This window comes from Lissotriton helveticus, chromosome 5_1 (assembly GCF_964261635.1).
Source record: "Lissotriton helveticus chromosome 5_1, aLisHel1.1, whole genome shotgun sequence".
NCBI lineage: Eukaryota > Metazoa > Chordata > Amphibia > Caudata > Salamandridae > Lissotriton > Lissotriton helveticus.
Window position 1 is genome coordinate 1233352771 of NC_136065.1, and position 72089 is coordinate 1233424859.

The following is a 72089-nucleotide window of genomic DNA, read 5'->3' on the forward strand; positions in this document are numbered from 1 at the left end:
TTTCTGCCACCCAAATATAATGATTCTGTTTATGAACCTCGTATGCTGATTGCAACTCTTCTCTGTCTTCTCTGTGTATGTGTAAACACTATCTGAATTAAATGCGTTTCCCTTGTATGCTAACATCATTTTTTCAAATCTATTTTAAATTCTCCTTTATTTACTTCTTCTCTCCAGAACACACCACTACAAATGTGCCTATAGGACAGGAACAAACTGGTGAGTATTGTGGAACTGAGCAAACTATGCCTCTAAAACATTAACTAAGTGGGATGACAGGTATCGGGGCATGTGAAAACAGAGCAGAAATGCCTTGTTGCTCTTCGTCATTTAAAGCCTATGCCAAATACCTACAGAGAAGAATTAGAAAAATGATGTGACAGACCGGAAGATGAATGAATGTCAAAGAAATGGCCTGGCACATGAAACATTGCTTATATAGGCAAAATTCAAAGTTTATAGTAAAGAGCCCCTAAAAGTAAAGGTAGGTATTACATTGAGAAATTTATATGGAGCACTGGTGCAGCACAGAGAACTGACCCAATTGGATAATATAGAAAGTAGGAGAAACATATAATTGGACAGAAAATATAATTGATGAGTGATTCTTGCTTTGTATCATGCTACCTCACATCAGGTTGGTCAGGTACACTCAAGTCTTAAAGCATACAGGTGCACCAGTAGCAGCAGCCACAACTGGATCATTTTCAAAAACCAGCACTTGCAGAGCATTTCACTTTGACTTTCCTACAGCACATATGTTTTCTATCCAAGCGTTGCTATTGTTAGGATTCAGTCAGTCAACTAGTTGCCCTCTTTCTATGGCCATTTACAAGTATGTCACCTGACCAAATGTGGGAGTGGTATTCAGGTTAAGAGAGTCTCCTACCTGTGGACCAGTGCTTGGTTTATACTCCTGTTGCTTGGACCTGGCCACTCCTGGATTCGGACCCTCGTTGGTATTTGGACTTCCTGCGCATTCCTGTTCGGTGAACTGGCGGCTGCTGGTTCACATTTGCATTTCCACAGAAAATCGTCATTTCAGGATTTGCTTTTTGGAAATCGCTGGTGTTTCATTCCTTTGTCTGCATTTTGGAGCCCCGCTATGGATTACTGGACTGGACTCGAGCCAATGCGCGGCTGCGTATTGGTTCTCAAACGGCGTCTTCCGGGGTGATTTTTAGCCGCTTCCCCTCCTTTTGTCTTTGTTTGGGTCATTTCACGGACTTTGCTTTGAAAGACTCGAGTCAATTCCTTCTTAGTTAGATAGAGTAGATTGGGAACTTGGGAGCCTCGTTTTTTGAACTTTATTTTGGTACAGCGGTCCTGCGCAAAAAGTTTTTTTAATATATATATATTTTTTCCCTTTAAAGTGCCTGGGGTGTATCTCCCGGTTTTGCTACGAAGAGGACATTTCTTCTGCTTCATTTGGTTTGGTCTGCTTCATGTTGGAGAACCATTTACTGGGAAAGCGGTTATTATAGGTTCTCTGCTACGAGGACCTGTATTTGGGTAAGAGGGGAATTGTATACAGGGTCGGGTGTGTGCGTTGTATTTGGCCATAGAATGTATTGGATCAGTCTGTCTAAACACACGTTTAGTTGGTGAGCCCTTTGTTCTTTCTTTTCTTTTTTGCTGCAGGTATACCTCCTGCTGATGGGATCTGTGGTTTGAACATTCCAGCACACCCCTCTTTTTTCTTTTCCCTCCCTCTTCCTGTGCTCTGGGTGTTGGTGCCCTGTTTCTATTGGCAGTGCACTCTTCCAGAGTTCGGGCAGGGGTTAGGGTTCATCATCGCCTCCGCAGTATTGGGCGACGTTGGATGGGTCGAGGTAACAGAGAACCAAGCCCACAAATTGATATACTGCCCGGGTGATGCTGAATAGGGACGGGCATGAGATGGCTGAGGAGGGTAACCTTACGCTGCAGGACCTCTTGGGGGCTATCAATTCCTTACAGTCCCAGATACATGAGTTGCGTCAGGAAAACGTGGGGTTCAGACAAGAACTCAGTGTAATGAGAGGTCGGGACCACACCAGGGGACAGGGTCCCTTAGTTCAGCCAGCAACTTTCCATTTTGATAGGGGCATGGGGTCAAGGGTGCAGGGAGCGAGTGGTGGGACTCCCATAGCAGCATCAGTCTCTACTCCTGTTCCCGTTCCGCTAGCGGCTCCCGAAAGGTTCTCTGGGGATTGCAATAAGTTTGGCACATTGATGAACCAATGTCACCTGCACTTTATGTGTCGGCCCAACGCTTTTCCTGATGATTCTGCCAACGTGGCGTTTGGTATTTCTTATTTGGTAGGTACGGCCGCTTTGTGGGCTGTGCCTTTGGTGGAAAGTGATGATAAGGTGTTATACGATTATCTGGCTTTTAAGGAACAGATGAGAAGCTTGTTTGCGAAGCATGCCTTCATGCAGGCAAGCGACGTGGAGCTACTGAAATTGCGACAAGGCAAGCAAGATCTACTATCTTATATTGCCACATTTAATCGGTTGGTGTCCGAAACCCATTGGCCTGAAGAGAAGAGGACTTCACTCTTCTATCAGGGGCTGGCCGAGGATGTTAAGGACATTGTGTCTCAAGTAGTAGATCCACCCTTTGACTGCGCTGCTTTTATTGATCTGGTAGTGAAGTTGAATCACAGGATGTTGGAGAGACGTGGGGAACGGAGTCGTTTCCAGACGTCTCGCACTATGTGGGTAAAGAGTGAGGCAAAACCCGCTAGTGAAACCAAATCTGGTACTGAGCCTATGGAGATAGGGGGTATTAGTGGGCCGCTTACGTTTGATGAGAAATAGAGAAGGCGGGACCTGAACTTGTGTTTATACTGTGCTCGGGCTGGTCATTATGCCCGTGAATGCCCCACGAAACCTAGTGTGGTGCCAAGGAAAACAGTGGCTTGTGTGGCAAGACTGGAAGAGCATATTATGTCGTATGAAGTGGCGGGAGCTGTGCAGAGAGCACCTCGACACTTTACCATTCCTGCCTGTCTGGTGATTTCTGGCAGCCATCGTGCTATGGTGTCGGTATTGATCGATTCTGGTGCCACCGGCAATTTTATGGATCTCCGGCTGGCGGACAAGTTAAGAGTCCCATTTGTGTATAAGGAGCAACCTGAGCCGGTACGGGCTATAGATGGAACTGAGTTGTCCTCAGGTTCTATTACACGACAAACCGAGCCTATGTGTCTGATATGTGACAATGGTCATTCTGAGTTTATTTGTCTAGATTTGATCGATGCCCCTTCATTTGGTATTGTGTTGGGTGTACCTTGGTTACAACAACACAATCCCCGGATTGATTGGGCAAGGCGGACAGTGACCTTGGATTCGGTACACTGCCTGCAGGACTGTTATCAGGTAGCTACTGATCAGGCGTCCCCTTTGACCTGCGCAACAGTGGGTGGAGTTCATGAGTCTGTGACTATACCAACACAGTATATACGGTTCAGAGAAGTTTTTGACAAGGGTCAAGCGGATACTCTCCCTCCTCACAGGTCGTTTGACTGTAGCATAGATCTGGTGCCTGGGGCGGTCTTGCCATGCAGTCGCATATACGCGTTGTCGGAACCAGAGGAGCAACATCTTAAGGAATATGTGGAGGACATGTTGGCAAAAGGATTTATTCACCCCTCTTCTTCTCCGGTGTCCTCGGCCATTTTCTTCATCCCGAAGAAGGAGGGTGGGTTGCGCCCGTGCGTTGACTACAGGGCCCTGAATAAGGTAACTGTAAAGAACAAATATCCTCTCCCTTTGATACCGGTTTTGTTGGACCAATTAAAACATGCTACGGTGTTCACGAAGCTGGATTTAAGGGGAGCCTATCACCTTATCCGTGTGTTGCCTGGTAACGAATGGAAGACAGCTTTCAGAACTAAGTTTGGGTTATTTGAGTATTTAGTAATGCCTTTTGGTTTATGTAATGCTCCGGCTTCTTTTCAGTTTTCTATTAATGAGGTTTTGAGGGAGTTTTGGGATTTAAGTGTTATTGTTTACATTGATGATATTTTGATTTTTTCTGAGTCTGTGTCTGAACATGAGTTGCACGTCATCCAGGTCTTACAAAGGTTGAAGGAACATCAGTTGTATGTTAAACTAGAGAAGTGTCAGTTCCATAGGTCGAGTGTGGAATTCCTAGGATTTATCATCTCAGGGGAAGGAATACAAATGGACCCACGAAAGATTGAGGCCATAGTCACCTGGCCAATCCCGACCTGTGTAAAGGATGTACAAGTCCTGTTGGGGCTTGCCAATTTCTATCGGCGTTTTATATCACATTTTTCTGATATAGTAACTCCTATGACTTCATTGTTGAAAAAAGGGGTGTTGTTTGTATGGACTTCTGAGGCTCAGATTGCTTTCAAGGAGTTGATCGGTCGGTTTACATCTGCTCCAGTGCTTGTGCATCCGGACCCTGCCTTGCCCTTTTTTGTAGAGACTGATGCTTCTTTATGCGCGGTAGGGGGAGTGCTTTCGCAGAAAGATTCAGCGACTGGAGAAATGCACCCCATAGCTTTCTTCTCCAAAACCTTGTTGCCCGCTGAGCGTAATTACACAGTGGCCGAGAGGGAGTTACTTGCCATCAAACTGTCCTTTGAGGAGTGGAGGCATTATTTATGGGGTGCTCGTCATATGATAACCATTTATACGGATCACAAAAACCTAGAGTTTTTTAGGTCCACCAGAGCATTAACTCCCCGGCAGATGCGTTGGGTTTTGTTCTTTAATGAATATGATTTTACTATTACTTACCGTCCTGCTGCACAACAAGTAAAGTCAGATGCCTTGTCTCGCATTCATGTAGACCCAGAAGGGAAGGGTTCCGAACGAGACAATAGACCCATGATATCTGGGAATAGGATCATAGGGAGTGTCTCTGTGGAGGACTTTTTGGATGTCATTAGGGAAAAAATTAGAAGTGTGGATTTGGTCCCTTGGTTGTCTCAATCATTGTTCAAGGTAAGGGACGGGCTATTGTATCATGAAAACAGAATGTTTATTCCCCCTGAGTTAAGGGATTCTGTTCTGCATTGGTGTCATTCTACTGCACTGATTGCCCGTCCTGGTGTACCTAAGACAAAGGAGATGTGTCTAAGATGGTTTTGGTGGGATACGTTGGCTCATGATGTGCAGTTGTTTGTGGCCTCCTGTCCTGTTTGTGCGGTTAGTAAGCCTTCGCATTCAAGTCCATCGGGGAAACTATTGCCTTTACCTGTCCCTCTCGCACCATGGCATACCATAAGTATGGACATCGTGACTGATCTCCCTTTAACATCTGGGTGTACTGCCATCATGGTGGTAGTAGATTTGTTTACCAAGATGGCCCATTTTATCCCTCTGCCTAAAATACCCACAGCTAGGGAAATGGCCATGGTATTCATATCCTCGATAGTGAGAATTCATGGGTTACCTACAGCTATAGTGTCGGATAGGGAAGCTCAGTTCGTTTCTCATTTTTGGACTGAATTATGTGCCCTTCTGCATATGGAGATCCGTCTGTCCTCCGCATACCATCCGCAGACAGATGGTCAGACGGAGCGCACTAATCAAACTATGGAGCAGTATCTTCGTTGTTTGATGTCTTCCTTGTCTTACGATTGGGTGAAAGCTATTCCTTTGGCAGAATTTGCCTATAACAACAGTATGCATTCTGCCTTGGGAATGTCTCCTTTTTTTGCTCCTTGGGATACCATCCTAGAACCCTACCTATGCAGCCATCTGGGTTGGTGCCTGCTGTTGATACACTGAGCAGGTCCTTGACTCACATATGGGAAGAGGCACAAGTCCATCTGCAGAGGGCCAAGGAGATAATGAGAGTACAGGCTGATAAACATAGGGTACCTGCCCCCTTGTACGCTGTGGGAGATCGTGTATGGTTGGCTACAAGGAATCTCCATATCAGAGGATCACGGAAACTACTGCCTCGTTATGTGGGCCCCTTTCCCATTAGCAAGATCATCAATCCAGTAGCTGTACGGTTAGATCTTCCTGACGAGTATGGGGTTCACCCGGTGTTCCATACATCACTTATTAAACCCTATGTTCAGTCCACACAGGTGTTGCCTCCTCCCCCCCTTTGGTGATAGATGGTCAAGAGGAATTTGAGGTGCAGTCGATCCTGGATTCACAGCGTAGACGGGGTAGATTGTATTACCTAGTTGATTGGAAGGGTTATACGGCTGAGGATAGAACATGGGCGTTGGCTAGTCATGTACATGCTCCTAGGTTGGTCCGTCTGTTCCATACTAGACACCCTTCGAAACCCCGACCGGTAGGGAGACTTGTGGGGGGAGGTACTGTTAGGATTCAGTCAGTCAACTAGTAGCCCTCTTTCTATGGCCATTTACAAGTGTGTCACCTGACCAAATGTGGGAGTGGTATTCAGGTTAAGAGAGTCTCCTACCTGTGGACCAGTGCTTGGTTTATACTCCTGTTGCTTGGACCTGGCCACTCCTGGATTCGAACCCTCGTTGGTATTTGGACTTCCTGCGCATTCCTGTTCGGTGAACCGGCGGCTGCTGGTTCACATTTGCCTTTCCACAGAAAATCGTCATTTCAGGATTTGCCTTTTGGAAATCGCTGGTGTTTCATTCCTTTGTCTGCATTTTGGAGCCCCGCTACAGATTACTGGACTGGACTCGAGCCAATGGGCGGCTGCGTATTGGTTCTCAAACGGCGTCTTCCGGGGTGATTTTTAGCCGCTTCCCCTCCTTTTGTCTTTGTTTGGGTCATTTCACGGACTTTGCTTTGAAAGACCCGAGTCAATTCCTTCTTAGTTATATAGAGTAGATTGGGAACTTGGGAGCCTCGTTTTTTTTAACTTTATTTTGGTACAGCGGTCCTACGCTTTTATCCTGTGGAAAAAGGTTTTTTTTATATATATATATTTTTCCCCTTTAAAGTGCTTGGGGTGTATCTCCCGCTTTTGCTACGAAGAGGACATTTCTTCCGCTTCCTTTGGTTTGGTCTGCTTCATGTTGGAGAACCATTTACTGGGAAAGCAGTTATTATAGGTTCTCTGCTACGAGGACCTGTATTTGGGTAAGAGGGGAATTGTATACAGGGTCGGGTGTGTGCGTTGTATTTGGCCATAGAATGTACTGGATCAGTCTGTCTAAACACACGTTTAGTTGGTGAGCCCTTTGTTCTTTCTTTTCTTTTTTGCTGCAGGTATACTTCCTGCTGATGGGATCTGTGGTTTGAACATTCCAGCACACCCCTCTTTTTTCTTTTCCCACCCTCTTCCTGTGCTCTGGGTGTTGGTGCCCTGTTTCTATTGGCAGTGCACTCTTCCAGAGTTCGGGCAGGGGTTAGGGTTCATCATCGCCTCCGCAGTATTGGGCGACGTTGGATGGGTCGAGGTAACAGGGGAATTGTATACAGGGTCGGGTGTGTGCGTTGTATTTGGCCATAGAATGTATTGGATCAGTCTGTCTAAACACACGTTTAGTTGGTGAGCCCTTTGTTCTTTCTTTTCTTTTTTGCTGCAGGTATACCTCCTGCTGATGGGATCTGTGGTTTGAACATTCCAGCACACCCCTCTTTTTTCTTTTCCCACCCTCTTCCTGTGCTCTGGGTGTTGGTGCCCTGTTTCTATTGGCAGTGCACTCTTCCAGAGTTCGGGCAGGGGTTAGGGTTCATCATCGCCTCCGCAGTATTGGGCGACGTTGGATGGGTCGAGGTAACAGCTATCACACAACATCGTCAAAAATATTTACAAAAGAGCAGGCAACCTTTGATATGTACCTACAACAAAGATCAGCCACTGATGTGATCAATCCGAACTGAAAGCTCTGCAATTTACTTTCTCATACCAGCATCCCTTAAGGCAAAAACAACAGTTAAGGGACAGAATGCAGAACAATGTCATACATTCACCCCAGTACAGAGATCCCTTAAGGCAAAAACAACAGTTAATGGACAGAATGCAGAACAATGTCATACATTCACCCCAGTACAGAGATCTGGGTCTAAATCCATAGTTTGTTTGCTCACCTTACCATTTCAGTTTGAACCCAGCCATATGCAAATCAGTCTTGACCCTGTGCTCCATGGGAACAGTCCAGTCCGAACTGAAGAGGGGTGAAATCCCAAAACCGGTCCTAGGATGCTTGTTTCCGGTCCTAGGAGGACCTGGCTTGGCAGTTCGGGCTGGAATGTTCCCATGAGGCACAGGGTCAAGACTGATTTGCATATGGGAAGGTCTAAACTGAGGTGGCATGGTGAGCAAAAGAATGAAGGATTTAACCCAGATCTATTGGTGGAGCTCTTGTGTTTGTGTGTGATGGGGGAGTGTATGTTTGTGTGTGTATTATTTCTATAATATCAACAATTTGAAAAGGCGCTTATATTTGAATAAAAATAACAGTTGTGGAGGTCGTTTTTAGAAATATGATTCAAGCTATGAATATGCTGATGATTTTCATAAAAAAAACAAATATATTCCATTAGTTCCACGATAGACACATTAAAATGTGTTTAACTTTCATTATCTAAGGATATGTGATGCTTTGTATTCAAACAAAAGAAAAAGTGAGAGATGGGTTTAACTTACCATATTAATACATGGATTTCTATTATTTTGAAAAATGTATTTAATAAATGTATTTTTGTTGATGTAAGTGAACTAAGTATAATGACCAGAGGAATGTTTGGTTTAGGTTTTGTATTTGGCAGTAGTTAACATTTTGGAAGACAATAATAAAAAATACACTTCTACAAAATGTAGATTATTAAAAATGTATTAAATCAAATGAACAGTAATTACATACATTTGAATGGAAGACATTGGGCTTGCTTATCAGTGACCAAGACTAAGTTAGCCCAGTACAGTTGTTTTCAAAGCAGTCAGTTGTATATCACAGGCACAGTTTTCCCACACCCCCCAATTACAGTGTATCATAAAATCAGCATTCTCAAAGGATTCACCCATTTTATGTTGGCACGTCTCGCCTTCCAAAATTTGATGGGGAAAAAGTCCCTGTAAATACCACACTATATGAATTTTGGTGTTCAAACCACTAAAAACCAACATAAGAATTCCTATTTAGATGGGGATTTAGTGCCTGATTTAGATCTCAGTGGATGGGTTACTCCGTCACAATATATTTTACCGAAATATAAATCTCATTATATTCTATCAGATTTATATTTTGACAAATGGGATATCCATCACCGTTGTGTCAGAGTAGCCCAACTGCCGACATCTACGTCAGGCAATTTTTTTCTAGTAATATCTAATAATCCTGAAAAGTCTGAACCTCTGAATATGGGATTTTGCTGCGTGTAATAATTACCTCACAAGCACAGGGACACAAGAAATGAGGACCTTAGTGTTACCATTTGTGTTGGGAACCAATTTATAATACAGAAGCGTTTTTTTAAATACTGTAGAATGCTATTGTGCAGAAATATAAAAAAAAAATCTGTGTAACTCTTAAATTTAGGGAAAAAGGACTACATGAAGACTACTTTAAATTTTCAAAAATATTTTACATAAAGGGTAAGAATAATCACAATTAAACAAATATAAGGCAAGCATATGGAGATGAAAATTCTGCCAGCACAGAAAAGCATACTTCTTGTAAAAAAGGACAATATTTTGTGTGGTGTACCATCAGATGTTTGCCTTTTCTGTCTTTCAGAGCTGTAGAACGCAGTGCTCATGACACCTGCTAACCAGCTGTAAAGTGACTCTGTTCCGCATTATAGCTGGGATGAATTAGTATACTCTTAAAGGTCATATGTAATTTGTTTTTAAGTCAATGGCATATGATACACCATGGACCCAGTTCTGGAAGTGAGATTCCACGAGTAGACTACACCACCTAGTGTGCAATTGAGTCCAATGGTAGAGCAAACATAGACTCAGACCTACCATTGTAACAGTGTAGAAAACCCTATTCAATGAGTCAAAGTAAACCCTTTGACAGGTTAAAGGCTGATGTTTAAATATAATTAAGTCACGTCTATGTCGCCCACTGGGTAGGTTGCAGAGTATTGAAATTAGGGCCAGTAAAACTGTAATGTTATCATGCTTTTACTGTGACTAGTACCCAAAAGCTAATCTCGCTGTAGGAAGGCTGGCTGACCCACAGAGAAACACAAGGAAGCAATATTAAATATCACAGCATAGCACAGCAGCAAATAGGAGATGCAACCAGCAAAATACACGTGGTTCATTTCTCCCTTTCAAAAACACTCCCACTCCTTGGAAACACTCCAAAGGGATTGCACTAACTTTACATTATAATGAATTAAACATGGGGAGCATCCAGTGACATTTTTGTCTCATGAATCCATTAACTACAGTAGTAAGAACAATCAAAATGAAATGTAGGAACTTGTTGGCTCCCTTTCACTATTCTCAATGACACAACTTTGAAAAGGCTCGTTCAGTATTAACTGAGTATCTGATTGATAAAATGGAGTGGATTCTTTTGTGCTAGAGCAGAAGCAACAACACACTGTGTAAAGATTTTTAGCTGTGGCTTTCAGTCTTCCTTTTTCTGTCACTCAACATAATGATTGTTTTTATGAACCATGCATGCTGAATGCAACTCCTCTGTGTTCTTTCTGTATGTGTAAAACTAACTGAATTAAATGTAATAACATAAATGTGTGTTTTCCTTTTATATTAACAGGATCATAATTCCCAATCCATGACAATTCTCTTTTTATTGACTTTATCTCTCCAGAACAAACTACTGAAAATATGCAACCGGGGCAAGAAGAAATTAGTGAGTATTATGGAACTGAATAAACTCAATAGCTGCCTCCAAAACATAAGCCGACTGGAATGACAGCTATTTGGCCAAGTGGAAACAGACCGGAAATGTGTTTCTGTTCTTCATTTAAAGCCAATCCCGAAACACCTCCTGGGTAGAAATAGAAATAGATAATGTGACAGACACGAAGAGGAGTTAATGCAAAAGAAATGGCCTGACATATGAAATGTTCTTTGAATGAATGTCTAAATTCAATGTTTATAGTAAAGAGCTTGACACAGAAAGTGAAGATTAGCATTAAATAGAGAAGACTAAATGGAGCACTGGTGCTGCATAGAGAACTGAAATATTTGGAGAATATTGAAAGTGGGAACATATTTGGACAGAGAATATAATCAATGATTGATTTGTGCTCTTTCTGTTTCTCATGCTACTTCACACTCTTATGGACAGGTAGATATGGTATACTCATATCATAAAGCATACTTCTACAGCAGCAACAACAAATGGAACACTCTCAAAAGCAAGCACTGGCATTTTATTTCATTTTGGCTTTTTTATGGCAAAATAGTTTTTGATCCAAAATTTACTAACACACAACACCAGTAAATATACTTACAAAAGAGAAGGCAACAATGCTGGTCCCACAGCAGTGCAGCACAAAGGCTATTATGTGAGCCTTAGAAATGAACAGCCGTGGGACAGCCAATGCACGTTCCTGCATGGTATGGACTATGCAGTCTATGCCATGCAGGAACAGGGGTGCATGCACACATGATGGGTAATGCATGCAACCCCTAGCACAAGGCATTTATTTCCTCACCTCCAGCAATTTCATGGCATGAGAACTGAGATGAGCCCTCTGGTGGTGAGACAACTTGTAATATGCTTGGCCCCAGATGCCTAGTTCACAAAAATGTACATGTTTACTAGGTATCCTTAGGTGCCAGCTGATCAAGGGCCATAAATCCTCAACTAGCTGCATTGCAAAAAAAGGGTTAGTTTTCAGTTGGAAAATGTAATATGTCCGTGTTGTGTTTTTGAGGCCTTTCCTGCTGCTGGCACTATCTCTATCTACAGGTGGCATCTTTATCGGGACACTTCGGGGAATACTGGGTGGTAGGAAATTTGTGTCTTCCCACAGATTCCAGAAGATTTAGTCACAGAAATATTAGGAAAATATGTGTTTTTTAGTCACAGTTTGAGGTTTGCAAAGGTTTCTGAGTATAAAACCTAGTGGGAGCCACACATGTCACCCCACTTAGATTCCTCTGTGTGTGCAGTTTTCAAAACTGTAGGTAAATGTATTTTTTGGGACTCAGCTCTGCATGTTCATGGTTGTCAGGAAAATGGAAAACTGTGATTTTAACAGAAGCAAACTTTCTTTGATGCAAATTTTTAGGTAAAAAAACAGAAGTTTTTCTGTTAAGCACTTGTTTCCTATTTTTCCCCAAACCCCCAAAATGTTGCTATATTTTGGTTATTTTCATAGCCACCTCCATTGGAATCCACACATTGTGGCAACCTTTGGGATTCCTAGGATGATGTAAAAAAGGACACAAATTTGGCGGGGATAAGTTATGTAGAAAAATGATATGGAGGCCTAAGCACGAACTACCTAAAATAACCAAAAACGCTTTCAACATAGGAGGGCCTAAAGAGAAAGAGTTGATGAAACAATCAGAGTACATCAGCAGGCGTGAAAAGCATTTCATTTAGGATTTCTATGTGGTAGCCATATCACATACACATGTAGATAATGGAGTAATAAAAGTCTGATACAGTAAACATTTACTTTGCACATCTCAGATGAGCAAAATAAATGTTTTTCAGTTTCAACTAAGTATCTTATCCAGTCATTTCAGCCAAGTTCAGCACGTCGAGGTGCATAAATAACTTTGGATTAGGTATCACAAGATTTATCTGATAAAACAAAACATCCAGATTTACCTTACACGCCTCAGGAGAATTTGAATGAAGATTATGTAGCAGATCATCAATACATTTTCCTTTAAGGTGTATTTATTTACCATATTGAGAGAATATATATTTTCACAAGCTGTCTTTGAAAAACAACTTTGAAATTTGACGAGACATTACACATCTGTGTTAAGGATCCAGAAAATCATTAAAGCTGTAAACATGATGAAGCAGAGAATAGGATCATGTGCACCATAGGCCACAGCTTAATTTCATGTGGTTATCTTCAGAAGCAATGCTTGGTTCTACAGTGTGGGTAATTATTATTGTAAATATAAGTTAATATCCCAAAGCGTGTCAAAAGGCTGACATTGGAAGTAGGCTGTAAACTCGGCTCCAACGGCAGAGTTTGCACAGTTTTGCCCACTCCATGTTTCCCTTGGAGAGCAGAGTTCAGCAAAAACATTGTCAACCACGGCATGGTGGAGTTTACCCCCCACCTTATGCAAGCAGATTGTACACACTGTGGGTGCTTAGTGGTGCATGGCACATCTAGTGTCAAAGCTATATAGTTAACAGCGTAAATGCACTTCTAGCTGTGAATGCGCATTACAAACCCAATACATACATGTTCGTCTATCAATGCATGTTGTACATATCTGGCTTTTTTAGTTCATGCATCATGACCATGCATCATTCTAGCACTGCATACGATTAGTTATAAATGTTCATTTCCGCTCAGCACATGAAGACAGTTCAGTTCATAAAGTCACTGTTAGAAATGTGATTTCTGGTTGTCTAATGCTTGCGCCTAAGCCAGGCAGACACCACCACTCTAGTCAAAGTAAGGGAGTTACACGCTGAAGATAACCCCTGCTCAAACCCTTGGTAGCTTGGCACGAGCAGTCAGGCTTATCCTAGAGGCAATGTGTAAAGTGCTTGCGCTTTACACAGAAGGCATGGAAGCCGTCGCCAAATGGATGAAAAACCGCTGGCTACAACGAAACACAAACAAAACGGAAGTACTCTTCATGGGCCCAAACCCAGATGCCTGGAATGACACCTGGTGGCCCCTGTCCTCGGAAGCCCACCCACCCCCATGGACCACGCATGCAACCTGTCATCTGAACTAACTTGTCCACTTATTCCAGGTTATGATACTCTGAGCTTCAGTGAATTGAGCTTCCTTATCTGCCTTGGCTGTGGTCCCACTGGTCATCATTGCCCTGGTCCTCTCCCTGCTCATCTGATTCCAAGTACATCAGTTTCTGTTCCTGCTGGTCCCCTCAGTCTAACTGGCCTCTTGTGTCCTGGTCAACTTAGGCCTTGCCGTCTTAGCTCTAGTCTTCCTGGGCCTGTGCTGTGTCCTCATGGTCCTTCCGGCACTGCACCCCAAGGATCAGGGCCCTCTTGACCCAGGTTCTCTTTGTTTGGGTCCTTTTTAGTGTCATCATTTTGGGTCTAGTTCTTCTGGACATATAGGTTGAGTCTCCTTACTCTTCCTGTCTTGGGTTGTTCTGGTCCTCCTAATTGTACTTACCCTGGTACTACTGCCCCCAGGTTCTGGTCTTTCTCCTCAACTTGGTACTCTGGACCCTGATCTTCTGGTCATGGTCCCCCTGGCAGTCCTAGGTCTGTTGCCGGTCCTACTGGCACTGATCCTTCTAATTCTGGTCCTCCTGGCATTCATTTCCTATAAATATAGCAGGACTGTGTATTAGGCTAAGACGACCCAACACAAACTTCATAGTATAGAGAATTAGTCCACATTAAGGGTGGGTGGCGAACTCCGCTCCACCAGCAGTTTGCAGAGTTTTGCCAACTCCGCACTCCGTGCGAGCACAGAGTTTTGCACAAAACTCCGATTCCGCAATGTGGCGGACTTGCCCCGCAACCTTACCTGGATTTCGGCAATGAGAAGCTGTGGCGGTCATCTGCAGTGTTTCTTCACCTTCAAATATGAAACTCTTTCCTTGCCAGACTCGCGAGGACAGCATATTCACACGCATGGAGAGTGGAGTCCAAGTTGAGGTCTCCACTCTCCATGCGCACACATCTTCAGTCCTTGCGAGTTGTGTAAGGAAGGCCTTTCATTGTTACAGGTCAGCCTGTACAAGAAGCACCATGGATCACTGCCATGGAGTAGAAGAGCAGCACCTAGACCGGCCAAGAGGTAAGCCAGTGAGGGATGCAGGCAGTCTACTACTGTGGACCCAGGGGGTGAACAATGAAAGGGAGATAGGAGGGAGGTGGGAGGATGGGTGGTTGGAACACACAATCCACCTACCTCAGTAGGCTTTCAGAGTCAGTGGCCCCAGGAGCTGAGCCAAAACCCCAGAGCAGCGGTGTGGAGAGCATTAAAATCCTTCCACACTGCTGCTTTCCAAATGGCAGTGGTGGCAGCTGGTTGTGTAGGGTGGATCAGAACTCCTCTGAGTTTTTAGGCAACTCCCTGCAATTCCGCGTAGTGCCACTCCGCCAACTCTGCCCACCCCTGGTCCACATATACCATCACTGAGTGTTGATGAGTTTCGGCTAGCTTACATTCCCACATCCAAACCCTTGACTGACCAAGGGAACAGATGTTCTTGACAATCTTGTACATGACACTCTAATTCTCAGGGAATCAGTGGAAACAGATCCAACCCTTTCATTTGGTCACTATTGCATGCCCAAGGTAAACACAAGAAAGATACAACAATGCAGTTTCAATCATTTATTAACCTGATCTTATTCTTGCAAAGAAAGAATGAGCTGCAATTATTAGAAAAATGGGAAATACTATTGTAATCAGTATTATTAGAATGGTAAACAATATGAACAATTCAACCATGTTAATTGTTGCTAATGTTTGCTTACTCCTATCTGTATCTAAGTCTATACTAAAGACAGAATAACAGGAGTAGCATTATGCCGGATCAAGTGGCTTATCCTAAACCCCACCACTTGGTCTTAGGTGTCAGGCAGCCAGTTGCAGTGTGCAGGTTATTTTCCTTAGCAGGATGAAGGTTGGAGTCAGCAGGGCTGCATCTCAGTCACAGTTCACAACAATTCAGTGACAATCTCAGCATGGAAATGCTCCTCTCGAAGAGCTTTAGCACAGAAGTTGTTTATATAATAAGGTACTGTTCAACTGTGGCCGAGGGCCAGAGCAGGTTATTTGGTTCTGTATAACTAAAATGGAGTGTATGTTAGCCAGCACAAACTAAAGGATAAACAATTACATCATGCTCTTTATGTACGACTCTCGCATTAATTGTATGGGCTACAGGATGCCAGTGCCTCTCAGAGATGCACATATAGCACATTCAAACATTTGCAAAAAATGTGGCAAAAGGCACCACGAGAAAGAGATGCCAACTTAAGGAGTTGAATCTAAAATGGAGATTACATGTGACCCATGCAACACTCTTAGACCTTTCCCTTCTGACTCTGGCTGTATGTGTCCCTGGTCTCAGCTGCCTGGCACTCCTGCTCAATGTCAGGTTATTCTTGTTTCTCACAGTCCTTGTCCTTCATAGGGTGCTGTACCTATTGTCCCTGATCCTTTTGGTCATGTTCCCTATAGGTTGGTTTCTCCTGAACCTAGTTCTCCTGGACCTGACCCACCAGCTATCTTAGTCTTGGTCTCCTTGGTTCTGGTCGTCCTAGCTCTTTTTGTCCTATTGTGTTTGTTATCATAAACTTTGCCTTACGGCCATCATGGCCCTTACTGGTTCCCATAGTCTTGGCCCATCTCTCCCTGTTCCTTTGTGGTCCTATTGGTCTTAGTCACCTTATTACCATCAACATCCTAGTCATGGTACTGCAGGTCCTGGTCCACCATGCTTCTCTTGTTCTAGCCCTCTTAGTCTTTGTCCTACTGGATTGAGTTGTTCTTGTTCTCCTGGATCTCCTCCTTTTTCATTTAGTCCTACTGACAGTACAGCCATTAATAAACACCCTATTAATCCAGTTTCTCCTTGTTTGGGTCCACCTGGGCCTGGTCATTCTGGTCCTGGTAATCCTACCCACTACTGTCCATTCCACTTGGTCTTCCAGATGATGGTTGTCTTTCTTACATTGGATCCTCCTCCCCCTGGTCCTGCTATTTTTAATCATTGCTCTGCCCCACTTGGTAATCTTAGCCCTGGACTCCTAGGTCCTGGTCTTTATGATCTGTTTAGCCCTCATTCTAGTCCTCCTGGTCATGATTATTTTTACCTAGCTCTTTGCTCTGGTCTTCTGGGTATCCTTGGAACTGCCTCCCTCAGTCTTCCTATTCTTTGGCCTGTTTATCCTGGTATCATGGACATGGATTCTCTCTAGGATGATTAGTGTGCTCTACAAACCAACATAAAATAACATAACTTAACATACTGTACATTGCCCTTCAGGTCCTGATCTTCGTAGTCCTCTTTAATCTGGCCCTGGTCCTCCTAACTCTCGTCCTCCTTTTCCTTGCCCAAATGCCTCTAAAATAGCTTGTCCTGTCACAGATAATCCTAGACTTTCCTAGTTCTGATGTTCCTTGATCTCCAGCTCATGCCAGTCTAAGGACTTTCTGGCCCTGTACTTTCTGGTCCTGGTTTTACCGGTCATCATTCCCATGTACTCCTGCCCCTAGTCATTTGGATTTCTGTTTCACAAGCTGCCGCCCATGGACCTTTTCAACCATCTCACCCTAATTCTCATTATGAGCCCTCCTGGTCCTGCTCTCCTGGTTTATCTATTCCTCTAGTTTGTCTGTACCTAAACTGTTTGATGCTGGTCATCATGGTATATAGAGTCCTGGTCTTAGTTCTGGTACTCCTTTGCCTGCCCCTCATTAATTAGGTATTTTGGTGTTGGTTCTACTGGCCTTGATTTCCCTAGTCCTCCTAGTGCCACGTTCTCCTGCCCCATTCTACTCCTACTAGTCCTGCAGGTTTATCTAGCCTACCTTGTTCTTGTCTTTCTGCCCATGGCCCCTCTATTATGATCCTCTTTGAAATGGTCCTATTGAGACTTGTCCTCCACATCCCTCTGGTACTGGCCCTCCTTGTTCCTATGTTGTGGGTCTTCTTGGTTTATGTAGTTATTTTCACCATGGTTTAGGATCCCCCTAAGTCTTACACTCCTGGATCTTAAGATCCATAGGACCTAGACTTTCTTGTACTTTATATCCCACCTGGTCATTCTAATCTAGGGTCTCCAGGTCCTGCTAGCCCTGTTCCTTTCTGGTTTTGGTCTTCCTGGTCCTTTTGTATCTAGCACCATGGTTCACCTTGATATGATGATGTCTGTGGTATTTGACTGCCTGTCACTGGTTCTTCTCTCCATTGGTCTCCTGGGCCCAGTAGAGACAGGACCATTCCAACTTAAAACACTGCTTAACATGTTAGAAATCAAAACTACCACTCTCAAGATACATTGTGCATGTTACTAAAATATAAGTGTGACTGAAGTAGCTACTTATGACATGGGACCAATTAGCATCAATGCCCAAAACCTACTCTTACATTTGAATAGTATGAAAAAGTGTGTTTATTCACCTTCAGCAGAGGGGCCTCCTTCTGTGAAGTACTCTGATACATTACTTACCTGTCTCCTGCTTTCGCTTTCCATCTTCAAGAGAAGCCCGATTACAGTGTTTCACTCAATTAAATGCCCCAATGCACTCTGGCCTCAAACACCAATTATCTTCAGTATGTGTCCCTTCCTCTGTTTACTGCTGCTTGTTGACTGCTGCTGTGGTGCCAGATTTGAAATGCTCACCAAGCACAATCTCTATTAAACAGAAGCCCAAAGCTAGCACAAGGACTTCCATAAGAAGCTCAAAAAGTACCCAGCTCTTACAAATAATCAAAAGGTGAACCATGAACATTAAAAACAAGCACTGTCATAGCCAATAGTTATCACCTGTTTAGCCAGAGCTATTGGCTCTGCCAATGTCTTCAAGTTATGCTGTAGAGAGGCATTATTTACTCAGTACAGTACAATATGCGTTCTTCACCCATGTGTTGTATTAATGTAGAAAAGCTAACACATGTTTTCAATTTTAACACTGTCAATGTAAATACAGAGATTGCTACAAAACAATATGCAATTATTGAGTTGAACTACAGACCTTCCTTTCTTTTCCGATCTTAGCCAATCTGGAGTATGTCTTTCCGTAGTCGGTGCAGAGCTTTGTACATCATTGTGCCTGAATAAAATAAATACGCTTATCAGCAGAGAAGAGAAGATTGCCTGCTTTCAGGCGCAACACCAGCACTCCTTGGTCATGTGCTGGAAAGCACAATCCTCCTCTCTACACTGCCATAAACAAATATATACAGATGGCTGTGTGGATTGGAATGAGAAATAGTGAGATGTCCATGCACACTCTGTGCATCCCCTTGCTGCTCTCCTAACTTCCACCACACCTCCTCCAGGCTCCCACTTTAGTTCTTATTTTGTTTTGTGTGGTTCCAAACATGTCAATACCTCATATGTAGGATGTGGAGTAATTTAAGTTGAGATAGAGGCTAATGTAGGCCTCTCAAATAGTTTTTGTTTTTGTTCTAGTATTATCGTTCTGTGCAGAGACAGGGTTTTAGCATCTTCCTGAAATATAGATGGTCGTGTGTGGTGTGTATGGCTTTCATGAGAGCCTTCTACAGTTTGTGTGTCTTTATAGAGTACAGATTTCCTCCTTTCAGGGTTCTGTGGAATCGTGGAATGGACAAAGAGAAGGATCATATGTAACTGGCTAGATTGTATCCTATAGATTTGATTGTCAGCAATTCAGGTCTTCATGTCAGATGGTATGGACTGGAATGAGCATTTATAAAGTGCTTATTATCCCTGATGAGGCACTGAGGTGATTCATGGGCTGGTAGCACACACTTCTTTGAGAGCCCAGTGTTAATAATATAGTCCTGGTAAGTGTTAGTTTGTCCTACTGTTTTCATGCTGTGCCATTCTTATTGCTATTTACATGTCTTGCAATTTTATGGCACTATTCATTACAAAAAGAGGGTTAAGTTGTGTGCTTTGAGTTATATGGGATGTTTTACCATAAGGAACTTTGACACTGTATTTTCTTGTATTGTATTTCCATTAATATAAAGGATAAAGTACCCCCTGCCATTCATTATACAACTATTGCAAGTCAGCGAGGAGTTCCATAACCACATAGAAGAATGTGACTTGCAATATCTTTATAATGTATGGCAGGGAGTATTTTATCCAATATAATAAATAGTTGAATCATCACCTTTACCACGAACCGCTTAAAACTTTGGTACACAGCACTTTAATATGAAAGAGAGAAGTTGGTTGCCTTTGCTACTTCCAAGCATCATTCAATAGGGTCGAAAGCGGAACACTATAGTGAAAACTCCAGCAGTAGAATTTATCTGGAGCCCTACTAAGTCTTGTGATGAAGCTTCATAGTGACAATTTGGTCCACTTCGACCTGGATGGGCTTGGTAGACTGTCAAGTAAAATGCCAGCACCCATGCTGTTTAGTCTGTTCATTGCACACCTCCCTCAGAGTCTAAGCAGCATGCATAGTTGCTCACCAAAGCTTGGAGGTAGGCATATCAGCTACCTTATGTACACAAATGATTTGGTGGTGATGACTATAAGGCTCCAACAAAAAGCCTTACTTTTTGAAAAAGTCAATAAGGTCGATTAAGAGAGCCCCATGTGGATGATTTCCTGCTGAGGTTTTGCACTTTAAATCATTACCAAGTAGTTTCGGTGGTGGACACTTCAACTGGCTGAAGGAACTATCTGATCTTCATCCAAATACCCTCCTCCAGAAGGTGCTCAAGAAGATTTTTCAGGAGGACAGTCTGCTCTGACATATGGGCAATGGATTCATTTGTCAGTCTAATTATGTGTGATTCCACCAATTAATCTTCTAATATCTTCAAGTGTGCTTCTGTCACCGCACCTTCCCAGGGTTACTCTAATAATACTGTATAAACTGTTTTGGAATCTGAAAGGCTAGATTTACAACATTTGGGTTGGGTTGTACAAGAGAAGTAGCAGAATGCATTCAACAGAGACGTAAAGAAACTACATTTCTTAATATGAAAGGCATTGGAATCCATTTGTTAAATGGGTTTCAATGAAAGGTCTCAGAGCAATTTCTTGTTATCCTTTTAAAATTCCAGGTTTTCCAAGAGGTGGATTTTTAACGGGCAGCAATAAAAGCAATCAGGAAACATGGTCAGTTGGTGTTCAAGATGGAAAACTTGGCAGCTCTGTTAAATATAATCTTGTGAATAAACATATCCTTTCCTGCCTCAATATTCATTGACCTTTGTCTCATTTTAACTGATACCACTCTAGGCTGACACTTATGTCTAATTTTCATGCTGGCCCATAAGAAACTCAGTTACATCGACAATAGAGTCCCCTCCACACCAAAATAATGGTCAGCCCACCCAATTTAACTTTGGGCAGACCATTGTTTGATGAAGTTGGAGACTACACCATTTCCGCTGTGGTCAGATTCCTCTATCAGCTCAACGGAGTAAGGCGTGCCAGAAAATGTGGCTGTGTGTCCTCCCATCTAATTTAGATGGGCAGACATACTGCTATTTTTCAATGCACGTCACTGCCAGGAAAAACATGGCAGAAAGGGAAGCACAATCCCCCCACCTAGGGAGAAAACTCCCATGGATAGGAGACCATTTAAAAAAAAATTTATTTGCTTTGGGATTTTCTTTATTAAAATAAAAAAATGTAGATTTGACATATGGCTCTGTCATGTTGACTGAGCCGTCCGTAAATTTACAATGCATAGGCATGAACTGCTGTGACAGCAGTGCCTGTCAATGCTTGAAATGTCTGCTGAGCCAGTGGACATTTCAAAGCTGGGCAGGCAGCAACTCTATCAGGACAAAGGAATATTTTACTATGTTGCCTTGGCAGAGGACGGGCCATCAGCCAACTGTTAAATCAGGCCCTTATTCTTTCTCTGGTCATGAACAGATTCTCTCCAAGATGAATGGCCCCAAGAGTGTCAAAATAGGAAAATGGTTCCTTCTTACATCCCTGGTGTTACCGTATGTATGTATAAAACATCTTTTTATCTATACCGGTGTGACTCCCAGATTGGAAAATCTCATACCCAAACACACAGAAAGTGAAAAACATTCAATTCTGGTGTCTAATGCCACTGAAGAACTGGTAAATTACAACGGATTATAAACAATATTTCTGGCTGCTCTACTGTCTCTTAAATAATTTAGGATTAGAAATGCCTTTCCTATTTAATAGTTTCTAGAGATTGACTGGACTGGTTCTAATTCCAATGGATTGGATGCATAGAAGTGCTTCATTAATTAAAATCGTGTGATTATAGACACCTGTAAATGGCACTCTGATCTCCTTTGCTTTGATAACATTGGACATCTTCTCATTACAGGTACAACAAACACACCAATTGAGCCAGAAAATGGTAAATATGATTCATTTATGTTAGATGTGTGGGATGCACAATAGTTATCAGTGTTGTTTGTATAGAATTGATAGGAAAGCCCTAGATCTTTAGAGAAAAGAGAGGAAATATTCAAGAGGAGAGGAGAGAATTCAGAGATGCAAGGTTTTTTGATATTATGCAGAATGGCTTTTGCTGTCATCTTACTAGTATTGACAAAGGGGATATATAAATTAACAAAGTTCCAACATTTTGCCTCTGGCTCAGCAATGAGACTGAGCAAAAGTCACATATAGTAAACACAGTGTAAAGAACCGTTTATTTTTTCTTGAGGGGGTAATATAATGGCAGAGAATTCGATTTGTATAAGCGGTAGTAATATCTTATAAAACTGGGTGTAATCATTACCTCATAAGCACTAGGGGACCGATGTAGGTCGGTCGGTAACGGCCGAAAATCGGTATTTTCGGCCGTTACCGACCGGTATTTCAGAAATGGTATGTAGGGCCCTTAATTTTACAGAATCGGTAAATTTACAGATCGGTAAATTTACCGATTCTGTGAAATACCGAATTGGTATTTTTACCGATTCGGTAAATTTGAGATGTAGATGGGACTCTTCTGAGTCCCACAAGCCTTACAAAATCGGTATTTTACCATCAAATCCAATTTGATGGTAAAATACCGATTCCGGTGTGCATGCACATATGTGCATGCACACCTCTGCCATATGACAGGCAGACCTGGCCTTGGGGCATGTCTGCCTGCCACATGGCACCCGAGCCTGGTTTGGGGGGGCCAGAGGGTGTCAAAGTGACACCCCCTGCACCCTTGTGAAAATCGGTATTTACCGATTCGGTAAATACCGAATCGGTAATGCTCATTCATTCCTATGGGCTTCAAAGTCCATAGGAATGAATGGGCATTACCGATCAGTATTTACCAAATCGGTAAATACCGAATTTCTCCGATTCGGTATTCCAGCACATCTGGAATACCTACATACCCACCCCTCAGATTTACCGATTCTTAATTACCGAATCGGTAAAATTCGGTAATTAAGAATCGGTAAATCAATCCTACCTACATCGGGCCCTAGGACACTAGTAATTAGGGCCATAGTGTTTTTTTTTCCTCCTCAGTCGCCTTCAACCCTCTTGATTAATCCAACCGCCTGTTCGTAACCTTACTGATTAAGCTCAGGAGTCTTTAGCATTCTTGTATAGACTCGGGCAACGGAAGGTTTTATAGGTCGGGAGGGTGCCAGGGGCAGAGGTTGGGTTTACTCCAACTAGGTCTATAACAAACCTAATGGACCATATCAATAGCCTTTGAGCCCAAAAAGCATAATCATATGACCCGGAAAAAAAAGAAAACGGGCACTCTACCTCCATTGAATCAACAGGTCTCAATATGCTTTTTTTTTTTTTTACTGCATGATCTAGCCATCTCCATCTTGGATACTTCATATAGTGAGATTAGCCATTATGAGTGGTTTGGTGGAGCTGGATCTATCAAATACTTGCAGATTTGTCTCCTGGCCATTAAAATTGCATAGAATAACAGGTCCTACGATGTTACCATTAAGGCCGAAGATTATCAGGAGCAGATCTATATGTATTGGTACTTTCAAAATGCTCTCAAGGGTCTTCCGCACATTTTCCCAAAAGAGCCAGATGGAGGGGCAATCCGTAAACATATGTATGCCTGATGCTTCAACCAACCCACATATATTACAAACTTTCCCTTTCAAAAATGTTGATAACCTAAGAGGGGATAAATACGGTCTATGAGCAGTGAACAGATGGTTCCGCTTCAACCAAGCAGGTTTAACTACTCTATAAAGGGTTTTAAATGAGTCCTGCAATACGAGATCACACTGTATATCCATCTGCTCTCCCCATAACTCATCTGCAAGCTTGAAGACCCCATCCACTTCCTCCTCGATTGCTCAATACCACACTGAGACCTCTCTTTTCCCCACGGGTCTCACAACAAGCTGTTCCTCCAGGTTACTACCCTTACCAAATTATGTATTACGGCTGCGCTGGGCTTGTACCCAGCTTTTTAGCTGGATATACCTAAATCTGAGACACGCTGGGATTACAGAGTAGGGAGATCTGTTGAATGAAGGCATTTTCATCTTTTGGCAAGATCTAAGAGAGAGAGTAGGGACAGGTCTCTCCACATTTTAGTATATCCAGGGCCATAGTGTTGAAATTAGTATTGGGAACCAATATATAATATGGAAGCTTTTCAAATATTGCCGCATGCTATTGTGCAGACATATAAACAATCTTTGGAACTGTTAAACTTTGAAAAAAAGGATCACATGGAGACTACTTTAAATTTTTTAACATAATTTATGAAAAAGGTAAGTATAATCACAAGGAAATAAAAATGAAGCAAGAATATGGAGCTGAGGAAATTCTGACAGCAAAGAAAATCATACTTCTTGTAGAAAGGACCATATTTTGTGTGGTTTACCACCAGATGTTTGCCTTTTCTGTCTTTCGGGCTGTGTGCAAGACCCCTGCTAAACAGTCACTCTGCTCCATATTATAGCATGGCTGAATTAGTATACTCAAAGGTCATATGTAATTTGTGTTTAAGTCAGTCGAAAATGGTACACCATGGACCCAGTTCTGGAAGTGAAATCCCACGAGTTGATTGCACCACCTATTGTGCAATCAAGACCAATGGCAGTCCAAACATAACCTCAGACCTTCCATTGTAGCTCAACTGTAACAGTGTAAAAACCCCTTATCAACATGTCAAAATAAACCCTTCAACAGGTTAAAGGCTTATTTTTAAATATTAATAAGTCACCTCAATGGCATAGTATTTAAATTAGGGACTCTGGGAATCTAATGATAATATGCCTATACTGTGAAAAAGCTAAAAGCTAAAAGCAAAAAGCTAATTTCACTGTAGTAATGCTGGCTGATCCACAGAGAAACACTAGGAAGCAATATTAAACATCACAGCATTGCACAGCAGCATACAGGAGTTGCGAGTAGCAAAAATGCATGAAGACATTGTTGATAGACTCCCTTGTGGTTCATTTCTCCTTCCTAAAAACACTCCAACTTATAGAAAACACTTCAAAGGGAGTGCACTTGAGGGGAGCTTTACAGTATGATTACTACCTTCCATGCTGGGCTAAATCCCCCGCAGTGCCCAGCCCGTCATGCTGCACAGGGGAGCTGTGCTCATTACGAGTCTGAGCTCGTAACGACTCCGCTCACTCCCATGGAACACCCGCACAGGAGGAGAATTAGCCCCGGGTGGGCGTTCCGCAGCATTTATGACAAGCTCAGCTCATCATGAGCCACAGCTCCACTGTGCCTCATGATGAGCTGAGCTCGTCATATGGGCCGAAGGGGTTAATTAACAATGGGAAGATTCCAATTACATTTTTGTCTCATGAATCAATTAACTACAGTAGTAAGAAGAATCAAAATGAAATGTATGAACTTGTGGGCTCCCTTTTACTATTCTCAATGAAACAACTTTGAAAATGAAAGTGATATGCTACAATTCAGAAATGGATAGAGTCTCTCCTTGTTGATCCATTATTAACTGAGGATATCATTGATAAAAAGGAGTGGATTCTTTTGTGCTAGAGCAGAAGCAACAACACACTCTGTAAAGATTGTCAGCAGCAGCTTTCAGTCATACTTTTCCTGTCATTCAACATAATGATTGTTTTTATGAACCTTGCATGCTGATTGCAACTCTTCTCTGTGTACTTTACGTATGTGTAAAACAATATGAATTACATGTAATAACATACGGGTGTCTTTTCTCTTTTATTGTAACAAGATCATTATTTCCATACCATGACAATTCTCTTTTTATTGACTTTATCCCTCCAGAACAAACTACTGAAATGATGCCAACGGGACAGGAACAAATAAGTGAGTATTTTGGGACAGAGTAAACTAAATAGATGCCTCCAACACATAAGCCGACTGGAATTACAGCTATTGAGCCACGTGGAAACGGACCAGAAATGTGTTTCTGTTCTTCATTTAAAGCCAATACAAAACACCTCCTGGGAAGAATTAGAAAGAGATGATGTGGCAGACATGAATATGAATGATTGCTAAAAAAACATGGCCTGACATATGAAACGTTGTTTAAATGAATGTCTAAATCCAATCTTTGTACCAAAGAGCCTGACACAGAAAGTAAAGATTAGCATTAAATAGGGCAGACTAAATGGAGCACTCGTGCTGCAAAGAGAACTGAAATATTCAGAGAATATTGAAAGTAGGAACATAGTTGGACAGAAAATACAATAAATAATACATTTTTGCTCTTGCTTTTTATGTTTATCATGCTACTTCACACTCTTATAAACAGGTAGATAAGTTATGCTCACGTCTTAAATCATACTGCTACAACAGCAGCAACAACAAATGGAACACTCTCAAAAGCCTGCACTGACATTTAATTTAATTTTGGCTTTCTTATGGCAAAAAGTATTTTATTCAACTTTTACTAACACACAATACCAGTAAACCTACTTACAAAGAAAAGGCAACTGCGCTGGAACCACGTCAGTGCAGTCAGAGGCTCATATGTGAGCATTGGAACTGCACAGGCGTGGGACCACCGATAGACGTTCCTGCATGGTATGGGCTGTGCAGTCTATGCCATGCAGGAATAGTGGTGCATGCACACACGAAGGGCACTACATGTACCCCATGCACAAGGCAAGGGGGGGCCTGCAGGGACCCCTTTGTTTCCTCACCACTGGCAGTTTAATGGCATGAGAACTGACATGAGTCCTCTGGTGGTGAGGAAACTTGTAATATGCTTGGCCCCAGGTGTCTAATTAAAAAAAAAAATACAGGTTTGCTAGGTTTACTTAGGTGCCAGCTGAGCTAGTGCCAAAAATCCTCAGGTAGCTGATTGCAAAAAAACTTTTTGTTTTCAGTTGGAAAATGTTATGTGTCCAGGCTGTGTTTTTGAGGCCTTTCCTGTTGCGGGCACTATCTCTATCTACAGGTGCCATCTTTATCTGGACACTTCGGAAAATACAGGGTGGAAGGAAATTTGTGTCTTCCCACAGATTCCAGAAGATTTCTTCAGAGAAATATCAAAAACATTTGGATTTTTAAGTCAACGGTTGAGGTTTGCAAAGGTTTCTGGGTATAAAACCTAGTGGGAGTTTTAAAAAATGTACAGGTTTGCTAGGTTTCCATTGGTGCCTGCTGAGCTAGGGCACAAAATACACAGATGCAGATATTGCAAAAAGGAATCGTTTTTAGTGTAAAAAATGTGCTGTGTCCATGATGTGTTTAAGGCCCTTTTCTTTTAAGAACTCTAGGCCTAACCGCACAAGTAGGATGCCAGATTTTCCAGGAGACATTTCAAAATACAGAATAGTAGAACCTTTGTTATTTCCAAATGTATTTCTTGGCATTTGTGCCTTTGAAATGTAAGGTAATGTGTAAGAAAGAAGACATTTTGATAAATGCCCTCTGAATCACATGGTAGTGTCACAAATTCAGAGATGTGTGAATAAACACTGCTCATTAACTCTGTATCTGGAGCCTATTTCAGAAATAGATAGGTTTCTTTAAAGCCCATTTTTCACTCTTTTCATTTTACCATATAAGCTGCTCTATACGCGGTACAATCCAATTGTAGGTTGTAGTTCAATAGTTGGCTCTGGGTACTTTGGGTTCATGGGGAACCTGAAAACCCTATATAGCCCCACAACCAGAATGGTTGGTGGATGTAATGGTAAATTTGTTTTGTAAATCAGCCATTGTGATAAGAAGTTACAAATAAAAATGTCACAAATGGCTGTTTTTTTGAACTCCTGTTAAATATTTTTTTATTTCATGGTGCGCCAGCCCCCCATGTTAGCCTGATGAGAAGTGACCAGAGGGTGTCAAAAACCGGTTATAGGGTATATTGACAAATAAATATAGCAATTTAGGTAGTATAATCATTTTCATTAGGGCTACCCTTGCAGCCAGAGAAAATGGCATTGTGATCCAACAGGTCACCCAGTTAGTAATGGTGTCAATGGCAGTTCCATAGTTCACACAGAGCGTTTCTTCCTTAGTTCAGGTTATTGTCACGCCTAAATATTTTTTTCTGGTTTCGCACCATTTCAAAGGGAAATCTTGGGTGAACTGAACCGTGTTAGGCATGAGTGGAAACGTTTTCGTTTTGCTCCAGTTAATTCCTATCCCGGAGAATGCACCGAATCTGATGAACTCCCACAGAATCAGGCTAATGCTAGTCTGTGGCTCCCGTGAATAAAGAGTGACATCATCTGCGTACAGTGATATTAGTCTCTGCTGTGTGGGATATGGTATGGCATACTCTCTGTAGTGTTGTCATATTTTGGCCACGAGAGGTTCTATGGCAAGGGCGAATAGCAGCGGGATAAAGGGCATCCTTGTTGTGTTGATCGCATAATGGGGATCGGAGGGGAGTATAGGCCATTAATCTGTATAATAGCTGCAGGTTGGGTGTATAGCAGCCCTATCCGTACCAGGAAGGGCTGGGGGAGTCCCATCCTACCCAGAATTGCAAACATTCCAGGGAATCAAAAGCATTTGTGGCATCCAGGAATATACCTGCTGCTCTGATCTCTGGATCTATGTCATGGAGTAAACGCAAATGTTGTGCGCAAGTTATGGGATGTGGCCCTGCGGGGATGAAACCTGCCGGACCATGGAGGACCAGTCCCTCCATCAGCAACTTCAACCTGTGTGTAACAACTTTGGCTAGGATCTTGGTGTCACAGTTGATGAGCAATAGAGGCCTGTAGGACTCAAAGCTAGCTACTGGCCTCTTTGTTCGGCTTGAGTAAGGATATGATTATGCCTGTCTCATGGTTATAGGTAAAGTCCCACTATTTCTGGCTTCATCAAATAGCTGTTTAAGAAATAGATCTAATTCGACTATATAGCATTTATAAAAGTCCACTGGCAGACCATCAGGTCCCCGGGCTTTTCGGGATCGGAGACCCATTATTGCTGCTTGTCCTCTTCAAGAAGAGCAGATAGGAATTTTCTGCGTGAATCGCTGATCCACCCAAGGGCAGTGTCTTCAAAATAGGCAGCTATGTCAGAAGGGTCTCTTTAACGTGTGTTATAGAGTTTTGCATAATAGGTAGAAAGATATCTGGGAAGCTCTGGCGCATTATCTAAGGCAGTGGTTCCCAAACTTTTGACTCCTGAGGACCCCCATTAAGTCACCACTGGAAGCCAGGGACCCCCAAGCAATTTGTATGAGTTAAATTTCAAATATTAAAACAGTAATTTAAAAAAAAACACATGTGTTCACACAAAACAATTACTCAAAGTACTAAGGATTTTGGGGCCAGATGTACGACCATTTCATTTAGCGCCTCGCAATCGGGGACACAATGCAAGTGGCAAATTGCGAGTTGCTAAATGAAATGTACAACAGTATGTTAACACTGTTTGGGATTCCCAATGGGGTCGCAAATTGCAGAGCTCATTAATATTAATGAGCCTCTCGCAATTTGCGAACCAATTGGAAATGCCCGCCCTCCCAGGGATGGTGGCCTGCTGGGCTCAGCAGGCCACCATGTCTGGGACTGCTTTTAAATAAAGCAGTTTTTTTAAAAAATGCAGCCGGTTTACCATGCATTTAAAAAAAAAAAAAAAAAAATGAAACGTTTTAGTTTCATTTTTAAGGGCAGGCAGAGGTCCCTGGGACCTCTGCCTGCCCTTAAAAATTATTTTGCATGCATTTGCGAAGGGTAAGGGGTCCCCTGGGGACCCCTTCCTATTTGCAAATGCATTACCTTCTACTAGAAGTAGGTGGTAATTGCAAGTGTTTTGCAACCGAAAAACATTTGTACATGGTTTTGAGACTCGCTATTCGGAAGGGAATGCCCCTTCCAAATAGCAAGTTGCAAAACCTATTTAGTGAGTCACAAACAAATTGCGACTCGTGAAATAGGCTATGTACATGGCCCAATAGGTTTTTGCATGCGCAAATGGGTTCACAAACCCATTCGCGCATATAAAAAAATACATCTAGCCCTTAGTATTTCATATTGAAGGAACAGCCCCTCTGTCACATGGATTTCGTTTGTTTTATAGCATCTCTTATACCATTGTAGAATGTCAGAGCACTTTACATCACACACATACAGAGACATTGAATCATACATGTAAATCAGTGTGTATATAAAATGTTACATAAGGTAAATGGGACTACAAAGATGATATGTCATTCATACTGGTAGGCATTTTTAAAGAGTGCTTGGTGTGGAAAAGCACAAACTCAGGATTCAGAACATAACACATTGGCTAGTTACATTAAAAATGTATTTCCGCCCAAATAAATCTTTTTAGCAGCATCAGGATAATGAATAACTGGAAAAAAACCTAAGTTACTAACTGGTACCATGCAGTTTGCAAGCAGCTCTTTGATGATAGTTTATAGGCCCCTCTGCTAGATTACGATTGCCACTTATGAAGTGCATAGTAACAAAATAATCTCTGTGACAAAAGCAGTAACCACGAACCTATGCACATAAAATACTGCTTTTCTAAAATGCATGTTACACGTTCTTTGCAGTAGGCACATTAACCCTCTGTGCTACATTAGTGAAGTCAAAGCGGCCACTGAACAAAACTCGCCTCGCTCTCCAGCAGGTACATTAATCACTGGAATTATCTTCACACTTTTATTGTTGCTGGAAAGCTTCTAATTACACAAGAAACGTTTCTGTGCTTTTAAAACTGCTGCCTACGCACCTCCTGGGAATGTGTCACGGATCCCTGGGGGTCCGCGGACCACAGTTTGGGAAACACTGATCTAAGGGACCAACCAGTCTGAATCTATGTGCTCTAGACACTGATACCGGGTCTGGGCTTGCAGGATTGAACCCTTGCATCTGGGAGGAGGTACACAATAAGTGTAGTCGCTACCTCTTGGCCTACATGACCTGCCTGATGATCCAACAGAGGATGCAATACGGCCTCATAGAATCACGTCCCAAACATAGTGAGAATCTGTGTTCCATCAACAAATATTTTATTTATTTATTTATAAAGTTTTATATAAGGCGAACCAGACCCAAGATCGTATCAGAGCGTTTTACATTTAGGATCGCTGCGTTAAGAGTTACATCAGATACAAGAGCATAGTAAGATACAGTACACATAAACAATGACTCACGAATTCGTAGGAAGGAGGGGAGGAAGGAGTAATAGCCGGGAGACTAGGAGGAACTGTGCCCAATGTCCGGCTGGGTAGGTGACAATCAAGGGGGAAACCAGGGCCAATCTCCTCATTAGCTGTCTAGCAGCTCCACCGGGTATCAGCCATGTTCCTCAGGTCTAAGCATTCAGGAAAACTAGATTTTAGTTTATTTGATTTGAGTTGAGAAGGTTATATAGCGCTGGCTAGACCCGGAGGTATCAGAGTGCAAAACCAGAGGATTGTTGCATTACAAGGTATATCTTAAAGGTTTATATAGTGTTGGCTACACCCGGAGGTATCAGCGCGCTGTACAAGAGGAACATTGCATTATAAATTACATCAGTTACAATAGCGTAGTATGGTACAGTCAACAAACACAAGGATGAGAGAAATTGTAAGAAAAGAGGGGAGGAAGGAGCATAACAGGAAGATGAGGAAGAACTGTGTCCGATGTCCGGCTGGGTAGGTGACGGTCAAGGGGGAAACCAGGGCCAATCTCCTCATTAGCTGTCTAGGCAGCTCCACCGGGCATTAGCCATGTTGCTCAGGTCTCAGCATTCAGGAAAACCAGTTTTTAGTTGATTTGATTTGAGAAAGGTTATATAGCGCTGACTAGACCCGGAGGTATCAGAGCGCAAAACCAGAGGATTGTTGCATTACAAGGTATATCTAAAAAGGTTTATATAGCGCTGGCTAGATACGGAGGTATCAGAGCGCTATACAAGAGGAACATTGCGTTACAAATTACATCACTTACGATAGCGTAGTAAGGTACAGTCAAGAAACAACGAGGATGAGAGAATTAGTAGGAAAGGAGTGGGGAAGGGGCCATAACAGGGAGACGAAGGACAACTGTGTCCGATGTCCAGCTGGGTAGGTGACGGGCGAGGGGGAAACCAGGGCCCATCTCCTCATTAGCTGTCTAGCAACTCCACCCGGCATCAGCCATGTTGCTCTGGTCTCAACATTCCAGAAAACCAGTTTAGAATAGATACATAGGCTACAAGGATAGAGGTAACAGAAGGACGCCGGAGGGGTTGTAGTGCGCCAACAGCTCAGAATGGGAGGGCCCGGAGCCACAGGGGTCCCCCACGGCCGTGATTAAGACTGGCCCTGACTGGCCCCAGCCCCATCCTGACAGGGAAACGTGTACTCCTCTGGGTGTTAGTATTGATCGTGCTTTGATTGCAGGAAGGTCCGCTATCTTAAGATGAAGCTCCTGGAACAGGCATACCGGAGGTTTGTGAGGTGAGAGGGCATGAATTGCATTAGGCAAGGGAAGGGCTAAAATGGTTCACTTTGAGTAACAATTCAAAATACAGGTAGGACGGAGTTCTGTAGCGATGTGAAACACAGTGTGTCGGCCCTTCTCCCACTGATCAAAGTCTCTCTGTACCCATGTCGCGGGCACGCTAGTCTTCTGTTATGGCAGCCCTCCCCTACAGGGGGTTGAACGTCAGTGCTGCCCCTCGGGAAGAGAACATGGGAGGGGGTGGGGGGGGGCCTCTGTAGATTGTCTGAGAGGGGGTCCGCGATGTCATAGCCTCTGTCCCACATACTCGGATTGCAGCCCCAGCTCACTGCAGGAGCCATGCTTTAAAAAAACAATCAATAAGCTGGTTACTCACCTATCGCTGCTAAAAGACAAAGCTTTATTAGTAAAACGTAAGCACTCATGGCCAATCATAAACGGCTACAAAAAAAAACAAGTCCAAGCTTACCTCCATACGGCATGGTCAGTCCAAAGTAAGCGAACATTTATAGGAGCACGCTTTGGTCTATGGCCAGGTTTGTGTCATCTTCCACCCTGGAAATCAAACGAGGGCCATACGTTATGCAGACTTTGCAAGGGGGGAAAAGAAGACATGGTGCACTTGGTATGTCTGTGCCCTGCCATAGCCTCAGAAAGGAGACTAATCCTCAGGAGGTTGTTTAATGCACGAGATATAAGAACCTGTAGACAAGCAATAATGGCGTGTCTAAGTCCGAATGACCTACCAATGAATGTTGCTTTTGTAAAAATTTTAAATGTGATTGCCAAAGGTCTTAAGGAAAATTTTATCTAGTTTTATTATTATTATTTTTTTTTTAATGACATTTACTATTTGCACGATGTATAAATGTGTATTGATGCTGATACTTTCTCTAAGGTCACATTTTTGTAAGATTGTAATTAATCAAACAAATAAACAAACTCACTGCAGGCGCCATGCAGCTAGTGAGATTTGAAGTAGATACCGAATTTCAAGAGTACTATTTGAAATGTTTGAGCTACTTGTCCGGGATGTGTATATATATATATATATATATATATATATATATATATATATATATATATATATATATATATATATATATATATATATATATATATACATACAGTTATACAGTATTGATATCAAAATATATATATATTTTTTTTTTATTTCAACAGTTCGTTTGTTTGGGGAAAAACCTTGGGGGGGATCTACAGAAATGAGCCTCTGCTAAAGTTAGGAATTTTACTTTTCAGACACATAACTTTTCCTGATCACCCATGGCTTTTTACACTGGATTCTATCACAAACTGGAAGTAGGTTGAAGGGTCAAAAAATATGAAAAATGGGGTACCTCTTTGGAAAATGTCAGAACTGTGGTAAATGTTTTATTTATTTATTCATCTCTGCATTTTCAAGATAATCTGGAAAATGCAAAATGGTGATTTTAACACAAGCAACCTTTCTTTTAGGAAAAAAACGAAATATTTATGTTAGGCACTTGTTACCCATTTTTCCCCAAACCCCCAAAATGTTGATATATTTTGTTTATTTTCATTGTCACCTCCATACGAATCCACAAATTCTGGGTACCTTTGCTGGGTACCCAGGATGATGCAAAAAAAGGACACAAACTTGACAGACATACCTTATGTGAAAAAACGTTATAGAGGCCTAAGCACGAACGACCCCAAATAACAAAAAAAAAGGGTTCAACATGGGTGGGGGGCTAAATAAAAAGATTTAAATAAACAACCAGAGTTCATCAGCATGCTTGAAAAGCATTTCTATGTGGTAACCATAGTACATCCACATGTAGATAATAGAGTAATGAAAGTCTGATGCAGTAAACATTGACTTTGCACATCTCAGAAAAGCAAAATAAATGTTTTCCAGTTTTAATTAACTATAATATCTAGTCATGTCAGTTTACTACAGCATGTCAAGGAGCATAAATACCTTTGGATTAGGTATCATAAGCTTCATCTGATAAATCAAAACATCCAGATTTACCTTACACGCCTCAGGGTGATTTAAAATGAGGATTATGCATGCAGGTCATCAACAACTTTTCCTTTAAGGCATATTTATTTATCATATTGAGAAAATATATGCTCACAAGCTGCCTTTGAAAAACAACTTTGAGATGTGACAGGACATTACACATCAATATTAAAGTACCAAATAAGAATTAAAGCTGTAAACATACTGAATCAGAGAATGGGATCATGCACACATTAGGTCACAGCTTAATTTCATGTAGTTATCTTCAGAAGCAATGCTTGGTTCTACAGTGTGGGTAATGTTATTGTAATAGAAATTATCATCCCAAAGCTTGGCAAAAGGCTGATATTGGAAGTCAGCTGTAAACTCCACTCCACTGGCAGAGTTCTCACAGCTTTTCCCCACTCCGTGGTCTGCTTAGAACGCGGATTTCAGCAAAAACATTGTCAACTGCGGCGTGGTGGAGGTTACCCCCCTTAAAACCTTATGAAATCAGATTGTAGCAAGGAGTAGAAGCAGTGATACCAGGCTGTGGCCTACTGGTGGGTTCCATCAAGTGGCTATTGGGTCACTGCCTTGGGTGGTTTGCCATGAATGGGGATTGAACCTGAAGGCAGCATCACCACCCACCTGGGCCTGCTCACTCCATCCTCTGCCAGTGAGTTATGGCATTATGCCAAGCCTCAGAGAGCCAATGAGCTAGCCCTCATTCAGGAGCCAGTGCTAGTGAGGATCCCCATTGCTTACTGTGACAGTGCACAGGTGAGCACAGCAGCAGGTGGTAGGACGGACCTTAGGCATCCCCCCAGAGACGGGGTAAGAAGAACTGAAGGAGAGTGGCATTTGTTAGGTAGAAATAATTCAAATGGCCGGGTTCAGCGGAGCGCAATTACCAAGCCATCATTCTGCTCAGCAAGCTTTAACAACTAATCTGGTCTACCAGCTTCAGTGTGCATCTTGTGTGATCCTAGACACACTGATTGACTGCCCCATTCCTTATTTTTCAAATATGCTTAAAATGGTGAAGGCCTAAAATGAGGTGAATACTGATATTTTACGATCCATAAATAGCCGGAAGTTTGCATTTAGAATGATGAGGAGAATAAACACTGTGTGCTCAAGCCCAGGTGTTAAGTGAGTAGAGCGCAGTTCCACAAACTGGCAGTCTTAATTATTCATCCTCATGTGTATTGTACATGGCCCCCACAGGGCGATCACCATTGGGTACTGCTCGGCTCCATCGTCTGATGAACTTTAGCCTGGAATTCCTTGGCGTTGGGTTATGCCATTCTCTTGTTGATGACTAGGTGCTTACTTTTGTGGAGTCTAGGGCTGATTGTATTTGGTAATTAGTTGCTAACATCACCGTAAAGTGCTCTTGAGGGATAGCCAGGCTATTAGCGTTCACTGCTGCAGTTCACATATCCAGCGAGTCAGAGGCCTGGTGCGAGGAACGTGAGCTATACATTTAGAGATTGGTGGGCAAACACTGTGGAATCTCGCTGAGTTTTTTTGTAACTCCACGGAATTTCCCTATTTGTCCTCTCCTATACCGGTTTGAAGCTGAACCAGCCAAGCATCCCATTCCATTAAGATGTAGTGCTTGGGTATTGCTCTTGATTCCTCACTGCTAATTGCCATACTTTAAGCTTCCATCCATCTCGCTAGCATGCAGAGCCAGGATGGATCCAGAGAGGGTAATTGTGTGTGCCTCTGTAATGTGAGTGTCCTCTTGGATAGCACTAGAGCAAGATTAGCAAAACGGGCTGTCACTTCATTTCAGTTGGAAAGCATCTACATGCCAAGAGCTACGGCGTGCCACGAATCTCATCCATCATAGTTGGTCATATATTTATTGTTGTTAGGGACCATTCAACAGTAGCAATTCAGTGAGAGACAGTCCCAGAGGGTGTCATGCAAGTCCACGTCTTCCCAGTGACAGCGAGGGCAGGAAAGATGAGCTTTCGGGGAAATTCTGTTCAGTCTAACACGGGTAAGGTAAGCCTCATAAAGGATAGAGAACTGGACATTTTTTGAAACAAGCTTTTCTGAACAACAAATGAGGACATTACAGGGCCAAAGACCCATCTGACTCAAATAGGCCCTTCCCAATGTCAATCCTCCCAGACGTTTCATATTTTTGTGAGGTAAGTGGGGGTGTGCTTCTCAGGAAGTTGCATAACCAGGTAACTAGGTAGCATCTTGTACCCAGCATGTACTTTCTGTAGGTTTTAATTATTTAACCGATAATTAATTATTGCTATTGTGTAGTACATAGATTTTTTAAGATACGTTTTAGGTTTGGGTTGTGGGGTTTGTAAGGTCACAGAGTGGGAATTGATTAAGAAATAATGTATTGATGATTAATTATTACTTTATTATTAATTACCTAATTGATAATTATGTTAATTGTGAACTTATATTTGTTAAGTTATATTTGAGGTGTGTGTTGTTTGTTTAGTTTGTAGAGTAAAGGGGGGAGGTATTTAAGTAACCATAATAAAAAAAATATTAATTGATTCAAAAAGGTATTATTTCATCATTTAAACTCTGTTGATTTCTATTATATTTTATTGATGGCTTCTATGTTTATAGGACTATGGTGTGGTATTTTAATAATAATATTATTTGTGGTAATTGATAATAATTATTAAAACGTGTAATACTTATGTTATTCAATTCAATTCAATAGAGACTTTATTTTGGATATATTTCAATCCATAAAAGTACACAAGTAAAATACATTTAGACATTTCACAGTTAAAATTACGGTTACTAAAAAACATATTATACGTATTCCATAAATGAGTGAGTAGGCAAAATCATAAATAAAGTGCAAATAGTGCTGGATTTACAACAAGATACATAAACAATCAGTAAGAAGTTCATCATCCTTCAGAGGTATATAATCACTGGTCTAGGCACTTTCTCAGTTTAACAGTCAATTTTAAAAATTCTATCACATGAAGAACACTATCACTGTGCAAAAGCTGCAGATACACAAGTGCTGGTCTTATTTGTTTAAAATTTAGTTTCTTTAAAAGGGTAACAAGATAACGTTTTCAAGGGTATTCATAAAACCTACATAAAAATATAAAATGCAGCATATCCTGTGGAGACTTCCCGTCACAGCCACAGGGAGCAGCAATTTTACTAAAAATGTCCGACTTTGGTCTAATTAAAAGATGATGGAAGATGTTAAACCTGAACCTTGTCAGCAAATATTTGTCATGAGAAGTGAAGGAGCATGTTAGGTACAGTTCCATAGTGTCACAGGTTCTTAACATGACATATTTCCTAACGTTAGGTTTCATGAGCTCAACCTCTTCTCTTTGGGCCCTCCTATCCATGTAAAAAGCCCGCTTAATTGCTGCCACATCACCCTTTACTATCCCACTAGGGTTTTCATACAAATTTTCAAACATCCAAGCCTTAGAAAATGAGATTTCAGGTATTTTAACCAGGGCACACACTTTGAATTATCATGAGATACAAGGTCTTTCACTATCAGGTGGGTTAACGGAATGTCTTGGTTTAAGCACAATTTTACCCAACATATCAGTGGTTTTAGTGCAAATATATCAGATAGGTACTGACTTCCCAATTCTTCGTGTACCGCTAGGTTCGATGTGCTAGCTGGGACACAGAGAAGACGTTTTAAAAAATTGTTTTCAATAACCTGTAACTGTTCGCCACTTACATAGCCCCATATCTCACTGCCATAAACAGCGGTAGCTATCGATTTAGCGTTGTAGAGTTTCATCATAGCAGTATTTGGCTTTTTCCCCAATTTTGTGGCAAAATTAAAGATAGAGGCATTTACCCTTGTCATTTCCCCTTTCTTTCTTACCAAATGTGGGCCACAGCTAAGCTTTGTGTCAAATACAGCACCAAGGTATGAGAATGTTTGAGTGATGGGGATCAGAACATCATCTAATTTAAAAATAAAGTTCTTTTTCGGTTGACGGCCAACATGCATTATGTAAGATTTGGAATTGTTGACCAAAAGGTCTCTATTAATCATAAAGTTATTAAAAGCATTAAAACCGCATCGTCTGCGTATAAAAGTACAGGAATACCCCTCCTGCCAACTCTGGGGCAGTCTGATTTTACCTCCTGTAGTGCAGCATCTAAGTCATTAATGTAAAAATTGAAAAGAAATGGGGCCAGGATGCAACCTTGATGCACTCCCTTATTGATTTTAAAATTACCAGTGGTTTCCCCATTAGTTGAAAACCTAACATTAGCACTGGTGTCGCTGTGCAATTCCACCAGAAAATCCATAATCCCTGTGTCCACACCTTTCTCCCTCATGGTCTGCCACAGCCTTCCCCTGTTAACACAGTCGAAGGCCGATGACAGATCCATGAAGGCAAGGTGGACGGCTCCCTTCTGCACAACAGTATATTTGCTCAATATGAGGAACAGGTTGAGGCACTGTGTTATGGTGGAACGGCCTTCACAGAAGCCATATTGGGAAATGGACATAATATTATTGTCAGTTGTCCAGCTCGATAAGCGCTGCAGTAAAATTCTCCCCATAATATTGACCATAGAGTCTATTAATGAAATTGGGCGATAGCAAAGGGGGCTGCCCTTGTCTCCTTTCTTGAACACAGGGACAATTGTTGACAATCCCCAGGACAGAGGACAGCCCACTATGGCGGCAGCATTAAAAACAGCTACCAAAATTGGTGCCCAAAAACCTGGATCTGATTTATAAAGATCCGGTGGAATTCCATCAGGTCCAGGGGCTTTCCTAGCTGTTAGTCCCTCTATGGCATCCATTACCTCACTCTTATCAAATTTAATTTTGCCACCCCTGGCATAAGGAAAAGCATCAACTATTACAGGGTCCGCTGAATAATACAGTTTTTTAAAATGAGTTTCCCACTCCTCCTTAGTTATGCAGCAATCTAGTCCATCACCCGGTTCTTCTACCAAGAACGGTCTTTTTACTAGCGCCCAAAATTTGGTGCTACAATTTAAGGTGGAGGGGTCAAATATTTCATCCCAAGCCTCTCTTCTTAAAAACTCGTTATGGGATGCGATGACAGCCTTATATTCTTTTCTATATAGATTTACACCCTCCCGGTTTCTCGGGTGGCTGACAAAGCAAACCTAAGATTACGTGCAGCTTTGGTACAGTCGTGGTTAAAACACCTGGGACCCCCTTTCACCTTGTTGTTAACGGGGACTGACAATAATTCTGACACCTTCTCCGATAAGTTTTGATAAGCAGCTAGGACTTGTCTAGGTTCCCCCCCTCAAGGGTACAGTTTTTAATATCCTCAGTGCATTTATCTGCAATGTTTTTATAGAGAAGATCTGGGGTAACCATTGACCATTTAAGTCGCCTCCTCCCATCTGTTGTGCACAGCCTACCTGTGTTACGATCTGGTTTCTCTTTTTGACCCAGGGTCCCTTTAGACAGATTGTTAGAGGGTTGTGATCACTAAATTCACTCAGCTCAATGCTGAATGAATCCAGGAAAATCTGCATCCTCAGAGAGACTAACATATGATCTATAAAGGTGCCCCTGCCATGCCCATTGAAGGTAGGAATATCAAAGTTATTCATCAGGTCATTACATAGTTCCCCGTCCACAGTATGTTCCATGTGTATGCCTCCCATACGTTCACAATGCAAGTCTGTTAAGCATTTCTTCCATGGATCTCCGCACGGATGTACATTAAAATCCCCCATGATCATAAGATTATGACCAAGATCTTTTGAGAAAGTAGTGATGAAAGAATTCAATACAAAAATTTGGTTAGAGCCTGCACTATCATGAGTTGCATTATAAAAGTTCACCAAACCTGCCCGACAGTTTTCTCCATATAGAACTAAGCCCATCACACCGGTGTGCTGTGATTCAATTCTACGCATTTTACATGGTACTAAAATAGAAACAAAAATTACAAGTCCCCCCTTTGGCCTACCCCTTCTTGATGGAGTAGCTGGTACATAAAAGGCCTTGTACCCTTCCAGGTACAAATCACACCCCACCAACCAAGTTTCTTGTAGACAGATAATCTTAAATTGCTTAATGTAATTAACCCAATTTACATCAGCCATTTTGGCAGCCAAGCCCGCAATATTCCATGAAGCAACATAACATCCAGATGCTATATCCTGTGGGTTCTCTGTGTGTATAGGTTCACCTGAAGCCACAGTGCCCTGAGCCGCAGGTACCTCCCGTCAATCACACATCTCAAGGCCAGACAGGGCTTCATACCTGTTCATACCTGTTCTGTGTGTTGACAATAGACCCATGGTGATAGCGCCCAGCGCTGTTGATCCTGTTGTAGGTTACATCCATATTTTCAGGCCCGCATGGGTTAGTGATGTTATAAGTGAATTGTGTGTCCATGACTGGGGTCTGTGGTTCAAACACCCGCCTAGTTATCCTTTGTTGGGGGGGGTGGGTTTGCACAGATGTGCGTAAAAGTACCCCAGTGGGCGCACACAAATACTTTTCTCATTGTAAACTAGTGAGGATGCTCTTAAAAGGACAGTTGCCACATGCTGGGGATCTTTTTGGACGGGCCTACCCAGTTCACCCTCCTTACTGCCATTATCTGATCTGAGTATGAAATGGGAAAACCGCAATTTTTATTAAGCCATGCCACTGTCTTATTTTTCAATGATGCATGAGATTCATCATAGGGTGAGGCGGGATGAGTACCACAAGATGGAACATTGGTCAATACTGCCACAAAGGTAAACAACCTTTACAACGCAACTTTTACAACGCACTACCATTACAACGAAACTTTTACAACGCAAAAACCATTACAACGCATGTATTTACAACGCATGTTTTTACAACGTAGGTACCTTTACAACGCATACCATTACATCGTAAGTATTGGTAAGTATATAATTATATTTAAAATGTTATATGTTTGGTTTTTTTTAAGGGGTATTTTTAGGGTTCAGGGTCAGTTTTGGGTTTTTGGGTAAAGGGGTATTTTTAGGGTTCAGGGTCAGTTTTGGGTTTTTGGGTAAAGGGGTATTTTTAGGGTTCAGGGTCAGTTTTTAGTTTTTGGGTAAAGGGGTATTTTTAGGGTTAAGGGTCAGTTTTTAGTTTTTGTGTAAAGGGGTATTTTTAGGGTTCAGGGTCAGTTTTTAGTTTTTGGGTAAAGGGGTATTTTTAGGGTTCAGGGTCAGTTTTTAGTTTTTGGGTAAAGGGGTATTTTTAGGGTTCAGGGTCTGTTTTTAGTTTGTGGGTAAAGGGGCATTTTTAGGGTTCAGGGTCAGTTTTTAGTTTTTGGGTAAAGGGGTATTTTTAGGGTTCAGGGTCAATTTTTAGTTTTTGGGTAAAGGGGCATTTTTAGGGTTCAGGGTCAGTTTTTAGTTTTTGGGTAAAGGGGTATTTTAAGGGTTCAGGGTCAGTTTTGGGTTTTTGGGTAAAGGGGTATTTTTAGCGTTCAGGGTCAGTTTTGGGTTTTTGGGTAAAAGGGTATTTTTAGGGTTCAGGGTCAGTTTTGGGTTTTTGGGGTACAGGGGTACAGGGTAAAAATAAAGTAAAATTAAATTTAAATTAAATTAATTAAATGAAATGAAATGAAATTAAATAAAATTATACTAATTTCAATTAATTTACATTAAAAAAATTAATATATACTTACCAATACTTACGTTGTAATGGTATGCGTTGTAAAGGTACCTGAGTTGTAAAAACATGCGTTGTAAATACATGCGTTGTAATAGTTTTTGCGTTGTAAAAATTACGTTGTCAAGGTATGCGTTGTAAAAGTATGCGTTGTAACGTCATACATCCTGCCACAAACGGTGCACAGTCAGGTGGTAAGTTCAGGTATCGATTAATCCTGGGGGGTCTAGGGGCTGGACCACTTCGTGGGGCTAAATTGGGTTGTGTCAACAAGGCAGGTGCTACTGGGACGACTGGGACGACTGGGACGACTGGTGTACTTAATGCCTCGTTCACAGTGGTGGCTACTGTAACAATATTGCAAGTATTCTGATGGTCTTTTGCCTTCGTCATATCCTGCCCTTTTCCAACAGCGTTAACCCTGCCGCTAATTGGTGCAGCCAGGTGTGCGGACACCAGGCCGCCCAACCTAGCTACTTTAGTGACCTGGGTCTCAATCTGTCTGGCCAGTGGTTTGATCATCTCCTCTATTTTCACTGCAAAATTTGCCTCTAAATTTTTAATAAAAGAAGCAAACTGTTCAGAGTTTAAGTTGAGACCACTATCATTATTTCCAGTAAACACAAAAGGGTTTATGGCAGGGCTATGTGCTTCTTTCCCATCCAGATCCCTTCTTTTAGTACTATGTTTCCCCCCCCGTTTTTGATGTGCTATCCTGCAGGTTCGCACCGGCCTAATAACAGGCGGAGCCTCACCTGTTTCCTCGCTTGACAGAACGTGTTGGTCTGAATGTACCTCAACACACACTGTAATGGGCGTCTGCGATTCTACTCTGGTGTCTCCACTCGTATTTGCCTCAGCCTCTATGATCATCCTAGGCGGAGACAGCTCTGGCAAATCCAGTGTTGAGATGCCCTTACCTAGAGAGGCACGCCTTTCATTATTTATCTGGCTAATTTTTTTCACCATATAGTTATCGATGGTGCCGGAACCTGTTGCAGGTTTATCACTTTTTGATTTTGCCATCCTAAATGGCTGTTGAACAATATGTAAACTCGTGTACAAGCCACAACTCACTCATATAAAGTAAAACTGAGTACAAAAATAAAGTCTCACGTGAATAAAACACAATGGAGGTCCAGTTAGAGAAATGTAGGGTCCCTGGCCCAGCCCAGTCTCCTCAGGCCTCTGAGGGCCACAGAGGGCCCGCCCTTTGCCTGGGCTTCGCCCGGCTCGTCCCGCGGGACGAGGGACTGGCGCTGCCTTTATGCGCCTCCTGGCGCTCTTGTGGGCGTCACTGGTGGTAGGAGGGGCCCGGCGGAGCCAAGCCCGGCCGGGAAACAGGCGGAGCAAGGCCTGGCCCTTAGTTGCTGGAGCGGCGCTTCGGCGGAGCAAAGCCCGGCCGTGAAGTTTCCACAAACAGGTACCCCCGCTGGTCTCTGCCCTGGCCCTGCCTTTATGCGCCTCCTGGCGCTCTTGTGGGCGTCACTGGTGGTAGGAGGGGCCCGGTGGAGCCAAGCCCGGCCGGGAAACAGGCGGAGCAAGGCCCGGCCCTTAGTTGCTGGAGCGGCGCTTCGGCGGAGCAAAGCCCGGCCGTGAAGTTTCCACAAACAGGTACCCCCGCTGGTCTCTGCCCTGGCGCTGCCTTTATGCGCCTCCTGGCGCTCTTGTGGGCGTCACTGGTGGTAGGAGGGGCCCGGCGGAGCAAGGCCCGGCCCTTAGTTGCTGGAGCTTCGGCGGAGCAAAGCCCGGCCGTGAAGTTTCCACAAACAGGTCCTTATGTTATTTTTTTGTGGCTGTTATTTTTGTGTGAATATAGTGTGGTCTTTTAATAATAATAATAATAATAATATTTGTGTTGATTGATAAAGTTTATTACAATGTGTAATATTTATGTTATTAAAAAAAACATTTAATTTTTGTATTTAGAATTTTATATTTTTGGGTTTTTAATAGGGTTGTTAAAATATGGAGACTCTCACCAGACGCTTTAAAGGACAATGTGCTCTGTCCAAAGACAGGAAATTAGGGAACACTTTCAAACTAATAACTGGTCAAAATCTGAGATTGGCACAGTATGGGAGGCCTTCATGCAGAGCTGCTAGTCCTTTATAGTGCTGAACAGGGAGGGTTCTCAAATCAAAATGCTCCCTCGAATGTGAAATCAAAGAGCTAGAAAATGGTAGGTCCCAATCGCAGGAGTCTATGACTCTGGTAAAGATTCAGTGAACTATTAATGAAGTGACTTTCAGAGAAGTGGAATATCTAGGAATATATGCAGTGGTATGGAAATATGGAAAAGAATGTTGCAGCAGAACACTAACTAATATGTTGAGAAAAAGGTGGGCTAGTAATGACATTACATGTAATATTGATTAATCAGGCACTTCTACTGGAAAGCGGATGACATTACATAAGGATCCTGATCCTTTTGTTCAACTCTTTGTGCCTCACAATTAAATCAGCCCACCACCTGACTTACTGATTACTTACATGACACAGCTATTGCTTGTCTGAGTGATTGAAGACCTGAACCAACCATTCTCGGTTGAGGATATACAATAAGTGATCAGCTGTCTCCCTTATGTAAAGGCTCCTGGAATGCATGGCCTGCCGGCAGAATTTTACAAGGAATACTCCAATATCTTGCTCCCCCATCGATTGCCCCTTTTCAAAGAATCTAACAACAAGAAAATCCTTCCTCCCAATATGTAGCAAGCTCTTCTCACCCTTCTGAACTGTGATGTCAGAATATTGGCTAAACTGTAGGCTTTATATCAGTCTGCTTCATATCCCTCAACTTGTTTATCCTAATTGCCGTACCATATTAAAGACATCCTGAGCTCCATGCAGTGTCTTTTTTAGGAAAGCTAAGAAGTGCAGACACCACACAGGCCTTCAATTCAATAACGTTGACCTTTCCTGTTTACTATTTTAGTAAGCATGGGTCTTCCAACTAATTCTGAGTGGGTTCTTCCAATGGTAACATTAACAGGTATCCTTCCAGATTCATGGAATGGAGCCATAGTGAAAGCCATTCATAAAAAGGGCAAAATGGACAAGCCTGCTAGCTATCATCTGATTTCCCTCCTCAATATTCACTCTATTCTTTTTTGTTCAAACATTCTTAAAATACCTAGCTGCCTGGACTTTTGACACTGGACTGATCCCTGTAGAGCAAGGAGGTTTCAAACCAAATCATTCAAATGATGGATCCCTGTCTCACCCTATGGGGAGTCGCAAGAAAATCAATGGAGTCGGAAGGTTACCTTTGCTACTTCCAATCGGTATTCAATAGGGTCGAAAGAGGTACACTATAGTGAAAACTCCAGCAGTAGAATGTATCTGGAGCCCTACTAAGTCTTGTGATGAAGCTTCATAGTGACAATTTGGTCCACTTCGACCTGGATGGGCTTGGTAGACTGTCAAGTAAAATGCCAGCACCCATGCTGTTTAGTCTGTTCATTGCACACCTCCCTCAGAGTCTAAGCAGCATGCATTGTTACTCACCAAAGCTTGGGGGTAAGCATATCAGCTGCCTTATGTACACAAACAATTTGGTGGTGATGACTATAAGGCTCCAACGAAAAGCCTTACTTTTTTAAAAAGTCAATAAGGTCGATTAAGAGAGCCCCATGTGGATGATTTCCTGCTGAGGTTTTGCACTTTAAATCATTACCAAGCAGTATAGGTGCTGGAGTCTACGTTTCGACCCCGCTTGGTACAAGGGTTGTTCTACACCTCATTCTAGGGTCTTCATCGGGACATTTGAAGTGTGAGAGCACTTCATTAGTGGCTGTCAAGTGACCGTCTGAGATGGACCATCAATGGTTCCACTGTTACTGCTCAACTGTGGTGATTTCAAGATACAACCGGGTATAAATCTCCAGGTTAGTATATGTAAAATACGATTCTTGGTGTGCAATTCGCGAAGTTGTGGTTCCTCCACGGCGTGTTGCTGAGACTGTCAGATCCCGCGGGTGGTTCTTAGATCCTTCACCCTGGCTGCTCGTGTCAGGACGGTCACTTGACGGCCACTAATGAAGTGCTCTCACACTTCAAATGTCCTGAAGAAGACCCTAGAATGAGGTGTAGAACAACCCTTGTACCAAGCGGGGTCGAAACGTAGACTACACGACCCTCTCACAACATAGGAGCAAATCAAATTGAGTAATTCTAGCCTATGTGGGTAGAGATCTAGGGAACTATGGATCTCACTAGACTGTAAAGGTCTTTACAAATTGCGTTGTGATTGTGCTATTGTCACACCACCTTTACCCAGTCCCCCGCTTCCCTCATCACTCCCATCTTACCCTAATACCCTTTTCCTACTCACTGAGAGTACGCTCACTTTTAATGTAATACAGATGACTTTGATTGATAAAAGTTATTGATTTATTTTGGTTTTTTCGAATTAAATGTTTTGAGCCATACGTCTGGGAACTACAAGATTTGTATTCAGTCTACCTCAACTTTATGATGATTAAATATGAACAGTGAATTATGTTGATGGTGAACACTCGAGTTTTTTTTAACCAAGCATTTGCATTTTGAAATAAGTAAACACTGACCCATATTTCACGTACCTAATCATTGACCCAGGTCAGATAGTTTTCAGGGTATACCCCGTTGAAACTCAACACGCTATGCATACAGCACTTTATAATGAGGTGCATGCTGCTGGTTCATTTAGCATTTCCTTTTTATATATATGTATATCTTGGATTTTGGCTGTTGACCTTCTATTGAGTTTTAGTGCTGGAAAATGCTTATATTAATACAATCCAAAATAATGTGGTGGTTAAATTGATTCAAATGTGTGCTGTGCACTACGGTTTTTATGACACTTGTGATCATTTGTGTTAATGAATTGGGCATCGTGCAATATTTCTTAAGAATGTATTTCTTGGAAATAAAGTATTTTGACATGACAAAGGTAAGCATCAAGGATTCTCCTTATTCCCCATTTTATTTGTGCTGGTGCTTGAGCTTTTGGCAGTTAAACTGATTATGGCCTTCGACTTTTTGAAGGTTGTTGGTGTCCCTACAATACAGGCAGGATCACCCTCTATCTGTGCAGTTCACTGACAAGTTTTAATCCGATCCAGAGAGATTTCATAACTTTTGGAGGCTTTCCCCTGGAACAGAACACAGACCCCAAGAAATATCTCAGCCTTTGAGCCAACCGTGATTTTGACACTATTGAGGACAAACTACAGCAACGCAATTTCCTAGTTTAAAAGCAAGATTGAGAGACGGATCAAGATCCCACTGTCAATGGCCTGTAGAACTGCAATCGGAAAGATGATCATACCAATTCTATATGAAGCTGAAGGTGTCACTAGGCATAACACATCAAGAGGAATAATGTAGTCATTTCTGATTTCGTCCCATGTGGATGATTTCCTGCTGAGGTTTTGCACTTTAAATCATTACCAAGCAGTATAGGTGGTGGACACTTCTACTGGCTGAAGGAACTATCTGATCTTCATCCAAATACCCTTCTCCAGAAGGTGCTCAAGAAGATTTTTCAGGAGAACAGTGTGCTCTGACATATGGGCAATGGATTCATTTGTCAGTCTAATTATGTGTGATTCCACCAATTAATCTTCTAATATCTTCAAGTGTGCTTCTGTCACCGCACCTTCCCAGGGTTACTCTAATAATACTGCATTTAGTGTTTTGGAATCTGAAAGGCTAGATTTACAACAGTTGGGTTGGGTTGTACAAGAGAAGTAGCAGAATGCATTCAACAGAGACGTAAGAAACTATATTTCTTAATATGGAAGGTATTGGAATCCATTTGTTAAATTGGTTTCAATGAAAGGTCTAAGATCAATTTCTTGTTATCCTTTTAAAATTCCAACTTTTCTAAGAGGTGGATTTTTAACGGGCAGCAATAAAAGCAATCAGGAAACAAGGTCAGTTGGTGTTCAAAATGGAAAACTTGGCATATAATCTTGTGAATAAACATATCCTTTCCTGCCTCAATAATCATTCACCTTTGTCTCAGTTTAACTGATAGCACTGTAGGCTGACACTTATGTCTTATTTTCATGCTGGCCCATATGAAACTCTGTTACATCGACACTGGAGTCCCCTCCCCACCAAAACAATGGTCTGCCCACCCAATTTAAATTTGGGCAGACCATTGTTTGATGAAGTTGGAGACTACACCATTTCCTTTTTGTGGTCAGATTCCTCTATCAGCTCAACGGAGTAAGGCGTGCCAGACAATTTGGCTGTGTGTCCTCCTATCTAATTTAGCTGGGCAGACATCCTGCTGTTTTTCAATGCACATCACTGCCAGGAAAAACCTGGCAGAAAGGGGAGCAAAATCCCCCCACCTAGGGAGAAAACTCCCATGGATGGGAGACCATTAAAAAAAAAATGTATTTGCTTTGGGATTGTCTTTATTAAAATTACAAAATTTAGATTTGACATATGGCTCTGTCATGTTGACTGAGCCGTCCGTAAATTTACAATGCATAGGCATGAACTGCTGTGACAGCAGTGCCTGTCAATGCTTGAAATGTCTGCTGAGTCAGTGGACATTTCAAAGCTGGGCAGGCAGCAACTCTATCAGGACAAAGGAATAATTTACTATGTTGCCTTGGCTGAGGACGGGCCATCCGCCAACTGTTAAATCAGGCCCTTATTCTTTCTCTGCTCATGAACAGATTCTCTCCAAGATGAATGGCCACAAGAGTGTCAAAATAGAAAAATGGTTCCTTCTTACATCCCTGGTGTTACCGTATGTATGTATAAAAATTCATTTTATCTATACCGGTGTGACTCCCAGATTGGAAAATCTCATACCCAAACACACAGAAAGTGAAAAACATTCAATTCTGATGGATAATGCCACTGAAGAACTGGGAAATTACAACTGATTGTAAACAATATTTCTGGCTGCTCTACTGTCTCTTTATTAATTTAGGATTAGAAATGCCTTCCTATTTAATAGTTTCTAGAGATTGACTGGTTCTAATTCCAATGGATTGGATGCATAGAAGTGCTTCATTCATTAAATTCATGTGATTAAAGACACCTGTAAATGGCACTCTGATCTGCTTTGCTTTGATAACACTGGACATCTTCTCATTACAGGTACAACAAACACACCAATTGAGCCAGAGAATGGTAAATATGATTCAATTATGTTAGATGTGTGGGATGCACAATAGTTATCAGTGTTGTTTGTATAGAATTGATAGGAAAGCCCTAGATCTTTAGAGAAAAGAGGGGAAATGTTCAAGAGGAGAGGAGAGAATTCAGAGATGCAAAGTTTTTTGATATTATGCAGAATTGTATTGTATTGTATTGCGACTTATATAGCGCACGTATCACCCGAAGGTATCAAGGCGCTTGCTTAGGGAACCCGTCCTGGTATTCCCCTGTGAGATACCCCGGCAGGGTATCCACAAGGTGAAAGCCAGGCATCCCGCCGCGAGGGGCCGTAGTGGAGATTAAGCAAGCTATTGCCCAGAGTCGCAGAGTGTGACCCCGTGAGTCGAGTAGGCACCGGAGCGAGAATTGTCGAGTCCGTGGAATTTTGAGCCCGAGACCCGCCGAGGCGGGGAATCGAACCCTGGTTCACGGCCGATCTCAGCTTCCGGGTCTGCCGCCTCTAACCACTGAGCCACGCTTCTCCACTGAGTGGCTTTTGCTGACATTTTACTAGTATTGACAAAGGGGATATATAAATTAACAAAGTTCCAACATTTTGCATCTGGCTCAGCAATGACACTGAGCGAAAGTCACATATAGTAAACACAGTGTAAAGAACCGTTTATTTTTTCTTGAGGAGGTAATATAATGGCCGAGAATTCGATTTGTATAAGCGGTAGTAATATCTTATAAAACTGGGTGTAATCATTACCTCATAAGCACTAGGACACTAGTAATTAGGGCCATAGTGTTTTCTTTCCTCCTCAGTCGCCTTCAACCCTCTTGATTAATCCAACCGCCTGTTCGTAACCTTACTGATTAAGCTCAGGAGTCTTTAGCATTCTTGTATAGACTCGGGCAACGGAACGTTTTATAGGTCGGGAGGGTGCCAGGGGCAGAGGTTGGGTTTACTCCAACTAGGTCTATAACAAACCTAATGGACCATATCAATAGCCTTTGAGCCCAAAAAGCATAATCATATGACCCGGAAAAAAAAAACGGGCACTCTACTTCCATTGAATCAACAGGTCTCAATATGCTTTTTTTTTTTTTACTGCATGATCTAGCCATGTCCATCTTGGATACTTCATATAGCGAGATTAGCCATTATGAGTGGTTTGGTGAAGCTGGATCTATCCAATACTTGCGAATTTGTGTCCTGGCCATTAAAATTGCATAGAATAACAAAGATCTAGCAGGTCCTACGATGTTACCATTAAGGCCGAAGATTATCAGGAGCAGATCTATATGTATTGGTACTTTCAAAATGCTCTCAAGGGTCTTCCGCACATTTTCCCAAAAGAGCCAGATGGAGGGGCAATCCGTAAACATATGTATGTCTGATGCTTCAACCAACCCACATATATTACAAACTTTCCCTTTCAAAAATGTTGATAACCTAAGAGGGGATAAATACGGTCTATGAGCAGTGAACAGATGGTTCCGCTGCAACCAAGCAGGTTTAACTACTCTATAAAGGGTTTTAAATGAGTCCTGCAATACGAGATCACACTTTATATCCATCTGCTCTCCCCATAACTCATCTGCAAGCTTGAAGACCCCATCCACTTCCTCCTCGATTGCTCAATACCACACTGAGACCTCTCTTTTCCCCAGGGGTCTCACAACAAGCTGTTCCTCCAGGTTACTACCCTTACCAAATTAGGTATTACGGCTGCGCTGGGCTTGTACCCAGCTTTTTAGCTGGATATACCTAAATCTGAGACACGCTGGGATTACAGTGTAGGGAGATCTGTTGAATGAAGGCATTTTCATCTTTTGGCAAGATCTAAGAGAGAGAGTAGGGACAGGTCTCTCCACATTTTAGTATATCCAGGGACATAGTGTTGAAATTAGTATTGGGAACCAATATATAATATGGAAGCTTTTCAAATATTGCCGCACGCTATTGTGCAGACATATAAACAATCTTTGGAACTGTTAAACTTTGAAAAAAAGATTGCATGGAGACTACTTTAAATTTTTTAACATAATTTATGAAAAAGGTAAGTATAATCACAAGGAAATACAAATGAATCAAGAATATGGAGCTGAGGAAATTCTGACAGCAAAGAAAATCATACTTCTTGTAGAAAGGACCATATTTTGTGTGGTTTACCACCAGATGTTTGCCTTTTCGGTATTTCGGGCTGTGTGCAAGTCCCCTCCTAAACAGTCACTCTGCTCCATATTATAGCATGGCTGAACTAGTATACTCAAAGATCATATGTAATTTGTGTTTAAGTCAGTCACAAAAGGTACACCATGGACCCAGTTCTGGAAGTGAAATCCCACGAGTTGATTGCACCACCTATTGTGCAATCGAGACCAATGGCAGTCCAAACATAACCTCAGACCTACCATTGTAGCTCAACTGTAACAGTGTAAAAACCCCTAATCAACATGTCAAAACAGAGAAACACTAGGAAGCAATATTAAACATCACAGCATTGCACAGCAGCATACAGGAGTTGCAAGTAGCAAAAATGCATGAAGACATTGTTGACAGACTCCCTTGTGGTTCATTTCTCCTTCCTAAAAACACTCCCACTTATAGAAAACACTTCAAAGGGAGTGCACTTGAGGGGAGCTTTACAGTATGATTACTACCTTCCATGCTGGGCTAAATCCCCCGCAGTGCCCAGCCCGTCATGCTGCACAGTGGAGCTGTGCTCATTACGAGTCTGAGCTCGTAACGACTCCGCTCACTCCCATGGAACACCCGCAGAGGAGGAGAATTAGCCCCGGGTGGGCGTTCCGCAGCATTTATGACAAGCTCAGCTCATCATGAGCCACAGCTCCACTGTGCCTCATGATGAGCTGAGCTCGTCATATGGGCCGAAGGGATTAATTAACAATGGGAAGATTCCAATCACATTTTTGTCTCATGAATCAATTAACTACAGTAATAAGAAGAATCAAAATGAAATGTATGAACTTGTGGGCTCCCTTTTACTATTCTCAATGAAACAACTTTGAAAATGAAAGTGATATGCTACAATTCAGAAATGGATAGAGTCTCTCCTTGTTGATCCATTATTAACTGAGGATATCATTGATAAAAAGGAGTGGATTCTTTTGTGCTAGAGCAGAAGCAACAACACACTCTGTAAAGATTGTCAGCAGCAGCTTTCAGTCATACTTTTTCTGTCATTCAACATAATGATTGTTTTTATGAACCTTGCATGCTGATTGCAACTCTTCTCTGTGTACTTTACGTATGTGTAAAACAATATGAATTACATGTAATAACATACGGGTGTCTTTTCTCTTTTATTGTAACAAGATCATTATTTCCATACCATGACAATTCTCTTTTTATTGACTTTATCCCTCCAGAACAAACTACTGAAATGATGCCAACGGGACAGGAACAAATAAGTGAGTATTTTGGGACAGAGTAAACTAAATAGATGCCTCCAACACATAAGCCGACTGGAATTACAGCTATTGAGCCACGTGGAAACGGACCAGAAATGTGTTTCTGTTCTTCATTTAAAGCAAATACAAAACAACTCCTGGGAACAATTAGAAAGAGATGATGCGGCAGACACGAAGATGAATGATTGCTAAAAAAACATGGCCTGACATATGAAACGTTGTTTAAATGAATGTCTAAATCCAATCTTTGTACCAAAGAGCCTGCCACAGAAAGTAAAGATTAGCATTAAATAGGGCAGACTAAATGGAGCACTCGTGCTGCAAAGAGAACTGAAATATTCAGAGAATATTGAAAGTAGGAACATAGTTGGACAGAAAATACAATAAATAATACATTTTTGCTCTTGCTTTTTATGTTTATCATGCTACTTCACACTCTTATAAACAGGTAGATAAGTTATGCTCACGTCTTAAATCATACTGCTACAACAGCAGCAACAACAAATGGAACACTCTCAAAAGCCTGCACTGACATTTCATTTAATTTTGGCTTTCTTATGACAAAAAGTATTTTATTCAACTTTTACTAACACACAATACCAGTAAACCTACTTACAAAAGAAAAGGCAACTGCGCTGGAACCACGTCAGTGCAGTCAGAGGCTCATATGTGAGCATTGGAACTGCACAGGCGTGGGACCACCGATAGACGTTCCTGCATGGTATGGGCTGTGCAGTCTATGCCATGCAGGAATAGTGGTGCATGCACACACGAAGGGCACTACATGTACCCCATGCACAAGGCAAGGGGGGGCCTGCAGGGACCCCTTTGTTTCCTCACCACCGGCAGTTTAATGGCATGAGAACTGACATGAGTCCTCTGGTGGTGAGGAAACTTGTAATATGCTTGGCCCCAGGTGTCCAATAAAAAAAAATACAGGTTTGCTAGGTTTACTTAGGTGCCAGCTGAGCTAGTGCCAAAAATCCTCAGGTAGCTGATTGCAAAAAAACTTTTTGTTTTCAGTTGGAAAATGTTATGTGTCCAGGCTGTGTTTTTGAGGCCTTTCCTGTTGCGGGCACTATCTCTATCTACAGGTGCCATCTTTATCTGGACACTTCGGAAAATACAGGGTGGAAGGAAATTTGTGTCTTCCCACAGATTCCAGAATTCAATTTCAATTTATTTTATTATGTTTGGCTCTGGTTAAGGGCCACATAAAATTCATAACAAATACAAACAAAGAAAAGAAACTACATCACATATACAAAGTAAATTTCATCCATAGAATCGATGGCACTAGGGCACAGAATCAAATCTCTCCAGGTTACCTCAATAAAGAGCTAAAAAACCTTTAAAAAAATTAAAAATATAGAAGCAAAACATTTCATTTGGGGGACAGTATAAAGCTTGCAAAAAAACATTAACATCAAATATACCCAGTTGGAGACATATCGATTTTAACCATTTAAAGCGCAATGGTCGGAGTGCAGGGCAGATTAACATAACATGAATACAGTTCTGAGTACTCAAACTACAAAGATTACAAATAGGGGAGGTTCCGTACCATTTGGAGAGTAGCGAATTTAAGGGCAGTACATCATAGCGTAGCAGAAACCATAGTCTACGGATACCATGAAGATTTCTTCAGAGAAATATCAGAAACATTTGGATTTTTAAGTCAACGGTTGAGGTTTGCAAAGGTTTCTGGGTATAAAACCTAGTGGGAGTTTTAAAAAATGTACAGGTTTGCTAGGTTTCCATTGGTGCCTGCTGAGCTAGGGCACAAAATACAGAGCTGCAGATACTGAAAAAAGGGATCGTTTTTAGTGTAAAAAATGTGCTGTGTCCATGATGTGTTTAGGGCCCTTTTCTTTTAAGAACTCTAGGCCTAACCGCACAAGTAGGATGCCAGATTTTCCAGGAGAAATGTCAAAATACAGAATAGTAGAACCTTTGTTATTACCAAATGTATTCCTTGGCAATTGTGCCTTTGAAATGTAAGGTAATGTGTAAGAAAGAAGACATTTTGATAAATGCCCTCTGAATCACATGGTTGTGGCACAAATTCAGAGATGTGTGAATAAACACTGCTCATTAACTCTGCATCTGGAGCCTATTTCAGAAATACATAGGTTTCTTTAAAGCCCATTTTTCACTCTTTTCATTTTACCATATAAGCTGCTCTATACCCGGTACACAATAAAATCCAATTGTAGGTTGTAGTTCAATAGTTGGCTCTGGGTACTTTGGTTTATTGCGGAACCTGAAAACCCTATATAGCCCCACAACCAGAATGGTTAGTGGATGTAATGGTAAATTTGTTTTGTAAATCAGCCATTGTGATAAGAAGTTACAAATAAAATTTTTGTCACAAATGGCTGTTTTTTCGAACTCCTGTTAAATATTTTTTTATTTCATGGTGCACCAGCCCCCCATGTTAGCCTGATGAGAAGTGACCAGAGGGTGTCAAAAACCGAGCGCCCTGGGTTATAGGGTATATTGATAAATAAATATAGCAATTTAGGTAGTATAATCATTTTCATTAGGGCTACCCTTGCAGCCAGAGAAAATGGCATTGTGATCCAACAGGTCACCCAGTTAGTAATGGTGTCAATGGCAGTTCCATAGTTCACACAGAGCGTTTCTTCCTTAGTTCAGGCTATTGTCACGCCTAAATATTTTTTTTCGGTTTCGCACCATTTCAAAGGGAAATCGGGGGTGAACTGAACCTTGTTAGGCATGAGTGGAAACGTTTCCGTTTTGCTCCAGTTAATTCCTATCCCGGAGAATGCACCGAATCTGATGAACTCCCACAGAATCAGGCTAATGCCAGTCTGTGGCTCCCGTAAATAAAGAGTGACATCATCTGCGTACAGTGATATTAGTCTCTGCTGTGTGGGATATGGTATGGCATACTCTCTGTAGTGTTGTCATATTTTGGCCACGAGAGGTTCTATGGCAAGGGTGAATAGCAGCGGGGATAAAGGGCATCCTTGTTGTGTTGACCGCATAATGGGGATCGGAGGGGAGTATAGGCCATTAATCTGTATAATAGCTGCAGGTTGGGTGTATAGCAGCCAGGAAGGGCTGGGGGAGTCCCATCCTACCCAGAATTGCAAACATGTAATCCCATTCCAGGGAATCAAAAGCGTTTGTGGCATCCAGGAATATACCTGCTGCTCTGATCGCTGGATCTATGTCATGGAGTAAACGCAAATGTTGTGCGCAAGTTATGGGATGTGGCCCTGCCGGGGGTGAAACCTGCCGGATCTGGGAGGACCAGTCCCTCCATCAGCAACTTCAACCTGTGTGTAACAACTTTGGCTAGGATCTTAGTGTCACAGTTGATGACCAATAGAGGCCTGTAGGACTCAAAGCTAGCTACTGGCCTCTTTGTTCGGCTTGAGTAAGGATATGATCATGCCTGTCTCATAATTATAGGTAAAGTCCCACTATTTCTGGCTTCATCAAATAGCTGTTTAAGAAATAGATCTAATTCGACTATATAGCATTTATAAAAGTCCACTGGCAGACCATTTGGTCCCCGGGCTTTTCGGGATCGCAGACCCATTATTGCTGCTCGTATCTCGTCCTCTTCAAGTAGAGCAGATAGGAATTTTCTGCGTGAATCGCTGATCCACCCAAGGGCAATGTCTTCAAAATAGGCAGCTATGTCAGAAGGGTCTCTTTTACGTGTGTTATAGAGTTTTGCATAATAGGTAGAAAGATATCTGGGAAGCTCTGGCGCATTATCTAAGGGACCAACCAGTCTGAATCTATGTGCTCTAGACACTGATACCGGGTCTGGGCATGCAAGATTGAACCCTTGCATCTGGAAGGAGGTACACAATAAGTGTAGTCACTACCTCTTGGCCTACATGACCTGCCTGATGATCCAACAGAGGATGCAATACGGCCTCATAGAATCACGTCCCAAACATAGTGAGGATCTGTGTTCCATCAACAAATATTTTATTTATTTATTTATAAAGTTTTATATAGGGCAAACCAGACCCAAGATCGTATCAGAACGCTTTACATTTAGGATCGCTGCGTTAAGAGTTACATCAGATACAAGAGCATAGTAAGATACAGTACACATAAACAATGACTCACGAATTCGTAGGAAGGAGGGAAGGAAGGAGTAATAGCCGGGAGACTACGAGGAACTGTGCCCAATGCCCGGCTGGGTAGGTGACAATCAAGGGGGAAACCAGGGCCAATCTCCTCATTAGCTGTCTAGCAGCTCCACCGGGTATCAGCCATGTTCCTCAGGTCTAAGCATTCAGGAAAACTAGATTTTAGTTTATTTGATTTGAGTTGAAAAGGTTATATAGCGCTGGCTAGACCCGGAGGTATCAGAGTGCAAACCCAGAGGATTGTTGCATTACAAGGTATATCTTAAAGGTTTATATAGTGTTGGCTACACCCGGAGGTATCAGCGCGCTGTACAAGAGGAACATTGCATTATAAATTACATCAGTTACAATAGCGTAGTATGGTACAGTCAACAAACACAAGGATGAGAGAAATTGTAAGAAAAGAGGGGAGGAAGGAGCATAACAGGAAGATGAGGAAGAACTGTGTCCGATGTCCGGCTGGGTAGGTGACGGTCAAGGGGGAAACCAGGGCCAATCTCCTCATTAGCTGTCTAGGCAGCTCCACCGGGCATTAGCCATGTTGCTCAGGTCTCAGCATTCAGGAAAACCAGTTTTTAGTTTGTTTGATTTGAGAAAGGTTATATAGCGCTGACTAGACCCGGAGGTATCAGAGCGCAAAACCAGAGGATTGTTGCATTACAAGGTATATCTAAAAAGGTTTATATAGCGCTGGCTAGATACGGAGGTATCAGAGCGCTATACAAGAGGAACATTGCGTTACAAATTACATCACTTACGATAGCGTAGTAAGGTACAGTCAAGAAACAACGAGGATGAGAGAATTAGTAGGAAAGGAGTTGGGAAGGGGCCATAACAGGGAGACGAAGGACAACTGTGTCCGATGTCCAGCTGGGTAGGTGACGGGCGAGGGGGAAACCAGGGCCCATCTCCTCATTAGCTGTCTAGCAACTCCACCCGGCATCAGCCATGTTGCTCTGGTCTCAACATTCCAGAAAACCAGTTTAGAATAGATACATAGGCTACAAGGATAGAGGTAACAGAAGGACGCCGGAGGGGTTGTAGTGCGCCAACAGCTCAGAATGGGAGGGCCCGGAGCCACAGGGGTCCCCCACGGCCGTGATTAAGACTGGCCCTGACTGGCCCCAGCCCCATCCTGACAGGGAAACGTGTACTCCTCTGGGTGTTAGTATTGATCGTGCTTTGATTGCAGGAAGGTCCGCCATCTTAAGTTGAAGCTCCTGGAACAGGCATACCGGAGGTTTGTGAGGTGAGAGGGCATGAATTGCATTAGGCAAGGGAAGGGCTAAAATGGTTCACTTTGAGTAACAATTCAAAATACAGGTAGGACGGAGTTCTGTAGCGATGTGAAACACAGTGTGTCGGCCCTTCTCCCACTGATCAAAGTCTCTCTGTACCCATGTCGCGGGCACGCTAGTCTTCTGTTATGGCAGCCCTCCCCTACAGGGGGTTGAACGTCAGTGCTGCCCCTCGGGAAGAGAACATGGGAGGGGGTGGGGGGGCCTCTGTAGATTGTCTGAGAGGGGGTCCGCGATGTCATAGCCTCTGTCCCACATACTCGGATTGCAGCCCCAGCTCACTGCAGGCGCCATGCTTTAAAAAAACAATCAATAAGCTGGTTACTCACCTATTGCTGCTAAAAGACAAAGCTTTATTAGTAAAACGTAAGCACTCATGGCCAATCATAAACGGCTACAAAAAAAACCAAGTCCAAGCTTACCTCCATAAGGCATGGTCAGTCCAAAGTAAGCGAACATTTATAGGAGCACGCTTTGGTCTATGTTCAGGTTTGTGTCATCTTCCACCCTGGAAATCAAACGAGGGCCATACGTTATGCAGACTTTGCAAGGGGGGAAAAGAAGACATGGTGCACTTGGTATGTCTGTGCCCTGCCATAGCCTCAGAAAGGAGACTAATCCTCAGGAGGTTGTTTAATGCACGAGATATTAGAACCTGTAGACAAGCAATAATGGCGTGTCTAAGTCCGAATGACCTACCAATGAATGTTGCTTTTGTAAAAATTTTAAATGTGATTGCCAAAGGTCTTAAGGAAAATTTTATCTAGTTTTATTATTATTATTTTTTTTTTTAATGACATTTACTATTTGCACGATGTATAAATGTGTATTGATGCTGATACTTTCTCTAAGGTCACATTTTTGTAAGATTGTAATTAATCAAACAAATAAACAAACTCACTGCAGGCGCCATGCAGCTAGTGAGATTTGAAGTAGATACCGAATTTCAAGAGTACTATTTGAAATGTGTGAGCTACTTGTCCGGGATGTGTATATATATATATATATATATATATATATATATATATATATATATATATATATATATATATATATATATATATATATATTCACTGAAAAAACCATAGGTTATAGACCATATATAGTTAGGAATTAGCATGTAAAAAACCTTATTTTACTCACACAAAACCATTGAAATTCCATATATAGTTAGTTGCACTAACTATATATCGCGCACCCGCAATCCACTGCTGATGATGTCACATATTACATCATTCATGACATGGTCAGTGACATCACTGATGACATCACTGATGACATCTCAAATGACATCACTGATGACATCACTGATGACATCTCATTTGACATTACTGATCACATCACTGATGACATAATTCATGTGATAATACGATGAACCTCTTCAGACTCTAATATAACCTTAGATACACTCAGTGTAAACAGACACTCACAGACTGTCACTCATCCATGGAGTTACTCACACACTTAGTCAGTCATGCAAAGAATCATTCACACCTCCATTTCCTGAACTATACAGTTATACACACCTTACTTATTCAAACATATACTAACACATATTTACTCTCTTTTACAATGCCTGATACAAGTACACAATGATCCATACAGCCACTCACACATTCACTGGCTCTTATGCACAGTTATTTATATATGTCAAATGTCACATGTACTGTGTTTTACATATGTACTTACTTTGACATGTAGCACTGAGATATCCATTCACTCACCAATGCACTCAGTCAACCGCCCATACAGGTGTTTCCACATGCACTTTTGATTTGAACCCATACATCTAGTGAATCAACTGCTCACACATCTATGCACAGAGTCATACACCTCCCAGCCACCCACACACACACACTCAGTCTCCCATACAAATACTTGGGCAACCAATCAATAACCCATATACTTACTCATATAGCTACTGATCAACACATGCAGCAGTTTACAGAACAACAGACATAATGATGCACAAATTAAGACAGTTTAGTCACTAACTCATGCACTCATTGACACACATTTATTCACTCACTCATACAGTCAATCATGCACCTAATAAATCCTTCATCCAGACACTTATACATCCACTCATTCTTCAATATGTAAGACATATTTTAACTTTACAGAAACATACAGTTACTGGATGTTGTCATCAGTGATGTCATCAGTGATGTCATTTGAGATGTCATCAGTGATGTCATCAGTGATGTCACTGACCATGTCATGAATGATGTAATATGTGACATCATCAGCAGTGGATTGCGGGTGCGTGATATACAGTTAGTACAACTAACTATATATGGAATTTCAATGGTTTTGTGTGAGTAAAATAAGGTTTTTTAAATGCTAATTCCTAACTATATATGGTCTATAACCTATGGTTTTTTCAGTGAATTTCATTGGTTTTTTAACAGCTAATATCTGTAGCTGTAAAATGTATTCTTCTTTAAATCCAAAAATATATTTTATATGTTTATGAATAATTTTTTTTTTTAATATTTTTTTTTCTTCGTTCCCGCTTCGCGAATCGGGAAGCTTCCCGTTAGCTGACCTTGATGCCGCGAAATAGACCGCGAGCCGGTAAACGTTTCTTTACCGCAACTGCCGCGTTAGAAAACAACATCGTGACGCCTCCCGTCCGCATGACGTTTCACGTTGTCGCGTGATACGTCATATGACGTGCTACGTTAGCGAACTGGTACGCGAAGCGAGTCGCAAAGCGCAGGTTTCTGGAAGCAAACCGGGAGGCCCTGCAAAGCGCTTAACGTAAACACAGCAGGTCATGTGACTTGGTAATAACACTTTTCATTGGTTCATTTCACTTTTGGTTTCCTAATGATGTAAGACTAGGTCATATAATCTAAAATGAACACTTTTCATTGGTTGAGAACTCTTGTTTTTCCCAAATGATGAAAATCCCTCCTTCTTTCCTCACTCTGACTTTCATCATTGTGAGAGAAAGACCCTTTGTGATCACTGAGCAATGGCTTCTTTAGTAGCTTCAGCTGGTGCTTCCCCACCACCTCCACCACATCCAAGGAAGAGTGGACCACCTGCTCAAGTTATAATTCAACAAGAAGAGGAAGAAGAGGAACAGAACGACGAGCACGAAGAGAGGCAGTTTTTGCCTGAGGAGCCCAGGACGTCTCACCGGAAAGAAAACTTCATTTGGCAATTTTTTAAAATTCCCAAAGGTCAGAAAAAAGTAAATGCAAGATACGTAACTTGCCTTATATGTCAAGATAGACTGTCCAGAGGAATGGAGAAAAAATACAGTTTCGGAAACTACACAATGCATCGCCATATGACTAGGTGGCATCCTAACAACTAAGGTGCTGCACAGTTTCGGAACGACCTAGATAATCTCCCTATTATGGCCAGAAGATCTGTTGTACCGGAAGTAACGGGACCAGAGGGCAGGGAGATGGTGCCAAATATACAAATGAGATTTGGTGAAGTAAAACACATCTGCGTATATTGCGATGGATTCATTTGCTACGGAGAAAGAAGCATCACTCTGATCAACAGAGCTATTGACTATCATATGCAAGTTTGTACGAAACGCCCAAAATAATAAATACTTTTTTTTTGTTTTGTTGCTCCTGTTGAGCCCTTTACAATGAATCGTTTTCATTGCCCCCTCCAAGAAAAACCCAAAAAAATATAAAACTGTTCAGAAAAATTCAAAAAAAGTAAAAAAATGTTCCGAAAAATAATAAAAAAAATATAAAACAACAAAAACAATAAAAAAAAAGTTCTTTTCAGAACTACCTCCCCGTTATTAAAAAAATTTGTACAATATTTGGAACTGTGCCAACCTCTATTTCTCTTAGTTCGCTTCCCAGTTCGCTCGCCGGTACGCGAACCGGAAGCGAACCAAAAACAGTAAGTATAAGGGAAGGAAACAGACACTTATGTTAAAAGAAAGACAGCTATAGGGGAGTAAACTAGAGATACTATTACCCGTAATCCACTGCTGATGATGTCACATATTACATCATTCATGACATGCTCAGTGACATCATCAGCAGAGGATTGCGGGTTTTTTGGCAACGTGCCTTATCCACGGTTTAATAACGCTGCCTTTTGCTTTATATAAGTTTTCAAATTGTATGAAATATATACCAATAGGTCGTTATGAACCTTTAGGTAGTGCTTTTCTTCATGAGGTCTGGTCGCTTCCATACACATACAGATGTTTCATAGATGATCAAGAAGTTTATCTGAATGGAGAGGAATGCACTGAGACGCCAGATCATTCACTAATGTGTAGGCACATACAGTTACACGGTTCATGCAACAAACACCGACCAAATATGGCTTGCGTGTTGCAAGGCACGCCAGTTCCTGCTATCATCCCCACGTTCAAGTTGTTGGAAAATGGTAGTTATTTGATGCTCAATAATGAAGATTGTTCTGGGTTAATTAAAAGTATTCCTTTTATCGTAACAGTAAGTGAACGGGTTATTTGCTGCAGAAATGTTCTATTTCCTCCCACACATGAACATAGGGAGTTTTCAATCTCGCCACAAATACCAACCTTGGGAGCAGATTTCAACGGCATGGCAAGAATAAGAGCTCTTTTGTCTCAGAGAGAGGTGGCCTTGAGTTCGGCCCGTGAAACTTTCGTGCTTCACATAGCGAACACCCGTACAGAGGTGCAGACCCTTTTCAATTCAGATTTGCCTTTCCATTTCAGCAAGATGGTTCGGACTATCTTTAACGCATCCTCCACAAAGGCCCTGGCGCACTTTTTTAAAGTTGTTACCAGTGGTCTCGTGACTTCATTTGAGAAAATCTTTGGAGTCATCCCTGCTTTCTTTCATTCTATTTTTTCCACTCTGCTTCGTGGATTGCCATTTTTACTTGCATTACCAGCGGACGCTCTTCTGCTTTTTTACATTTTTAAATATGGATGTCCCTCCTATGCAACCTCCCGCCCTGCAGCTGCTGACACTGTTCCGCAATCGCATGCTAGAATATTATGGCACAATGCCGTTGGCGATATTAAGCACGGCATATGGATTATCTTTTCGATTCTCCTACTTCACCTGTGTCCAGCCTGTATTTCACTGCCTGACCTGTGATTTCGATTGGGCCATTGATTTGTGTCTCTGCGGACCGGTTTCTCCTGACGTCGACTTTAATCAGCTGATGACTCCTATCATTACTCACGAGTTGGTTTGTCCTGGCGAAAGGATTATGGCTGTGGCATTGATGCATGGACTAATTGGTCCCTGGAATTTACTGGCGGCAACACAGTCTTTCTTGGAACAGAGCTTTCTTGAAAACCCACCGAGCTGTCCTCTGATGGTGATAGAGGATCCGGTGCTGGGAGAGCACGTATGTTCTTTTCCGCTTTTAAATTGGATGGCTGAACTCTTTTCGGATGAAGACGGTGACTTCCTATTGGAGGCTGTTGCAGCTTATTTTGCATACACAGTTATGTCATAGACCTTTTTCATGTTTGATATGCTGAGTACTAGCATTTCATTGACAATTCATTGACTTATTTGTCAAGTTTTTATTATTTAGCTTGCCTATTGGCTTAAGACTCGATAAAGTACTTGGCTGTTTTATTTTTCTTTAGCATTAAATTTTCCTAGTTTTTAATATTTTACCTTGCGGACCGTCCACATATAAAGTTGCAATCTGCTCTCATGAGATGGCACTTCTATTATCTTATTCAGTTCGTTTCCGGATCATGGGGAGGTGTCATCTAGGTCCTGGATATCTTTACACCGTGTTAAGTTAGCATGGGCTCATTACCGGTTTAAACGCCATTTTTCCTTTTTTGCAACTTCTGCACACGACACTTAGTTGTTGCTTTAGCTTTCAACCTAATAGTTCATCGTGATTTACATGAGAATAATATGTTATTGCTCTACTATCTGCTTTACTTGTTAAACTATATCTGTACAGCGAGTGCTGAAGTTTCAAGAACAACACGATACAGAATTGTTATGAGGTCTGATCTCCACGACTTCATACTCATAACATAAGTGCAGCTTCTGCCAATTCTGGGCATGAGGCGGGTTTTATATTGCTTTGCCGAACACACATACACAACACTTGATGCGGTTCACATGAAGAGAGAGCTGGTGTATGCTGATGTGATTCCTTCAAATCTAAGACACTAAAGTATGGGCACGCCCTAAACCAACACAAAGAGACCTTCTTAGCAAATAATATAATATGTGTATTAGGGAGGGTGAGATATAAGCAGCCGCGGGCCGTGGAGGGAGTTACGGTGGGGCAGGTAGGCGGGGAGGGGGAGGGGCAGGGAGCACCCTGCCCCTCCCCCTCCCCCTCCCCGCCTCCCTGCCCCACCGTAACTCCCTCCACGGCCCGTGGCTGCTTATAAGTGTTGATAACTCTTATTCATTTACAGCATGTTAACATACTGTCACCATTCGCTTTTTATGTACTAGTAACTATGCTGGTAATTTTGCTACTGATAATATGTGTACTTCTATTATCTAAGATACTACGCCTGAGAAGACGGCATTAGTAAATAAACATTTCAAATACACATGTGTTCTTCTTAACTCCATGTTCTGGTTTCTAAGAAATATATAACGATCGACTGTTCATGAGTTCCACGTATCCTGAGGTACTATAAGTTCATATTCTGGATTGTCTAAACATTGAGAGTTTGTTATATCCAATGTGACACTGTACCTAGCTTGCTAAGGGGTTTTTGAGTACTAAGGTGAGTTTTGGGGCACCCTAATTCGCCGAGGTTCCAATCCTCTGTCCACAGTTCTGTGTGAGAACAGAAACCCTGCGACAGGGGCACCCCCGACCCTTGCTGGAGCTTCATCACACTTGCGATACAACTCCAGCAATGCGCCACCTTTACGGCACAGATACATCTCGCATCTGTGCTGTTTTTGCCCCATGATGCGCCGCATTGTAAATGCAGCACACCATAGGTGACGGAACAGCGGCACAGAATGACTAACACATCCCTGGTGATGCGCCAGTCATCATAAATCTATCCCTATGCTTCTTATCTTGTTCGAGATGAACCGCCATATGTATCATCAAAGTTTTTTGCATTTCCTAAATAGCGAACTTTAAGGAATAAATAGCGATTCTTTACCATTCCTAGTTTGCGATGAGCTATTTGCTAATTACAAATTACCCATTCATTTCCTTCATTTCCATAGGGCGGTTGGACTCACTTTTAGCTCGAACGGCTGAATGGATTTCCACGAAACTTGGCAAAATTGTAGGGACTGGTAGCCCGATGTGCCTTTGCTATGTCTCAAGATATATGCTCCAGTGGTTTTTACGAAAATTCACTTTGAAAAATATATATTGGGCTACATTGGCCTATATATATGTTGGAGCCCAAATGTAGCCCAATGTAGCCCAATGAAGCCCAATGAAGCCCAATGTAGCCCAATGTAGCCCAAAGATGGCCGCCAGAGACAAAAAAAACAAATGTAGCCCAAATATCAGCCAGATGTAGCCCAACTATAGCCCAGTGACAGAATGACCAATCAGCTTCGCAAACCTCCGTTACGCGAAGCGGAGCGCTGTTACAGATATATATCTTTTTTTGAACGTTAATTTCTCAAAATCCACTGGAGCACATATATTGAGACCTAGCAAAGGCACATCGGGCTACCAGTCCCTAATATTTTACCAAGTTTCATGCAAATCCATTCAGCCGTTCGATTATTATTATTATTATTTTTTTTTGCCCCGCGGGGCCCTTTTAAAACCTCCACATCAAACCTAGGGGGTCAGCGAGGATCTACTATTCCCCCTTATGGTCATTTGCCCCTTCGCTTTGGCCTCCTCTTGTCTCTCGATCCTACCGAGAGACAAGATGGCGGCCGCTACGGACTGTTTGGAATGTTGACAGACGCCGGAGAACCAATCAGCTTCGCTTCACAAAGCTCCGTTGCGCGAAAAGTACGCGTCCTGGAGCGCTGCCCGGTCCGCTGTTACAGATATATATCTTTTTTTAAACGTTAATTTCTCAAAATCCACTGTAGCACATATATTGAGACCTACAAAAGGCACATCGGGCTACCAGTCCCTACAATTTTGCCAAGTTTCGTGCAAATCCATTCAGCCGTTCGGGCTAAAAGTGAGGCCAACCGCCCTATGGAAAACTCAATGTTAAAAACACGTTTTGGGACACCCCTTTTTTCTCGGCCCCCCCTTGACGAACCCCCCCCAAATTTTCAAGGGCTGCTCAGAAACAAAATGTGCCATTTTCCTGAAAATTTCAGCCAATTCCGTCCACAAACTCCAAAGTTATTAGACATAGAATTTTCAAAAATCCCATAGAGAAAAAATCCTAACTATATATACCTACTGGCGACCGCCAGTAGGTAATATATATATATATAATCCAAACAAACGATCCCGAACCTCCAACCAGTGGCGAACAGAGACCAGTGAATCCAGAAGTTAAGGCAAGATGTTTTATTTTCAAGCACCAATCTTCAAAGCACGCAGCGGACTGACGCGTTTCGGGCAGATGCCCTTGATCACATTGAAATGTATGTTAAAATGCCTGATTTATATACGTTGTGAAATACACCATGTGATTAATAGAAGTGGACAAAATACTGCAGGGTCAACTGGGATACTTCATATAAATGTTAAAAACATTTCATTACAGTTGTATAAATATTGCAAACTGGTTCCACAACTTATCACGTAAATAAATATATTAACAAACGGCAAATAATATCTGCATAAATGCATTGTATCTATTCGACTTGAGTGGGCCCATCATTTCCCATATGTATTGGTCAGAGAACATTGAAGTCTAACAGCAAAAAATGTACTGTGCAAATTATTGCTTTATGTAAACAATGTATGTAAAGTGCAACGTGCGTGTGTGCAAATCACTGCATTGAGCCAATAGTTTATACAAAGTGCACCGTGCAAACATGGTCCGGCATGTGTTAAAAAGTACCAAATAAATACCTAAAAAACACAATGAAATATCAAAATTTCTTAAAAAGCCGTTATTTCCATATTCTAAATGTGCAAAATACCGCAATGTAAACCATTATTATATGCTGTGTCTCTGAATTGAAACCTCAAACTCTGTTATATTACTCAGTCTATATCATTATGCATAAATTGCTTGGGGACATTTGATATAAATGGCAACCCCTTCATATTTATAGGCCCGAACAAAAATTAAAGGACCACCAGATATTATAGATAAAGTAGTGCTGTGAAACCAGCAACAAAGAAATTCTAGAAGATAGTTCCCATAGACCCTTTAAATGTAAAGTGTACCCCTACAGTTGGATTTAATAAACCAAATCTGTACCACCATATAAAAATAAATAATAAAGTAAATGTGTATATATCCATCCCTAGGTGTAAAACAAAAATAATTTTCCTTTACAAATACAAAATAGATAAGGAAAAACAAACAAAACAGCATAGATCATTTCAATTAGTAATGTCAATTCGCAATGCGACATCAGGTGTTAAAGGCCTAGACTCAAGGAGAGACATCACCACAGCATGTACCCTGAAATCAATAAGTTATGTTAAACAACTTCCCTTCCATGTTCCCTGTAGAGCCCTATAGGAAATGGTACAAATCTTCTGTAGTATTGAGCCCATTCGGGACCTTACTGTCCAGTTCTAATATAGTTTTAGATTCTAGTTGGCGTAATCTTTTGTCCCTGTCGCCGCCTCTACGCATTTTTGGTACTGCGGTGAGTACATAGTATGAAAGACATTCAAGATTGTTGCCATGTACACTTTTAAAATGTCTTGCGACAGGGTAAGAACTGTCATTATTAACAATTGCCCGGAGATGCTGCAATATCCGGGCGTGCACCTGTAGCCTGGTACTCCCAACATATCTCAGGCCACAGGTGCACCCCAGAACATATACAGCATACTCCGTCTTGCAATTGTAATTGTCCCTGATGGCCACAGGAATGGTGCTGAAGGGGGTGCTGTAATGAGTCGTATTAATGCCGAACTTGCAAGCTCTGCAGCTCGAGCATTTGTAAAACCCCGGCCGGGGTTTGAACCAAGATGTACTTGTAGGGAGCTCAGGGAAAGAGTTGGATATTAGGGTCCGCATAGACGGACCTCTACGGAATGCAACATTAGGATTGTCCGGAAGCTGGGGTGCCAGCACTCCGTCTGTTTTCAGAATGGGCCAACTCTTGGTTAGGATCGCCCTGATCTTTCTTTCCTGACAACTGAATGCTGTGATAAACCTGATGTTACATTCAGTTGATTCTGTGTTTGTCGGGGGCTTTTTGAGAAACAGCGATTCCCTAGATTTTTGTTTTGTTTTGTTAATCGCCATATTTAGGATTTTGTCGTTGTATCCTCTGGCTTTAAATCTAGTTACTGCATCAGCAGTGCATTTCTCAAACTCCTCCTCACTGCTACAGATACGCTTTAGGCGAAGTATTTCGCCATAGGGTATATTATCTATGACGTGGCGCGGATGGGAACTGCTTGCATGTAGCGTTGAGTTCCCAGCTGTTTCCTTTCTGTGGAGGGTGGTAGATAATTGATTGTTACTGGCCGAGACTCTAACATCTAAGAAATCTACAAAGTCTTTGCTGATGTTTGATGTAAACTTTAAGTTTACAGAATTAGTATTAAGACTTGTGATGAATGCTCTGGCACTTTCTTCATCCCCTCTCCAGATTAAAAACACATCGTCTATAAAACGAACCCATAAGGTGACATGTTCCAAAAATGTTTGAAAGTGCTCCCCCATGAGGACCCACCTCTCCCACCAGCCTACGTGTAGACACGCGTAGCTGGGGGAAAAGCAGGCCCCCATGGCAACACCTCTCTTCTGTAGGTAAACATCCTTGCCAAAGATAAAGTAATTGTGGTGGAGACACCACTTGACACATTCCATGATCATCTTATTGTGATTGTAACAATGGAGAGGTCGTGTGCCCAAAAAGTATTCTAAAGCCCTTAGACCTGCTTGGTGCTCTATGCTCGTATAAAGAGCTTCTATATCCAAAGTTATAAGAAGCAGATTTGTTGACCATGGAATGTCCTTGATTTTTGATAAAAAATCACCAGTGTCCTTTATAAAAGTTGGTAGCTTTATCACCAGTTCCTGTAGGAAATAGTCAATGAATTGCGCCAAGTGTTCTCCCATACTTCCAATGGCAGAGATTATTGGTCTGCCCGGCGTTGGTAATACACCTTTGTGTACTTTAGGTATTAAATAAAATCTAGGCATGATGGGTTGCTCGACGTTTAGGAATTTGAATTCCTGCATGGATATTAGTCCGTCTCTTTTGAATTTATGTAGCATCTTCTTGAGGGAATCTTTTGCCAGATCATATTGTTTTCTGCTCGAAATCTGGTAACAGGTAGTATCTGATAATTGTCTGTTTGCCTCCTTAATATATTCTGCTTGAGGCCAGATTACTATATTTCCCCCTTTGTCAGAGCTGCATACAATGTTCTTATGATCATTCTTAAGTTTTGAGACAAGGGCCCAATATTGTTTTTCTTTTAGACTTTTTATCCTTTTTCGGTGTTTCACTTGATGGTAAAGCTTTTTCAAATCAGATACAACCACTTCATGAAAGGAATCGATGGAGTCCTTTGGCATCATTGGCATGAAATTTGACCCAGGTTTGAATGGGCTCATGCCAGAACCGGATTGTGGGATGTCAGCTGCCACGAGTTCTTCTTGTGTGGTCAGATTGTAATCATTTTGGCTGTTGTCACTGCCCAATTGTTGCACAGTTAGTAGAGTTCTAATATCCCTAGCTTGAAGGGCGCTGGTGGACGGTTCTGTGGTCGTTGCTCCACTGTTTTCGAGACCATCCTTAATGTTAAAGAATTTGCGCAGCTTTAGTTTGCGAATATACTTGAAAATGTCTATTCTGGTAGACGCATAATCAAAGTCTGTCAATGGACAATGTGATAATCCTAGGCTAAGTAGCTGTTCTTCAGCTGCAGTAAGAGTCAGCGTCGAAAGGTTGACAATTGTTTTGTCTTCTAGTTCTTTTTGCGCCAGTATTGATTTTTCTTTTTGGATTTTTTGTTGTTGTTTCCACTTGTGTTTGCGCCGGCGCTCCTTGCGTCTTCTGTTGATTCTGGCCCTTTTGATTGCTGTTGCTGTCGACGATTCGAAGGGCGCAGAGTTTGAAGGCGCGCACTCACTAAAAAATCCACTTCTTCGCCCAGGTTGAGCACCATTTGTGGGCCTTCTGTGCCCATATTGGTTGAACTGCTCTCATCAGAATATATGCTACTATTAACTGAGTCTGTGTCGCTATTTCCGGGGGCGGCCTCCGCAAGGGTATTTTGCTGAATGCCTGCTGGACCAGTTGATGTGCTTGGGGGCGCAAGTTTTTGATTCATTTTAATTTGTTTTGCACTTTCAAACTTACGAGCAAAGGTATAGATCTTTCCTTGTTCATAGTCATTTTTATCTCGGGCGAATTTATAGGCTTTACGCGCTTTGATCTTGTCTTCATGATGCTTTAATCGTTCATTTATTGCTTTTCTGGAGGACGCTATCAAATCGTTTGGTTCGAATTTCAGCAGCTCTGTGTTAATTTCCTCCAGCTCCCTTAGCAATTCGACACGATCAATTTCAGCATACTCTATGAGTAACTTAACTAAATTAGCCGATGCATCCAAATTGTGTTGGCCCCATCTTTTGAGCATTTCTGGATGAGGTTTTTCATAGCTGGGTGCCAAAAGAATTCGTAATCCTCGAGGGACGCGCCCTTCCGCTATGTACATTGACAGAGATTTATGTTCCCACCACTTGGTGCATTCGCTGCGCATACACTTTTCCATGCGCTTTAAAAGTTGTTTAATTTGAGCTTCATCGGTTGTAACATTCGCTCGAGCTGCCGATGGCAAGGCTGTACCCCTGTTGGTCACTTGGGGTAAATTACTAAATAACTCCTTAGAGGCGGCCTCCCGCCCTCGCACTACGTCTTCCGACATACTGCCGCTGTGTGCTTTGAAAGAGATTGGAATTAGGGTGCGGTGCGATACGCACGTTGTGTAAGGGTTATATCAGCTTGCTTTGATGTCGCCCTATTCGCCTTTAGTCCTCCCTACCGCCTGAAGTTCAATGGTTGTTACATACACCACTTACTTGCCGCTGCGTTTCTCAGCTGCTCACCCGTCCCATGAGTTCCACGTATCCTGAGGTACTATAAGTTCATATTCTGGATTGTCTAAACATTGAGAGTTTGTTATATCCAATGTGACACTGTACCTAGCTTGCTAAGGGGTTTTTGAGTACTAAGGTGAGTTTTGGGGCACCCTAATTCGCCGAGGTTCCAATCCTCTGTCCACAGTTCTGTGTGAGAACAGAAACCCTGCGACAGGGGCACCCCCGACCCTTGCTGGAGCTTCATCACACTTGCGATACAACTCCAGCAATGCGCCACCTTTACGGCACAGATACATCTCGCATCTGTGCTGTTTTTGCCCCATGATGCGCCGCATTGTAAATGCAGCACACCATAGGTGACGGAACAGCGGCACAGAATGACTAACACATCCCTGGTGATGCGCCAGTCATCATAAATCTATCCCTATGCTTCTTATCTTGTTCGAGATGAACCGCCATATGTATCATCAAAGTTTTTTGCATTTCCTAAATAGCGAACTTTAAGGAATAAATAGCGATTCTTTACCATTCCTAGTTTGCGATGAGCTATTTGCTAATTACAAATTACCCATTCATTTCCTTCATTTCCATAGGGCGGTTGGACTCACTTTTAGCTCGAACGGCTGAATGGATTTCCACGAAACTTGGCAAAATTGTAGGGACTGGTAGCCCGATGTGCCTTTGCTATGTCTCAAGATATATGCTCCAGTGGTTTTTACGAAAATTCACTTTGAAAAATATATATTGGGCTACATTGGCCTATATATATGTTGGAGCCCAAATGTAGCCCAATGTAGCCCAATGAAGCCCAATGAAGCCCAATGTAGCCCAATGTAG

At 42.0% G+C, this 72089-nt stretch overlaps 1 long non-coding RNA gene across 1 annotated transcript; it reads left to right on the forward strand.

The window, feature by feature from the left end:
- Positions 1-25924: 25924 nt before the first annotated feature.
- Positions 25925-52850, forward strand: LOC144755243 (uncharacterized). Its single transcript, XR_013594862.1, has 3 exons — positions 25925-25967; positions 49249-49281; positions 52648-52850. It is a non-coding gene; the product is annotated as an uncharacterized LOC144755243 (long non-coding RNA).
- Positions 52851-72089: the final 19239 nt, after the last annotated feature.